Raw genomic sequence first — 72,089 nt, 5'->3', positions numbered from 1 at the left:
CGATGAGGGTAGCTAAAAGCTAACACCCGAAACAAAAAGCAAAATGGCTGAAAACATGCCTGAGCATTCCGGCCGAGAGCAAAATAGCTGAAAAAACGCTTGAGCCCGCCGATGAGGGTAGCTAAAAGCTAACACCCGAAACAAAAAGCAAAATGGCTGAAAACATGCCTGAGCATTCCGGCCGAGAGCAAAATAGCTGAAAAAACGCTTGAGCCCACCGATGAGGGTAGCTAAAAGCTAACATCCGAAACAAAAAGCAAAATGGCTAAAAACAGCCTGAGCATTCCGGCCGAGAGCAAAATAGCTAAAAAAACGCTTGAGCCCGCCGATGAGGGTAGCTAAAAGCTAACACCCGAAACAAAAAGTAAAATGGCTAAAAACATGCCTGAGCATCCCGGCCAAGAGCAAAATAGCTGAAAAAACGCTTGAACTCGCCAATGAGGGTAGCTAAAAGCTAACAAAAAGCAAATTGGCTAAGTCGACCGAAATTTCAACTTCAAAAGACCCTCCAGCACTTCGTTCCGAAAAGCAAGAGGCTCGGGGGCTACATCCAGATAGGAACACTTTTTCCTTAGGAAAGCACAAGCGCCACTCAAGAAAGCACTCGGATGCCGAGTCATAGCACGGACAAAGCACTCGACGGATCACAAAGGAAAGAAGAAAAGAAAAGTACTCGACAAATCGAGGGGCCTCGTCAGAATAATGCACAGAGTTGTCTTACGGAGCAGAGACGGGAACAAGACAAGGTACTCAGCAAGTCAAGTAACTTCAACCGCACCCAGGCAAAGAATACATCGATAAAGATAAAGAATCTTCATTTAAAAAGAAGTGTAATATTACAAGAGGACGCTCAGTCGAGTCAGGCGTTGTCATCAGAAAGGGAAATATCAATATTTAGACTATCTACAACCCTACTGGCTAGATCTTCAACCTCGGGCTCCATCCTTTCAATGGCGTCAAGATATTCTTGGCTTTCAGCTTCTTCTGCTATCTTGGAGAGAGGCGCTTCTGGAGCAAGGACCCAGACCTGGGCCAGCACATTCTTGGTACATACTTGGGCACACCTCTTCGTGGACTCTTAGAAACGAGTCGGAATCCGGGGAATGAACTGCGCCCAAGATTGCCCGTCATCCGCTGGAGTCCGAAGGACATCGGCCACCGAACGAAAAGATTTCCACAAGGCATTCCAATTCTCGGTAGCCGTCGCCAGCTTCCCGGACAAGCCTTCAATGGCTTTTTGGGCCTGCACAAGATCTCTATCAGCTCCACGCCTAATCAGCCTAGCAAGGGCGAGTTCTTCCTCAGCATGAGTATTTACCTCCTCAGCTCTATTATGACTAGAACGAACAAGGGCCTTCATTTCATCAATACTCTCCGAGAGCTTCTGCTTCTCAACTCGGAGAGCTAGACAGAACACCAAAGAACAAGTCAGTGGAAAAAGAAGTCAAAATACAAGAAGAAACAGGTAGAACCCGCGGCACCTTTGCATTCATTCTTCGCAGACTCCACCGCAGCATCTCTCTGTTTCTCCGTCTCCACTACCCGGGCACGAAGGGCTTTCTCCTCCTTTTGGTGCAATTGACGCTCCGTCTCCAACTCAACCCGGAGAAGGTCAAGATCGGCTTTCAGAGCGTCCACCTCCGAAGACAACTTCCTCTCATTTTTAGATGAGAAAAAGAAGCCAGAATGATCACGAGAAAAAGACTAGGCAAAAAGAAGCAAAGAGAGACAAAGCGTAAGGATAGAAGAAAAAACAAGCATGCAAAAGAGGAACGACAGTAAAACCTACCTGGAGCTTTTCACCAAAAGAAGTCGCGAGGGTCGACAAGCTCCCCCAGGCTATGGTCAGCTCCGATAACCGATGAGTGGCATCAAACTGTTGCACCACGTCACCGGAAAAGGAGGGGCCACCGGAGACAAGAGAAGGGGAAGGAGAGGCCGGCTGGGGCGAAGGAGGAACGACCAAAGCGACCTCTAGGGAAGCCAGAGCCAAACCCTCAGAAGAACCCGGCGCGACGGCCACAGTTACCTCCGAAGCGACCAAGTCCGCAACTCCTCCAGGTAGCTCTGAAGCCCCCGCGGCGACTTCATCAACACAATGTTGTGAGTCCCGAGGCTCGAAACTCGTTGGCGCGGCGGGAGCAGAGAAGAAGTCGATGAAGAAATTAGAGAAGACGAAACACTAAAAAGTGATAAAAGAAAGCACCAATAAGAACCAGAAGAAGGAAGATAAAAGCCAAAGAGATAAAGCTAGAATTTACTCACCCGACTACTTTTTTCTTCATGAAACCAAGAGAAGGCCTCGCAGGGGAACCACGACGGCGAAGACGTCCCTGCAACCCGGCGACGAGAGCGGGACAGCAGACAACGAAGCCGCGGAAGAAGCTGGGGCTGGAGCCGTGGAAGAAGCCGGGGCTGAAGAAGAAGCTGGGGCTGGGGCCGTAGAAGAACTCCGCACCGGAGGAGCGGAACAGCTCGGGATAGAGGCAACCAAAGAACTCGACACCGGAGCTTCAGAAGAAGTCGGCGCGGGAGCCTCGGAAGAACTCACACCCGACCTCCGATTACTTCAAAAAGTCCAAGACTAAAATTCAAAACAAAGAGGAGAAATTCAATGCAACAAGAATATGAAAAACAACTCACCGCCGCATGACGAGGGGGACTTCATCATCCTCTTCTTCTTCAGCCAACGAAACCAGAGCACCTGCTGAAAAGGAGATGAAAAGTACTCGGTTCAAGAGAGAAACATGAAAATAAAAGAACAAAAGAGTATTAAATGTGCTCACCTAAGAGCATGCTAGCAACAACTAGAGTACCTGAGGGAGTACTTGGTTTGCGAGGCTTCTTGGAGACAGGCAAGCCAGATGAAGACCCATCCATTCACCCCCTCTTCGGGACACTGCGAGGACCGCAAGGGACTAGACGAGGAACATACTCTTCATATACATCAACAAATCTGAAAGAAACCCCAGGAAGGGCTGTAAAGGTTTCAGACTTACTAATTATAGAAGTACCAGCTAGACGATCCCCAGTCTCCGCCACGGCAGGGAGAACACCAAGGGGGATCGGATCAACAAAATTCCACCCAAGCTCCTACGAAAAAAGATAAAACACCAAGACAAAGAAAAGCTAAGCAAGAACGGATGCAGCAAGAGTACATAAAGAACTCAAATAAAAAGATAGACAACTCACAGCAGGGGGCGGGTTGATGGCCGAGAACTCAGAGACGACAGGAGGAATGACGCTCACTCCTTTCAGCATCTTCTGGAGGCGCTCGAGTACCTCCTCACCGGTCAGCTCAAGAGCTGGGACCATGCGTGAAGGATCCTCGGCCCTAGAATACTCAAAGCCGAGATGTTCCCGCTCTTTCAAGGGCTGAACCCGGCGACGAAGAAAGCTTGAGACAATACCAAAGCCGGTCAATCCCTGCTGTTTCAACGTGCTAATCCTATCAAGGAGTGGCTAGATCGCTTGAATCTCAGTAGGGGACTCAAGCTTCTTGTCCCACCGGTCATTCGCCATAGGACCAGATCCGGAGTGAACAACAAGAGAAGGGATCAAATTGGCAGCGTAAAACCACTCGGCACGCCAATCTTTGACAGAATCAACCAGGTCATAGTCAAAAAACTTAATTTTGAGACCTTGGCGAAACTGAATCCTGCAACCGCCGAGGGCACTGGTTTCTTCACGGCAGAGTTGGGGTTTCAGGCGAAAGAAAAAGCGAAAAAGAGATAGAGAAGGAGGGATCCCAAGGAAGGCTTCACAAAGGTGAACAAAAACAGAAAGATGGAGAACGGCATTGGGGGTTAGATGGTTCAGACTAATCCCGAAATAACCAAGAAACTGATGAAGGAAGGCGGAAGCAGGAAGACAGAGTCCAGCACGGACAAAGGAAACAAAAAGGACAATCTCACCAGGACCCAGAGCCGGAACCCGATGCTCGCCCGGAACTCTCCATTCAGCGATGACTTTGCTTTGGATCAAGCCATCACTAACGAGCTCGCGCAGCTGGTCTTCACTTGTTGTTGGAGCCGGCCAAACTTTCTGAGCTGCCCTCATGGCCACGAACTCCTGGTTTTCAATCAAAGACAGGGATGACTCCTCATCCACGAAGGTCGCCTGAGACTTGCTTGCGGTTTTCTTCTTTCCCATGAACTGGCGGAAGCAAAAAAGGCGCTAAAGGAGATGAAGCTAGAATGATGGTGCTCGGGTGATGGCGACAATGACGGCGACGGATTTTTGAGAACTAGGGTTTAAAGGCAAGAGCTAGGCGACAAAGGAAAGGAAGATAAAAGGTCTTTAAATAGATTTCTCAGTAATACAAATGGCCCACAAGGCCCGTTAAAGCACAGTGTGGGAACGCAACGGTCCATTTACCGACGTAGCTAAAACGACGGAGGGCATGAATCCTCACAACGGTAAAAACCAACGGGCAGATTTCAGACTTATTCGTCCAACGCCACGGCAGGATTATCAGATCGATACAAGAACGACTCGTCAAACCAAGAAGAAAGAAAGAAGAAAGAAAGGGCTACCTCACGAGGAACAAAAGAACCCGGTTATGTAAGAAAGAACTCGGTAGTCTCATGAATGACAGGGATCACAATAGAAAAGTCAAAGACAACTCAGAAGACAAGATTCGTTACATTACAAGCGATTTCAAAAATAGAAGATTACAAATCTTACAAGACCCAACGAACTCAGCACCATGAAAAGCAAAGTAGCAAAGAGGAACACGGACACGACTAGGCTCTAGAACGACTACGTGTCCCAAATTGCTACTTGGAAGGACAAACCGCCATCAGTTACACTGTTTTCTTCAAAGGACGAACACAGTGCATCCAAGGCAGAAATCGACAGCACGGCAGGGCAACATGGAGCATAGAAGACCGGTAGGCATCTGTCTACCCAAGACCGATGTGATGCTGGATATGGTGTTGATGTGCACCGGACGGTCTCAAGACAGGCGACGAGGATCAACCCAGAACTGCCGGATGAAGGAACGAAGCCCACATCACAAGACTTCCTCCAACTACCACCACGTACATCCTAGCACAATGCTGTCGTGGGATCAGCCTACCTCTAATCCCTATCACAAGACTTCCTCCATCTACGACAAGACACACAGAAAGTACAAAACATGCCCGGGGGCTGCTCTACTTCACAAACTACCATGTTCATGACCACCAAGGTTTCAATAGAATATCCAATGAATGAAAACAAGCACTCAGGGACAGTATTTATAGACCAAAGGATCAGCGCACATGGACTAGGAGTACCAACGAAATAGGCCTAACAAAGGACACAGTGAAAAGACAGGACACAATAATGGACGACTCAGGCGAGAGGAAGCGGTACTCGAAGACGGGCATATTCGGAAGAATATACCAGCACAGTACAACCCGTGAACAAAAGGCATTTACACTCAACCACCACCATACAACTACATCTGACAACAGCAAAACTATCAAAGAATACGCCAAAACCACGCATCCGAGTTCTTCCTGAACAAAACAACACGGATATACGCTCGGGGGCTTGGACGGCATCATAGCTTAAACAACACTGAGCTAGGGAGCTCGGCCTTAATTTTCACCTATTCCCGGAGGCTCGGAACCAAAGACAAAAGACCAAGGATACAAGAAACTCAAGACTACAACGATGATACATCAAGACTCTTCATCCGACTTCTTTTCTAAAAAGAAGAACTCAGAGAAAGCACGGGGCCTACACTCAGTGAGTGCAATTTTTTGACATAAGCTCGGAGGCTGCTTACCACAAAACTACTCGGATGATGACGTAATCCAAGTCTCGGGGACTACTTCAGAATACAAAATTTTCAAACAACATAAAGGATCAAGACCCTCCAACTTTTTGTTCCAAATAGCAAGAGGCTCGGGGGCTACACTCAGTGAGTGCACTTTTTCTTCGAAAAAGCGCACGTCACCAATAGGCTTCCTCAACGCAGACCACTTCAAGACATTACGGCAAAAAGAACCCGGAACAAGCCATGTTCGAGCGAGTTCTTTTTGATAAAATTTCAACGAACAATCAGAACAACTTCAAGACAAGATCCTCCAGCTCCTTGTTCCAAATAGCAAGAGGCTCGGGGGCTACAACCAGATGGATGCACTTTTTCTTCAAAAGCACTCACCACCCAAAGACCCCAAGAAGCGCTACAAGGTTTCACTTCAAAAAACGCTCGGATGATATTTTGTTCCTACTCAACAAGACCAGAAGGAGCAGAGCGAGATTTTCAGAGCTCAACCATGAAGTGCTCGGGGGCTTGTCGATGCGGGACCCACAGGATACCCCGTAGGGTAGAAAAAAGATCTAGTCCAACTAAGATTCTTCCTATATAATCGTAGTAGTAGAACTATTAGGTAATCCTACTAGGAAATCTCATTATAAACCGACTAGGACTCTGGCCTCCTGACTATATAAAGGAGGGTAGGGCTCCTGAGAGGGGGAGAACAATTGTACAACACACACAACACATTACAATCAATCCAACACAAAGGCTAACGCCGACTGGACGTAAGGTTATTACTCGATCTATGATCGAGGGCCTGAACTAGGATAAATTGACTGTCTCTTGCGTTAACCATCGAGTTCAGCATACGCCGAAGCCCGAACATACTGCCCCGGGTACCCCCATGGCAGGCTATCGGTGGTGAAACATTGACACATCATCAACACCAATTACATCTCAAGAACACATGTGGGAAAGATGCATTAGCCACTGGCATCCATGATTTAATAACTTAATCAATTTAGCACGAGACAGAGACTACCGGACAATCTGCCAGGATATCGGATCCTCCGATAGAAACTAAGATAGCACAGAGTTAAGTGGAAATAAGTGCTTTTCCATTTATGGCCCTAGACCCACATGTTAGTAGGAATTGGGATCTTTGTCAGCTGAAGCCCAACCTCACTCACTCACTCATTCATTTGCTACTCCCCCTCTTTCTCTACACCCCAAGAACAAGGATGAACCCTAGAACTAGATAGAGAAAGGATTGGAAGGGAGAATAGAAGAGGAAGGAAGGAAGGAAGGAAGCACCAGCACCACTTCATGGACACCATCAATATTTCCAATCTTGTTCTTTGTGAGTTCAAGAGAAGAGCCCTATTTCTTGGATTCCCCCTCCCAAGAGTGATCCATGGTTTTTAACAAGAAATGAAGGGATTCCTTGTTGATGGTGATTCCATCATACGTAAGTTCAAGAAATCTTCAACTAGCTCAAGCACTCAAGCATCCCTTGGATTGATCCTTGATTCATCTTTTAGTGCCTTGCAAGGAGAAGCCTATAAGTAACCAATCTCTTGGATGGAGAAGTGGTAATGAAGGAAGTTTGGATCTTCAACCCTCTGGCCATGGGAGCTCTCAATTTCAGAGCTAAGGATCTTCATCTCAATCTCAAGGTTTACCTCCTTTCTCATGAGTATTCGGTTTGGATCCTAAAGCCCTAGCCACACATAGTGAAACTAGCTAAAACCCTAGCTATATTGAGCCTAGTAAGCCACCTAAGCTGCCTTAGGAAGGTTTGGCACATGCAAGACGCACAACTCCACAAAATCTAAGCTTGAACCTAGGATTTCCCAAGAGCATAGGTTTTGTCGCCCGATTTATGGAGTGTCCATCAAATCGATGGAGTGTGCGCCAAACCCTTGAAAAGCTACTAGGAAGCCTTATCCATAGTCAGCATGGACTAACGGAGTGTCTGCGGTAACCCGTGGAGTGTTTGTCGAATTATAGTCTTATAGCCAGCAACCCGAGAGTAACCAGTTCACACCGGAGCGTCCATCACTCATGGCGGAGCACTCGATGAATTATAGAAGGCGGTAACCCAATAACCTGAGAAACCTAGTTCCTACCAGAGTGTCCATCAATAGATCGGACCATCTAATGTTATCAGCGAACCCTAGGAATCACTAAGTCCCAAACCTATCAGAGTATTCGTGATCTCCATGGAGTATCCACCAACCTAAGCAAAACCAACCCAGAGGCAACTCACCTCGGTACCCAACACAACGGAGTGTCCATCAGTAGGGCAGAGTGTCCGATAATGCATAGAGAGTGTGAGGTTATCTAGCAAAGTCTACCCAGGAGACTACCCATACTAGTTTATATCTTTTACCACATAGTGTACAGTGGAGACACAGTTAGATGTCTCTTCCTAGGTTCCCAATGTTGACATATACACCCATATCCTTCTCGTTATCTCGATCGTTGATGTATCTCCTCAGGTGCTGAAAGGTCCTAATATGGCTAGAGGGAGATAAATAGCCTATTTAAAAATCTACAAAATCACTAGAGCAATTTGATTAGTATGACAAATAACAAAATACAAACTTGCTCTAGCTCTACAAGGGTTGCAAGCCACCTATCTAGCAATTCTAGTTACTATAATTGCTAGGTATACAAATGGCTAAGTCACTACTCACTAAGAGCTCTCACACTTGCTACACTAAAGAGCTCCACTAGATGATCTTAAGCTACAAAGCAAGCTCTCAATTCTAGCTACACTAAAGAGCTTGCTACAACTAGTTTGCGGGAATGTAATTGGGTGAGTAGGGTGATTATACCGCCGCATAGAGGAGTGAACCAATCACAAGATGAATACCAATTCAATCACCGAGAGAATACCAAAGGGCAAGAGACAACCAATTTTTCTTCTGAGGTTCACGTGCTTGTCGGCACGTTAGTCCCCGTTGTGTCGACCAACACTTGATGGTTTGGTGGCTAAGAGGTGTTGCATAAACCTTGTCCACACACTTGGACACAGCGTCATCCTACCCTCAAGCGAGGTAACTCAATGACATGAGCAATTTACTAGAGCTACCTTGCGGCTCTTCGCCAGGGAAGGTGCAAGACCCCTTATAATCACCGGAGCCGGCCACGAACAATCACCAACTCATGTCGAAGCTCCTTCACTACTCCAAGCCATCTAGGTGGCGGCAACTACCAAGAGAAATAAGAAATCCGCAGCCACAACGATCCCCAACTGCCACTAGATGCAATCACTCAAGCAAATGCACTTGGAATCACTCCCAATCTCACTATGATGATAAATCAATGATGGAGATGAGTGGAAGGTGTTTGCTTAGGCTCACAAGGATGTTAGGAATGTCAAAGTGCCAAGTGAGATGCCTTGGAGCCGACCAAACACTATTTATAGACATCCCCAAATGAATAGAGCCGTTAGAGCCAAGGGAGGTTGCTCTGCGTACTGACTGGATGCGCGGTCGGGTTAATCAGATGCACCCACACCAGCGTCCGGTCATGGATCCTACGCCATGTGTCAGCGCTTTGAATGTCACCCGTTCATCTCTAACGGCTAGCTCCTAATCACACGAACACTTAAGTTAGGACCGGACACAACGAAGACACCGACCTGACGCCGCATTCTTCGAGTCTGGTCAAATCCAGAGACAATCGAGAGTGGGAAATAACTGACCAGACACATTAGGTCAACGCTGACCTGACACGCCCCCACATCTGATCCTCTCTCTTCTTCTCTACGTGCGCCCGTGAGGCCAATGCGTCCGATCGCCACTCATGCCACCTCTACAAAAGATGATCGAACGCGTTGGTGCGTGAACCCCAGCGTTCGATCACTCTCTGCCGCTCTCGGCTAGCCGTGCTGCCTCGCCTAAAATTGACTGGATGCACCAGGGTGAGTCCAGTCACCTCGCGGCTAGCATCCGGTCATGGACTTTTAGCTCCTTTTCTTTTTCTAAATCCACAACCACTTCCCCCTTGCTTCCAACTTGCTAACCACAAAGTGTAGAACTTATGTGCACGTGTGTTAGCATTTTCCAAATTATTTTACAAAGGTCAAAGTTAGTACACTACGTTCCTAAATGCATATGCAAAAGTCATGTCACCTAGTGGCACTCGATAATCCATTGAGCCAAAGATTTTCCCTCTTTATAGTACGGCTATTGATCCTAAGTCACCCACACCCTCTATGGTGTCTTGAGTGCAAAACAAAAACCTATCTTGTACCTTTGCTTTGTATGGTAGAACCGCCTGAAATAATGCACTTACGGAGGCACTTGTCTTCCACCAGACACTAAGCACCTCGAGAGCGAGCTACATCGGGCGGATTCCATCGAGCACACCCTAAGGGAGAGCCCGAATAATCCACATTTTTCCACAGGATCCAATAATGAGAACGAGTTTACATTACTTAGTCCATTTCATACATCCATAGTTCTCAAAAATATATTATTATAGTACCAAATTCAGAGTGCAAAAATTTAACAGCGGAATGAAAAGAAACATCTATTGATAATATACAAGGATCCGTCTGTGCCCACTAGAAGAATCCTTCACACAATGGCTACTCCTCAAGCTGCACCTACAACAGGGGTAAATAAACCCTGAGTACACAATATACTCGCAAGACTTATCCGACTAGTGGGAATAACTTCCTGACTCTAAGGGATATGATAAGCTTTATGGTTTGCTGGGTTTCCTTTTTGCAGAAAGCAATACTAATAGTGAATCCTTATTTATGTTATTATTAGCAATCATGATTAATTCATTATCTAGACATTCTATGTAAGCACATGTTCTACTTTCAAGCAAGAGTTGAGCAAACAGTTCCATTTCATCACCTTTCATCTTTCAGTTCTTACTACGGTGCTAGACTGTAGACAAGCCGTACCGGAATGCCGGCGATTCACGAATTAATGTGCCCAGCTAGGTACCTCGAAACACATGCCTTGCTTGTACCCTAAGCACAAGCAGGACCAACCCATCACTCTCCTATCACGGGGTCTAGGTCCCCATCCAAACTTGGACTCCAAGCCCCCGCTCCTGAGTCTCAGAATCAGTGCGGTGCTTAGACCTCAACCATCCCCACCTCCAATCAGTTGGTTCGAAAAGAGCCAGAACCTATAACAAGAGAGCAACAAGCCTTCCCTGCGTCCATACCCAAGTATGTGCTTGGGATAATAAGTCTATGACTTGCCTAGAACCCAATACAACGGTCGGTCCTTAACCGACGCTGACAAAGAAAAGTGTAACCAAGCTATGCCCCATTAGCCGTAGGACACAACCTCTTACACCCACCAATACCCATACTATATCTCTGCCCAGTCTCCATTTCCCTTTCCACCATTTTATCATAAGTGATCATAATAATCACCTATTGCGAGTAACGGTAGGTTACTCACGCTACCGAATTCCTGAGCATAGCAACTACTCGACCTATACTAGTGAGACTCATAGGTAAGTTTATTTATGTATGTAGTTTCCATAAAATGCCTATAACATAAATACACATCACACACACACACACACACACACACACACACACATATATATATATATATATTCAATGATCATTCAAAAATAGGGGTTATGCACCGGGGCTTGCCTTGGGCAGGCATGGTGTCAACAAAGTCAGCAACGGATGGCTCCGGGGTTCCCTCCTGAACGAGAATCTCCTCCTCGTATTCCTCGATAATCTCCTCATAGTCCTGTTCACCCGTAGACACGAACTCTACCAACTCGTTATCTACATGCATGAAATGATGATGCAATACTTAGTAATATGGCAACAGCAACTCTTAAAATAAGAATACATCTATCAAGCTACTAAGCTAGCTCTAATGACTAAGATGCTAAGTTACCTATCATTACCACTAAACAGGTATGAAATGTTGCATGTATTTTCTTAGCAACTAAAGGCGTCCGTATTCTTAATATCAATTTACTATATATACGATAAAACAAGGAGTACTAGCTACCCTATTTATCAACCAATTCTAAGACTACAAAAATTATAGTGAGTACCTAATAATGTTATGAGTCTACTATAAAATTTTTAGAGCTAGCACTTCTACCATTTCAGCACGAAAATTCATTCTCTAAATAATCATAATAACAACAAGCATTTTAAAACAAATAAGTAACCCTAAGGTTACCACAGAACTGTATGAGCTAAATACACTAAACGATAGATCATGAATTTAGAAAACTAACAAAATCTACTTCACAATTTTTGGACACTCACATAATTTTATATTAATTATCAAAGATTACTTCACAAATTAAATTAGAAAAGCATTAACAACTTCATTAGAAAAGAAAAGGGGCGAAACAGCCCAGCGTAGCCCATCACGGCTCGGCCCACGCCCGCGCGGCGCGTGCGCACGCGCGATCCACCACCGCGGCCCACGCGGGGCGTGGCCCAACCGCGAGGCAACGGCCCATGATGGGGTGGCCCGCACGCGCCTGCCATATTGTGAAAACGCCCATGAACTAACTGCTATTCCCCTCACTCTAATGCGCCCTATTCCTACAGTCTAGACTTAAGCGATTTAGCCCTCGGAACAAACCGTCTTCACAACGGCCAAGTCCTCGGGCACCCATGCGCGCACTGGCGCAGCGGCAACAGCACCAGGCAGTCATGCTGGGCAACCGGGCCCTTCCCCGCCCAAGCTATCGAGCCGAATAGTACCTACGACCCAAGAGCCTACCCTAGCCGACGTTACAGGGACAATGGATGATGAGGACATGACACCCATGCATACGACCATGTTTGGCGCATGGTATGGAGGGGTAGGAGGTCAGCAAGGGTGTCCAAGTCAAGAAGGAGGCCTGAGGCTAATTCGGTTCGAGTCCCCGAGGTGGAGGCCCAAAACAACTCAAGTTCGAGCCCGTCTCAAAGTCCAGGAGCAGCACGTACTAAAAACGACGCCCAGATCGCATACGGTGTCCGTTTTGGGCGTTCTTTATATGGATGGAAAGATAATTTCATGGAGCTTCCAATGGACCTGGTCCCACCTTAAAATTCAATGGGATTTAACAGAAATCATCAAAACAAGTAGACGTCCAATAGAATGATTTCGAGTCTGCCTCGGCCTTCAGGATCAGTCTGCCTTAAACTGGTCACCCAGGACGCATCCGGACTCCGTTTTCGACGATCCATATATGGATGGAAAGCTAATTTGATAAGGAAGCCAATCCAAGTGATCTCATGTCAAAATCTCTTCAGAATCAACAGGAATCGTCGAAATAAGTCGGCATCTAGAATCTGCTAGGGTGTTGTGACACCGTCTTTTGGTCCGTTGGACCGTGTATCATGTTTGGGCCCATTAGGGGGGGTGTCCAGGGTAGGCGATGACCCTAAGACCTTTATAATCATACGCCACCGCCATCATTAGGTTTTGGATTTTGCTTAGATTATTCTGTCAAGAACAGTTTCGCCATTCATCGGTTTGTGAGACCCCAACTTCGTGAGATTAATCATTCATCTGCAATTTGGTTGCTTTCTTTCTTGTTCTTGCTTGTGTTCTTCGTTGCGCAGGCAGAGATTAGCCTTCTTAGCGAGGTCAACCAGATCCATGTATTGGTTGATAACCAGAGGAGTTGTGGTGCTAAGATTGCAGGGTTCGATCTTTCGATCTGAAGCCAGATCGGTGTGTCATTCTCCACCACAACGATAGTTACCTCTACCTGATGGAAGATTGGGATCCCTGTCCTCATTAACGGAGCTTGTGGAAGTGGCGGCCATGGTGCGCAGCCATGTGCAATGGCGGCACGACCATGCCAGCCACCCTAAGCCACCGCAGTGAGGGATAGCTAACCCTAAAGCACCACTAGCGTACCCTGGTGGCTGCTGTGGTGAAGCTTTGGTTGAGGATGGACCAAGTGTGTCCGGCCACACGTGCACGGCAAGCTCCACGACGACGACGGTGGCGTGACCATGTCAGCGACATTGAGAAGGCAGTGGTGGTGAAAGTGGGGTGCGCACAGGATGGAGGGGGTCAAGGAGAATACACAGTGCCACAGAATTGAATGGAGGTGGATGGTGCAAGGCTAATTGGGCGGGCATCGCCATTCGGCCTTAAGGTGGCCGACGGTGGAAAAAACTCCAAATTGGAGCTCGACATGGTACAACTACAATAGTGGATGTGCTTGGCACTTAGCTAAGTTCCCAGTCGAGCCACAGGCGAGTGCAATTACCTTAGAAGCGACCTGGTGATGTGAGATGGCTTAGGCGTGGCTCGGTGACACCAGCGCGATGCCATTTAAGGCGGAGGTGGCTAGGGGCGCAGCGTGGTGCTTGCCACTCAATAGAAAAAGGACAAGGGCACACATAGGAGGCTACACGTGCGTGTATGAGGGTGGCACAGTTCATGTGGCCATGGCACCTTAATTGGCAAGCAGACGACGACACAGCCATGTGCTGGTGCAGCGGACGCGTGCAGCAGCGGCCTGGGTGCACGCGATGTGACGACACGACGTAGTGAGAACATGCATGTGTTGGCGATGACGGCTACGGCCAAGCAATGCCACTGCACCCGAGCAGATGGTGATGGCGACTGGCAGAGGAGAGCCAGCAACAGAGCGACGTGAGCGGTCCTAGGGCACCAACAGCGGCGCCAGCGTGCATCGTGGCGGTGAGGTGGGCCCACTGCCAGCTAGGGCTACCGGCCACCATAGCTAGCTGAGCATGACCGGGCACGTGCATGTGGCCGACACACTGATGATGGCACAGGAGCACGGTGACCACGTCCACTCGGCCCATGATCCAAAAGAGTGTGCTGCACGATTTTTGAAGCACCAATTCTGGCCTAACTAGCGTGCTCAAAGCTTATCCATCTTGGCAAAGCTAAAGAGGGTTGATTAAGTCGCTAATAGGACCTACCCACTCGAACCAAGATGAAGTGGAGAGGGAGATAGAAGACTGCCAAGCTAGCATTGCCAACTACCATCCGGAGCTAAGGCTAGGCTGCCAAGTTAACTATTTTAAGCTTTCTAATGCAATTAATTAGTGATCAAGCCAAGCTCTAACCAAACTAACCTTGCTACCATTAGGAAGTAATGACTTTGATGCAAACCACTGAGCAAAAATATAGCACAAGCCTTGAGCTAAGTTTTCCAGATTTAATCCACTAATATCGCATTGTCCCACCGTTTTCAACTTGAGAATTTTGCTAAGTCTTGATCGGTTTCGCGTCAAATTCGATTTCCAAGCTATTAGACCAGTTAGCTAGTGAATTCATTTTTCAACCATGGGTATTTCATCGTCATCTACAAAGTTTGTACTTCAAACTTTATTAAAGTTCCGTATATGCGTCCTATAGCATTTTCTCTTAATAAAAATTGGTTTCAAACCCTAAGTAATATAACGTGACAATGAAATGTAACTTTCAGTTCGCGTTTCCGTTGATCATTTCGAGTTATGGAATTTAATCTACACACTATATCACATGCATTAACACATAACCATGATGCTCATGACATGTTTTAGCAAAAGATTTATAGTGTAACACCGAGGGTGTTACACCTTGATCATCTCGGTTTTTGTTTTTCTCTTTCTTCTTTACCAAGCTGAGCTTGATCATCATCATTTCATGTCCACCTTCAACTCCATGGACCTCATCTTGCTCAATGACTTCGAATGGACCACCTTATCTAATTAACTTACTTAGATCAAAGGTTAGTCCTAGGTTTCATCAATTATCCAAAATCAAACTAGGGCTTTCAGGTGTTCTCTCTTATTCTTTCAGGAACATATCGAATAAGGATCGTGTATTTGTACAAGTCATCATCATTGGCTATGAGAGTTAGGATGGCAATGAAGCAGGCAGACACCTCACTACTATAAACCCTATTTTGGATACTTATGCAGTTTCATTATGAGTTATGCATTCCATGTAGTTTTGGACAGAAAACTTGTTCACTCTACACTTAGAGTCACTTATTAACCTAGTAGAAGCCTTCATCTAAACAATGAGAATGGAAACGCTTAATTGCTTATTGCTTAGTTACTTAACATCGGTAGAAGTCAAGCATGAGAAGGGAGCTCATTCTCGCACGTGTAGGATGCTACACTTGGTTAATTAATCACTAAAACTAATGAGGGTACAACTTGACTTACTTCACTAATCTAGCTAAGGAATAATATCACTAAAAGCTCTGAACTCGGATAACACCTTGGTAACTTTGCTCATGCGAGGGGTAGGTCATTGTGAGTGTGGGATCTCAAATGACATAGCTCGTGGAATAGTTAAGGACCGTTTATTGGGATACGTGAGTCTGAGTAACCACTCATACAGACCACATGTCGTGGATGAGGTCGACAAGCCGAGTAACTAATTATGACCAGTTTATCCGTGAAACTGGCAAGGGGGTGGTGTCGGTCGGGAATGTCTGAGTCCGAGACATTGATCGGCCACCAGTCAAACCTTTCATAGATACTCGGGCCAGTTTAGGGAAAGGTTGGAAATCATGAGGCAACCCTTATTCTAGGATCCAGAGTGTGGCAGAACCACCTAATCTAATATCTCCTAGGAGTGCTCATCTTCCATTAGACACTAAGCACTCGAAGGAGGACACCAAATTATGCGGTCCCATCGGGCACACCTCAGGGGAGAACCCAAAAATCCACATTTTTCCATCAGGATCATAAATGAGAGAATAAAGCTTACATCATTTTTAACCATTTCTTACATCACTTTTAATACAATATTAGAGTATAATAGGTATTGTATAACAATGGAATGTAATCATATTATTAGAGTTATGCACAATTTAAGTTATAGCAGAATATAAACATGTTATCAGAATTACAGCGAAAATAAATATATATTCATGACATGATAAAGCATTGATATATAAACTATGACAATAGAGTATAAAACTTGTATTTAGAAAATATTTAGTGAGAGTTATGAATAAAAACTATGATCACAGCGTAAAGGAAATACTCTCTGAGCCCACCAGGAGGAATCCACACACAATGGTCAGCTCTAGCATCCACCTGTCACCTACAACAGGGGGAAATAAAACCCTGAGTACTCAATTGTACTCAACAAGACTTATCCTATAGGAGAAAAGAAAAGACTCCAAGGATATACAAGGCTATCTGGCTTGTGCGTTTATTGCATCTACAGGAAGCGTTACTAAAAGTGCGTCCTTATATTTGATTTCTATTAGCAGTGCGTTCGTTCATTAACTAACCAATCTATGTAAGCACCTGCGCTACTTTCAAGCAGGTGGTAAGCAATTAGATTTCCTTTTCCATTCCATCTTTCATCTTCCAGTTCTTACTATGGCGCTAGACCTTCGATAAGCCATACCGGATTTCCCGGTGATTCATGAATCAATGCCCCTAGCTGGGTACTCCGAAAACACATGCCTACTTGTACCCAAGGCACAAGCAGGACCAACCCATCACCCTTCTATCCTAGGTGTCTAGGTCCCTGTCCAAACTAGGACTCCAAGCCCCCACCCCTGAGTCCCGGACTCAGTGCGGTGCAAGGACCTCCTAACCCAAAAAACCACCAAGACAGTCGGTCCGAAAAGAGACGGATCCATGACAAGAGAGCAATAAGTCTTTCAAGCGCCCATACTCAAGTATGTGCTCGGAATAATAAGTTTATGACTTGCATAGAGTCTTATGTAATGGTCGGTCCTTAACCGACACGGACAGGGAAAGCAGTGTAACCAAGCTATGCCCTCGTCCGTGGTGACACAACCTCTTACACCCACCAATACCCAAACCATATCCCTGCCCAGTCACCATTTTTCCTTTCCACCATTTATATATTCCAAGTGATAATAATACAATAATATATTTCCTATATCTCGCGAGTGACAGGTAATCACTCGACTTCTACCAGAGTCCTGTAGCATAGCAATCTACACGATCATGTAATACTAGTAAGACTCATAGGATATATATATATATATATATATGCAAGTGGGTTTCATTCAACTCCTTAAAACTTAATGCACAAATATAATTTAAACTACAGAAAAGTAGGGGTTATGCACCGGGGCTTGCCTGGGTAAGATATATATTAAAAAGTTAGTATCTGCATCTTCAGATCATCTACCATCAACTGAACAGAAAGCTCATTGCATCATCTCTTGGAGAGAATATCATTACACCATCTTCGGATTCCCAATCATCCTTCAATTGATTCGTTGATCCATCATCGTGCCTATATGATATGCATTGATGCAAAAGCATAGATGTAAATAATCAACGACAGCCGAAATGTTTAGAAATCCGATTACACCTCACAAGCTAACGAGATAGCTCTAACGCTGGTCTACGTATCCATGTTGTCGAATAAGGCGTTATCCCCCAACAATGTTTTAGTTATACAATTCAAGTTGGCTCTCTATTCCATTCTATCGTTTTAACCTTTATTCAAAATAGTGCATCATTATCTATCTAGCAAACTGATTATTCTGGAGCTACAAAAATTACCGTGAGTAGCTAATAGTATTAGTAATTTACTAGAAAAATTCTTAGAGTTAATGTTATCACCGATTTATCACGGAAATTCCTACAAGTTCACTTTTAACAATATTAAGCATGTTAACATAATTAGGGCAACCCCAAAAACATGCTGAATCTATGTGAACAAAATACACTAGCAGATAGATCATGATTTTAGGAGACTAACAAACTTGGTTTGGCATTTTTATGATTTTTATTTGATTTATTACGGATTTACAAACTTTAGCTATTTTAAACAAAATAGTAAACTCAACAGAGAAGAAAAAACACCCACGGGCCGCATGAGGCCCAGTCGGCCAAGGTAGACCAGCCCACGATGAAGCCCAGGCAGCGGATGGCACGAGGATGGACCAACGGAGGCGGTACCAATCGAGCCAGGCGGGGCGGCACAAGGCCGGCCCGACGCGCGACGCGAGCGGCCCAGCCACGGTGGCCTCAGGCCGGCCCAGTGCGCAGCATGAGCGGCCCAACCAGCCGGCCCACGTGTGGCCTACCCAAACTGGCCTGGCGATTTTGCAAAAATGACCCTACGTTTTCTCTATTCAAACCTAGGTCCATAGTCCTATTTAAATGAGTCACGTATTTCGCAGTAAGGACCCTGTACAAAAATTCTGTTTGGATTCATACCCTTCACTTTATTTTCTTCATACAGAGGAGCAGAGGGGGGGGGTCCGGCTGGGAAGGACACGGCGACGACGGGAAGCCCGCCGGTGAGCGGCACGGGGGACCACGCGACCATGGCAGCAGGCGATGGTGGCACGCCAGCACGGTGCTCGCACGAGACCGCAGGAAGCAGTGGCGTTGTCCCAAAAGCACGGCCAAGCGCAGGCGCAGACAGCGGCCGATGAAGGCGATGCGTAGGGCAGCGTGGGTGACCATGGCGCACCAACGGGAGGTTGCGACAGGTGGCTAGCGAGGGCAGCCCTTCGGCACCGGTGGACCAGGCGCTGAAGGTGGAGCCCCACGGCAGCATCGGCGGCACGTGACAACCCGACTCGACAGCATCGATGGCTCCCAGCGTGGATAGTGTCAGGAGGGAAGCGCAAGAGCAGACGTGGCCGGAGAGGAGGGCGTGACCAAGAGTCGACCCCCGACGAGGCGAAGCTACGCGTGGCAACCCAAGCCCAGGCGCGCTCGCAGGAGGTAGGACGACTGAGCAGCGGCGAAGGAGCAGGGAAGGGGGCGGCGCCGCAGCACAGAAAAGGCAACGGTGATGCGGTGCACAGCAGCGCGGGGGAGAAACGGGGTGTAGCGGCGGGGAAGCGGGGACCAGCGCAAGGCCGCAGGCATGCGCACACTCGTGAGGGAGGAAGAAGGAGGGCGGCACTGCAGACATGGGGCAGCGCAGCGGGGAAAGGCAAGTAGGCTCTGTGATCCAGCGTGGGGAAGATGCAGGCCCAGCGCGGCCGAAGAGCTCGCGCACGGTGGCCGTGCATCAACGGGCGTGGCCTTGGGGGGTGCTGTAGGATAGCGGCATGGCGGCGCCGAACCGTCGAGGCCAGCAGAGGAAGGCGAGGCGAGGTCCGACTACGGCGGCGCAGTCAGCGAGTACTCGAGCGAGACAGCAGGGAGCAGAGAAGTGGTGTGTCGGACCCGGTCGAGATGGCCGACCATGGAGAGGCGTGGATGAACCGGCGACGCGGGCATCGGGCAACTACGGTGACAGCCGTGGGGCAGCAGGACCAACGCGGTCCGTGCCGCGCGACGAACGGACTGAAGCTGAGATGCCACCTCACGGCTGTAGAAAAGGAAAGGGAGAGAGAGAGGAGGCACAAACGTGCGAGACAGCAGCGACAGCGGGCCACGGCGATGTCAAGGACATGGCGTGGGATAGGGGCGCATGTGGCACAGCATGGCCGGTGCCGGTGCACGTACAGGTAGGGAGTGGACATAGCATGGTAGGAGCAGGGCCACATGCTCTCCTGAGGAATTTCAAGCGAAGCAGCACACGACAACAGCAGGGACGACACATGCTCCACGCTCTACGGCAGGGCACAGAAGCAGACAGGGAAAAAGAGGGCCTGTTTGTTTCCGCTCATAAGCGCATTGGCGTCCGAGATGCGCGGAAAACGCCGCCGAACGGTCTGCGGCGCTCGTGCGTTTCGTAGCAGAAAATGAACGCGGCTCGGCGGTTCCCAAAACGCGGCCTCAGAGCCATGTTCGCTCAAACGCGAACGCGCGATACGGCATCGCAGAAACAAACAGGCCCAGAGAGAGCAAGCAATCGACTCGGCAGCGCAGCGCGGCGCAATAATTTGGGTGATTTATTCCACGTGGGGACGCACCACCGTCGTCAAGCGGTCAGAACGGTAGCTGTCGTGGGTACGTTGCCAATTTATCTAGAGACTAAAACGAGTCTATACGTAAACGTAAACATGTCACTAGACCAAAGCTTTTCAACTGAGCGTGCTTACCAAAATAAACACGTGAGTATATATATATATAGAGAGAGAGAGATCGTTTTATTTATTAATGGATTTTATTTTAAAAAGTTGCTTTTCATGCTTAATCTAATAGAACAAACCGTTCGTTATTTATTGGCTAGAATTATCGCTCGACATTCCTAAATATCTTTACGCACTGAGTAATTTAACTTGAGCGTTTATTTGAGTCCACTAAACTGAGTCACACAGGATTCGCTTATCGCATCAAGTAAGTTTTAAATAAAAAATCTGAGAAACTCGCTTCAGAATTTTTTCTTAGACCTAAATCGCGGTGTTAAACAAGCTCGTAACAACAGAGGTGTTACACAGAGTATGGTGGTTAGTCCCATATTTCCGTGTGGATATAGTTGTACACCTCTGCAGAATTTGAAAGCCTAAAGTCCTTCGAGACGGAACCATTCGGTTGTTCCTACTTTCTATACCCATGATAGAGTAACTATAGAATTTGCTAATGTTGCAACTTATATGTGGTAATCACTCTTTTAAATACTATATTTCTTTAATGGTAATACTCTAAAATGGATCATGAGCATGTCATTTAAGAAACGTCATGCGCTTTTCGCAAACGAACAAATGCCTATTAATACTCTTTGCATCCACCAAATATCTATATGTTGGAATTAAGTCCTACGAGTACGAAATGTACTCACAACGCTGTCGTTAAGTTGTTTTGCAGGTTGATAAGGTTTTTCCTCCGAGATTAGCTCCGATGAAAGCCACGGTCAGTAGACTTTGGAAGTCTTCCTAGATGAGCTGCGTGTAACCCGATGAATAGTAGAGTGAAATGAGATGTTCCCTAGACTGAAGGTAGAAAATAGGTATAATGTTAGTGTCATTAGTAGTTCTCGCCTTAAACTTATTTTATCACCAATGATATTTCAATTATGTGTTGGAGACTTGGAGTGTGTATGCAACTGAGTTATTTGGTATGCCTTGTATCGAGTATCTATATATAACTCAACGCAAAGATCCTGAAGAGGAGTTGCTACGTGCGCTCCTGGGGGGCCTCGCGGTGGCAATGGCCCCGTTTGGCTTACCCCATATTCGGCTTGTTCGGCTTCTTTTTTGAACCGGAACAGTGTTTTTCTCTCACAACAATTTAGCCAGAACAGTGTTTTTCAGCCGGTTTCAACCAAAATTCTGCCAGCCGAACGGGACCAATATAGCGGCGACCCCCACAATAAGCATCAGCATAAGGTAAATTCCAGTGAAACGAATAGGGCCACAGTCATCAATTGGTTCATTGCCAAAGAATTGGTACACATAGTTTATACAAGTTTCTAGGAATTTCTTATAAATTGCATAAAGAGAAAAATGTGCTTTCTACTATTGGTACGGTAGGACACTCAACTAATTGCACATCCATGTTTTTTTGTCCTATAATAACTTTGGCAAGTCTTGATTTTGGTAAGCCTAAGTTTTAGCTTACCATGATTTTGGTCAATAAGAATTATCAGCCCCAAGAATGCCTAGGTTTGCTAGACTAATGCGTATTGGACATTTGGTTGGAAATGTTGAGGGACGTATTTCCCGGTCCCAGTAAGAAACTGATTTCTAGGGCCTATATTTGATATTCAGAATTTCAAACAAATTCACGAATATAGGAAAAAAAAAGTTCACTAGCGGAAGATTTGGGAACAATAATTCCCATCATGAAACTGGCGCAAGTACGCAGCACCTAGCACAAGGTTCGGCACGATTCTGAAATCTAGACGAATTCAATTTCGAGGAACCTACTACTGTTGCAGGTGCACAATACACACAAAGTTTCTGATGGAACGGACCAGAGCAGAATTTCAAGGTTGATAAATTCCACCTATATATAACTCTACGTACAAAGGCTACTTACGTCGAACTATCCTAACTAACTAATGTTTATAGCTTAATAATAATGGCAATGCTATGTTCGAATGTCTAGTTGCACTTTCCACTTTGGGTCGCCGAGAAAGGTGCAAGGAGTATCGTGTAGATTCCTGGAAGATATAGGCACTTCATATCTGCGGTCATCAATCATGTACCTCCAAATCCCCAGGCCCTCTGGATACCGTCAATTCTTCATCTGCATTTGCATCCAAGAGCTATAGTTAGTCCCAAGGAACAGTCAAGTTAATAAAGGTTCACTTTGTAGATGCTGTATAACAAGGAACGGAATAAAGTGAGGAAAATCTTTAAGGAAAGAGTATCTAAGCTACATGGACGAGTTCTCTTACTGGGACTTTGACTTTCTGTAGTATCATCATCGCAGTCGCCATTTCGCAAAGTGAAAATAGGAGTAAGGTAATTTTTGTCCAGTAAAGCGAAAGACGAGGTGCTGCATAATAAGAGAATTGAATCACCGGAGTGAGAAGCAGCACTTGCTCTACTGTAATAAGTTAACACAATAAATAAAAAAAAAACTAGAGGTTGTAAAAAAAAAATCAAACGAGACCAGAAGCATTTCAATAACAGGAGCTAGTTAGTTCACCTTCTCCTTAGATCTCTAAGTTTAGATCTGAATTTGCTTGAAGTGGATGCTCCTTCATCATAATTTTGTCCCATGTAACCAGTGTCGTTGCCATTAGAATTCTCCTGCAGCTACCAAGCAAGCCATTTATAATACAGAAAGAACCAGTAACACTCATGGTATATAAAGTTGAACACAAATAAAATACTTGAATTAATGGCATTGGACAACATTAATGGTACGTTTGTAAGCACCAAATTAAAACCACAACATGGTGATCACAACCCCTGACGTGTTTGTAATTTTCTATGCAGATGACAAATAGAGTGCATTTCTGTAGAGAACCACTAGGAGGGGGGTCATGATGCAAGGAATGCAATGTTTGTATATATCTTTTTTAGTACCAATTGGCATTAAGGTTACAATGCACTGGATGACTCGAAAAGACCAAAGTGTTTTGTTGTTGTTACACACTGCAAAAGAAGTTACCTCATACAGTTGGCGATAACGGTTGCTGTCCCCAACTACCTGTAGAGCCTCAAGCATTGTTCCAGTTGAGCCACCAATAAGGAGTACCTTGAACATTGCCATGCAAGGGTTATTTATGCCAGAATTTTGAAAGAATTCCAAAGGATAAATTCAATTCAAATCAAGTAAATTCTGCATTTGAAGCAAGGCCTTGTTATGTAGGATCACAAAATTCAGAGGCATACCATCCAAATCATTTCCATACAGATATTCTATGTTCATTTTTATTTACTTTAAAAAAAAGTTCATTTCTATATAATGTGGAACGAATTACACCCAGCGACTTACAGTTAGAACAACAATAGATGTGGTAGCAGTAAAAATTGTCTCGCCATGTCCATCCGGAAGATCATGAACAGACTGAAGAGCGAGGGCAAAAGCCATAGCTCCTCTAAGTCCTGAATAAGAAGCATCAGTACTTAAAAGCATGAAAATATATGACGTCATAGTTTATGGCAGAATTATCGAAAGTGAACATGTTTTATTGCACACATACCACTATACCAAAGAGCCTGCTGATATTGCCTAGGTATTTGGCAATGTGGAGGTCGTGCCAAATTCAGTATGTATGCACAAGAGAAGACATTAGCAGCCCTTCAAAATAAAAACGAGATGAGAAACTGAAAATGTAGATAAGCAGCCTATTAACAAAAAGAAAGTGGAAACTGAAAAGCATTTTCCAAAAGCAGTCAATCAAGTTGATAAACATCCCAAATCAAAGAAAATAAGGGGGGTTTTCGATCAGCCAAATGATACCTTGCAAGTAGTATGAAGATCTACACGTCATTGATAAACAACAGATTAAGGAAGCAACAGAAAAATAGAAACATATTTCATTATGTACAGTGCATAGTAGAGGTTTGGTGGTTCAATCCAACAGAAGGATACAATTGAGAAAAATATGAATCCAATATGTGACCAGCTTTGACGTTCCATTGCAATATCAACTCCCATGTATATGAACCTGAATAGAAGCACAGCCAACTCATCATCTAGAGTTGTTTGCATATGCAAGCTGAAGTACAGTCTGACTTACACGAAAGCTTCTGCTAGTGAAGAAAGAAGATGAAAAAAGCGAGCTGTAAAACGCTGAGAATCGTCTGATAAGTTAGAGAATGTGTATCTCTTCATCACCTGGAAGTAAAATTCTTTTAGTAAGCAATTTAGGTTCACGAAACTGAATTTTGCAGCTACAACTCATAAGATAAATGGAAGCATTTTCCTAGTCCAGTAATAAAAGCCTAGAACAAGATCCATGGTAAATTATTGGAGTTGAACTTACAATACCAGTGAAGAGAATAGAAACAATGCCAGATAGACCAATGCCTTCTGCTAGCATGTACCTAGTACATATGATGGTAACTAACAGAAACCTTTAAACGAAACATAAAAATAAATGAAGTTCAAATAAGGCTTACGAGAAGTATGGAAAAAGCACAAACAAGCAACTCTCCAGGTTGTGAAGGCTGAAAATGATACAAAGTTTAGTTGTCTATGTGATGGGATCCAGTTTCAGACAAACTACAAATGTCAACTTTTACTTACTTCTCAACGCCCAGTGCTGCATACTTGAAGAGGTTTGACTGAATTAAGGACTGGCAAAGTTGAGACATGACTTGACAAAAGTACAAAAACACATCTATGTGGTGGGCATACCCAGTGCAGAGAGCTCCCGCTCTGTGCAGGGGTCTGGAGAAGGGTGTCAGTGGCAAGCCTTGCCCTCGCCTGTGCAATGCGAGGAGACCGCGAATCGAACCCGGGACCTTCTGGTCACAGGCGGTAAGACTCTACCGCTTGCACCAGGCCCGCCCTTCAAAAAAAAACACATCTATGTGGTGCTGGTGCAAAAGGGTGTCTTGAAAATGGAAGTTGCAGAATTTGGGGGGAAACTTTTAAGATCTAGTGCAGACTTTTGCAGTCTACATAGCTGTCAGCCCTTTTTGAGTGAGCTTCAGCTTGTATGCACTAAAAAAATCCCCATGAGTGAACAAGACTTACTATGAAAGAAGCCAAACCTCCCTCATACCTTTCAAGATTAATCATGTTCATTTTTATGAAGTAAAGTTAGATTAAAGGATATGAGAGCGGAGATTAGTCCAACACCGATGCCTACATGAGAAAAGGTCATTAGAATATCAAATGTGAAACAACATATAAATGTTTACAAGCAATCATAAAAATGAGAGGAATAATCTGATTAAGACAACTAAGATTATAGGCTGCTCGGAATCTGTTCTGATATACATAAAGAACTACAAAATACCTGATGACATTGATCCAACAAAATTTTCAAGAAACCTCAGAATTACAAGGAAAAAGTTCTTTCCAGAATGGTGCGTCCTGATAGATGCCATAGTCCTGAGAGGTAAAGCTATTCAAAATAGGATTCTTTGAATAAGAAATAGAAAACACAACTCAGAAAGCACATCCTCACCTGTACAAGGATATAGCCACCTTAAATGACAGACCATAGAAGGGTACCGAGAATTTTATAAGCATCAGTAGAAAAAAATTAAATAACAGGTATGAGGTAAGGAAAAGTTTCTGCATACAGCGTCATTTAAAACTGATTCTCCAAAAACCAGTGCATATAGATTTGTATCAGTGCCAAGCTCCTGCAATTCCATAAACATTCTTTCAAGATAGAAGTAGATATGAGAGGTATGTAAGAATTTGTTTCAACATAGCAGCAAAACATGCACAAATTCTTTGAGTATTTGATAAGTGGTGGCAAAAACCTGAAATATAGACAAAACTGTCACAGGATCAGTTGCTGATACAAGAGCACCAAACATCATACACTCCACCAGTGGGAGCCTGTAGACAATGTATAGTAACCCACCAAGGTAGCTGACACAGGTGTAAATTAGATTACTTCCATTTGTCAATGGAATAAATAAATATGAAAACGTATCAATGCAATAGAAATGGGTTCTTACACTAAAAGACCGGTAACAATGGAGGCAATGAAGGTTCCCAGGATTGCAAATGTTATGATAGCATCAAAGTTCGAAAAGAATGGTTTCTATAAAATAAATAATAATATAATGAGTAACTGTTCCTGATATGCTAAACAACTAAAGGGCCTCAAGATCCAACGCTTACTGGTGCTAAGCTGAATCCTGACTGGGTAAGATGCAGTCAAGTAAAACATGAAAATATTCCACAATAAGCAATAAGAAATAAAAGCAGAATACAATCAAGGATATAATATAATCGGAGGCAGTAAGAAGAGAAGGAAGAAGTCCTCCCGAAAATTGAACCATCTCCTGAATTGACAAAAGGAAAGAAACATCAAACAGTGTTCAAAAACTAACAACAATGCTTTTGTGGGGATTATTTGGTCTACCAAAAGGAGTAAGAGATGTAGCATATACACCTGATGCTTTTCTGAGTGTTTGATATGTTAGCAAGCCCTCCAACAATCATCCCTGACACCAAAAAATATTAAATGATTTCTCATTTCTCATCAGGGGTGCAATCCTAAAAGCTTCAGTTTACCAGAAGAAACTTGTATAACAGTTCAGTAGTTCACAGTACCGATTCAAGATAACATGACTATTCCTATTCTGGTACATGCCTTAAGAAAATATCAATAAAATAACAAAGCGAAAGCTCCTAAAGGCCCTCAGTAATTCATATTATTCAGAAAAGTAAGTCAATATAATCAACTTGGCAACTCATGAGCATGGCTATCAACTATATGAATGCCTGCGTTAGGTTTTATAGGTAAATACATTAACTCCTGAGTCATAGCAAGTGACATGACACGTGTCACATGAAGCAGACAATTGTTTTAAGAAAAATGCAGAAAATAAGCATTCGATTTCATTAGAACAACATTATTGAATTAACAAACAAGACCTATTCAGCTGAGAATAATGCATAGACATGGCCTGCCATAGATCGAGCGCATTGACAGGGCATCATATTAAAAAACCACATGTTTCCATGTGGCATTAACTGACCAAATATTCTAGTAACTGAAGTGTGAAAGTGAACGTGGACTCAACATATTATCTGACTCTAAAAGTGACCCATGTTACTAGAGGTTCTATTCTTAAGGTTAGTAGATAGAAAATAAATAGTGTTAGTAATATTATAATCCATCTGTCATATTCATCTTAAACCCTCACTTATCATAAAAGCTAAACCAGTTTCTAGCAGCAACAAGATAGTTGATCAGGATAACAAGCATCCTTCAGTGAAAAATGCCAAGGTGAAGGCTCATTTTCTCTCCTGCAAAGCGCAGACAAATTACAGCTATTGACACGCCATGATAGTAGAATCAGAAGGCTGCGATCTAACAATGTAGATAAATACTAATGGAACCATACAGTATGGTGCGTGCATTTTATGTTCATCGAACCCAAGGTCCCCTTAAAAACACTCTCATATTCTCTCTCAAAATAAAAAGAAAAACTGAACTCTCCTATGCCAGATGAACACATTTGCTTTGGCCGAACGCTCCACGTCGCAACTTGCATTTGTCATAGCCGAATTCATAACATCCCCAAACCCCAACTGATCCGGTCGCATTTATCTTACCATCCCCCAACCACTTGAATTTTAGAATCCCCAGTGCTGATCGGCATTTCGAAATTCTAGCAAACAAAACTACGAGGATCAAGGTGGCGGACGGGGTACGCGTACGCACCGATCAGGAGGGAGCCGCTGGCCTCGGGGATGTAGTAGAACTTTCGGCGGCGTAGGATGTGCCCGAGCACGAAGGAGAGCACGAGCATGGATATCTGAAGCAAGATGCCGACCCCCGCCGCCTGCTCCTCCACCGTCCCCGATCCCGTGGCCGAAGCAACATGAGGCGCCGCCGCCACGGCAACCCCCGTCTCCATTCCCACACCTTCTAGAGCTCCTCCCCGGCCTTCTCCGACGATACGTTCGCCCCGGGTTGGTGCGATTTTCCCTCGACGCTTGCGCTGCGCGGTGGACGCCTCCTCTCCTTCCGTTGCGGACTGGAGACTGGACTCGGCCGAACGGAGTGGCGAGGAGGGGTGGCGGAGACGGACGATCGTGGATGCGTTTTCTGCTGGTCCAACGGACTGGATTTAGGACTCGGTTGTGGGCCTCCACACCGCGGGAAGAGATCCCTGGGCCCTGGGGTCTCCAGATGCTCTCAGGACACCTTTACCCTTTAATATTTTAATAATCAGTTATAATCTTACTAATGTCATGTGAGAGACTTTTGACTGTCTTCAGCAACCGTTATCTAAAATATAAGACTCATTCTATATTTGGGTAATGTTAAAGGGCAAATGGTTTGATACCCATTTTTTGTTTTCTTCAACAATAACACCCAAAAGAGAATCCTTTATGCAAATGAGTCTTTAGAAGAAAGGAAACTCAGACTTAGGTAATATATTTTCTGACATCAAAATGGGTCTTTTCATATATGTACTATGTTGGAGGCTAGAGAGAGAATATATAAATAATGAACACTTAAAAGTTAAAATACTGGGCACATGCGTGAGAATCATGTGTCCATGATCATCATGGCTTTTAGTCTTGGTGAATATGACGGAACGTAAACACAAGTCTATGTCTAACGTATGCATTAAATATGTGTTAGATAGAAATTATGGTAGTTTTTATAGATATTAGTTGCACTGTCACGTAGGCAATTTGCTAATGTGGCAAGTGATTTAGTGAGAGAGAGAGGGGAAAAATTCAAGAAACCAAATCTAACTAAGAAACTAGGTCTTCACGGTTATCGATAGATAAAAAAACTACTTGTAGCTCATTGGGAGAGCAAATATAATTTTTATAACTACTTATGTTTTGTACCATAAAAAATCTTACACTGTGAAGGATAATTTCTTGGTACGATGTCCTATGCTATATAAACTACTAATAATTTCTTGCATTGAGAGTGCCCTTATAGTACTTCCTAGGGACGTAAGGTCAAAGTTGTCGAGATCCGAGTTCGAATGGGAAAAAAAATGACAAGGATTCTCTCAAGATTTCTCATCGAATCAATTAGTCAAGCCCACTAGAGCATACAGTGGAGTCTAATATGAGCCTGTTCGTTTCGGTTGAATTAGCTGTCATGGCTGAAAGTACTGCTAGTTAGTTTGGTGTGAGAGAAAAACACTATTTAAATCATAGATTATAAGTCAGATATGAGCGAATAAGCCGAAACGAACGGACTTTACGTCAGCTAGAGAAGACAGAGGCCACCAAATGATACGGTGAAGACGAGAAGCATTCGACAGATCATATGGTGCACATTATAGAACCGACACAATTGAAGACCTTGAACATCAGATCCACTGAATGATATGGTGCAGCAAGGAGCAATCCGACGGATTGTTTGATGCACCTCATCACAGTGGTAATAACAGTCAAGACCAATAGGCATATACCGCGACAGATGAAATGGTGGGCTACAAGTACATGGCGTCAGGTCACCCGATGAAGAGGACCACAACTGCTTTCGCTTCGTCCGGAACGGCCCGTTTTGTGTCTGGAACGGTTCCGGCGCGATATAAATTTACGAACAAACCGTTCGGCTGGGATTGAATCTCCAGTAACCGAACGAGGCCTTAGCTAATTTGGTTACCCACGTATGCCGTGATCAAGCTCTGGGGATATATATAACTTCATGTTTGGATGCCTGCACGGAACCCAAATGATATGCCCCTTTACAAAAGCAACCCGTAAGTCTAGCCCTCGGAAAATAAAAATGAAATCCATTTCTCCAGAACTAGGCTTTCGAGATGCACCGCATTAGTAAGTAGATTAACAAATAATTAGCATATTTTAAGGTACATTATTATATTTCAAAGTAGATTAAGACTTAACATGATAAAATCAACTAGTATACGATAGATAAATATTATTATACTACTTGTTTTCATTTTCATTTAATGTGATGTATCCTGATGTAGCTAACCAAATATACATCTACTCAGCCTGGTTTTTTAATGAGAGAATTATTTATTTGGCACTAAAACAAACCAGTGTTTCGTATTTGGCACTCGAAAAATTGAATTTTCTTATCTGGCATCAAGTTGAAATTTCCTTTCGTACATGGCACTGCCGTCCATTTAGGACAGTAACGGTGTCAAGTGACTGGTAAAAAGACATGAATACCTTGTTTGCAGCACAAACTCATGGTGCCAAATAGGGAAGTTCAGGTATTTTCGTATGGATCGGAATGGCAGCGGCTGGCCGGAGCTCTGCTGCTGCTCGGCGGTGCTTCGCGCGAGCTCGGAGCGAGAGCGAGAGAGAGAGAGAGAGAGAGAGAGAGCTCCCGGACAACCTGTTCCTCGACGTCCTGGGCCTGCTCCCCGCGCGCGACCTCGCGGCGCTCTCGGCCGCGTCCAAGGCTCTCTAAGTCATCGCCTCCCACGACCCGCTCTTGCGGGCGCTCGTCCTCCACGAGCTCGGCGGCACATTCGACTTCGCCGGGTCCTGGCGCGCCACCTACATCGTCGCCGCCTCCCGCGGCGGCCAGGCCTACCTCACCCCCCGCGCGCTCTGAAGATCAAGGGCTTCTACTCCGACTACCTCTTCCAGAGCTGGCTCTGCGCCAACACGGAGATGCGGCACGAGTGGCTTGCGCGGGACAACAACGAGCGCCGCCGCGGCATGTCCGTGGAGCAGTTCGTCACCGAGGTCGAGGAGCCCAACAGGCCAGTGCTGCTGGAGGGGTGCATCGATACCTGGCCGGCGTTACAGAAATGGAGCAGAGACTACATGCTGGAGATCTCTGCGGGTAAGGAGTTCACGGTCGGGCCAGTGAGCATGCCATTGGATAGGTACTTCTGGTACGCTGACAATGTCCAGGAGGAGAGGCCATTGTATCTGTTTGATGCGAAGTTCGTCGCCGAGGTCGAGGAGCCCAATAGGCAGGTGGTGACCGGGCGGTGGTTCATGCTGTTCGCGTGCCTGCTGATCCTGTCGTCGTCGGGGGGGGGCCACCTACGCCTTCGGCATCTACTCCCGGGAGCTACGGTCGGCGATGGGCTACGACCAGCGCGCCGTCGCCACGCTCGCCTTCTTCAAGGACCTCGGCCCCAACGTCGGCGTCCCCGCAGGGCTCCTCAACGAGGTCGCCCCGCCGTGGCTCGTGCTCGCCGCCGGCGCCACCATGAACCTCGCCGGGCACCTCATGGTCTACCTCTCCCTCGCCGGCCGCGTCGCGCGCCCGTCGGTCTGGCTCATGTGCGCCTACATCTGCGCCGGCGCCAACTCGCAGACGTTCGCCGGCACCGGAGCCGTGATCACCTCCGTCAAGAACTTCCTGGACGGCAGCCGCGGCGCTTTGCTCGGCTTGCTCAAGGGATACGTCGGCCTCAGCAGCGCCATCTTCGCGCAGCTCTACCTCGCCATCTACGGCCGCGGCGACTGCCAAGTCGCTCGTCCTGTTTATCGCCTGGCTCCCCGCCGCATTTTCCTCGGCACCGTCCGCGTGATGCCACCGCACCGCCCGAGGCAGAGCACGACGCGCGGTGGAGGCGGCGACGTGTTCCGCTGCTTGCTCTACATCTCGGTCGCTGCTCGCGGCAGTACATCCTCGCCATGATCGTCGTGCAGAGGCAGACCAGCTTCTCCCGCGTCGGCTACCTCGCGTCGGCGACCGGGCTCCTCCTGCTCCTCTTCCTCCCCCTAGCCATCAGTCGTCAGGCAGGAGTACCGAGCGGCTAAGAACGAGCTTGAGGAGCCTCTGCTGACGCTGCCCCCCATGACGGTGACCGTCGTCGATAAAGCAACTTCCTTGGCAATGGAAGGACAAGGACCAGCGAACACGCCGGCGCCGCTGCCGTCGTCGGCGTCTCCTAGCCACCGCTCGTGGTTGGTGCGCACGTTCAGCCCGCCGGCGCACGGCGAGGAGTACTCCATCCCGCAGGTGCTGGTGAGAGGGGAGGGGGCCCGCCTGTGCCGTGCCGGGCCGCCGCGGCGCGCCACCTCGCCAGAGGATGGCCACGCGCAGCGCATGGAGGCCGCCTGCGTTCGGGGCCCGCCACAGCGCCGCCACCTCGGGAGAGAGAGGGTGAGGGAGAGAGGAAGGGGAGGCGATGGGAGCAACTGCGACGACAGCGGCGGCTTGCATGGGCGGTGTGGAGGGATGCGGCGTGGGAGTCGTTTGTGTGTATGTAACAGGGGGTACATCGGACATAGAGAAAAAACTGACACGGTCAAACCAGTCAACAAACAGATTGATCAATGAAAATGGATGGCAGTGCTATTTACGAAAGGAAATTTCAACTTGATGCCGGATAAGAAAGTTCAAATTTTCGAGTGCCAAATACGAAACACTGGTTTGTTTCAGTGCCAAATAGATAATTCTCTCGTTTTTAATTAAGTAAACAGCAAGAAGTAGTTGCATGAGCCTGGCCTTGGCTAGCCTGACTCTTCTATACTTCCTCTATGCACAAAAGTTTGCAATTCTAGGTGTACTTTTGGTTAACGTGTCTAAAATTTGACTAAATATATATAAACAAATTTTAATGTTTAAGACACCAAATATATATCTCTTATCTATTATTTTTCTTATAAAGCTAATCTCCACTACAAGTTATGTGATCTCAAGATACAAGTCATCCACGACATCTCCCACTAACCATCCACATGATCTCCACTAATAGCCATGTCACCACACTAACTTTAACTACTCACGGCATCTCCACTAAATGCAATTAGTACTTTCAACATTATATATAGAAATATAGAAGATATCCACATATTTTTGTTTTGTCATTCCATCTTCGTATAGTTTGACCTAATTTTGATAGTTTTTTATTGTATTGTTTCATTGTCTTGTCCAATTTTAATAAGAATGGATATGAGAACACGTGGGTTTAACTTATGTATATAACATTTTTTTAAAGAAAGTCCTGTAGCAATGCGTGAGATATGCTTCTAGCAAGTATATGGTAAATCTAAAAATATTTATTTGGTATTATAAATATTAATGTTTTTATTTATTTAGTAAAACTCAAGTAAATTTGGCATTGTATTAGATTACGTTATTTTTATTTTTGACAGAGTATGCTCCGCTGAGCAGGGTTTTTTTTTTCTTGAGCAACGGAAACCAAGCATACCTAACCCGTGGCCACTAATTAGCAACGACACTGGCCTCGCCGGGCTTTTTTAGGCCCATGTAGAACATTCGAAAACTGCGGCACCACATAACTACTTAGGGAATTCCCTGTGTGCCATTAAAAACTCTGTATGTCTTTGTAAAAGTTAGCGGTCTTCAGTGTTATTGCTCAACTTTTTAGTGCCCTCAATGCCACTGCCGTTAGTTTGGGCTCTAACGTCGTCAAACTGCATGTGTGAAAAGTCGAAAATACCCTTAAGTTTAAATATGTCATTATTTTTTTTAGCATCTTAACGACTTCAAATAAAAAAACTCAAAACTAGAAAGTTGTAGATCTCGTCGAGATCTATGATTTTCATATAAAAATTATCTTTATTTAATTCCACAAAAAAATATGATTTTATATGATTAATATATTTTAGAATTTTTTTTGCGGAATTAAATGGAAATAATTTTTATATAAAAAATATACAACTCGACGAGATCTACAACTTTCTAATTTTGAGTTTTTTCATTTAAGTCGTTAAGATGCTCAAAAAAAATTAATGACATATTTACACTTAAGGGTATTTTTGACTTTTCACACCTGCAGTTTGACGGCGTTAGAGGCCAAACTAACGGCAGTGGCATGGAGGGCACAAAAAATTAGAGCAGTGGCACTGAAGACCGCTGAACATTTTCAAAGCCACACGGAGCATTACGATCTTTTTTTTAATAATGGCACACAGGTAATTTCCCCTAAATAGTACCTTACCCCGCGCCTCGCGGCTAAGGATGGCAACGGGGATGTACCCATCGGGTATCGTCGGAACGTTCTCTTCCCCGCTACGGAGAATTCATCCCGTCCCCGTTCCCGTTAACTGTCTCGGGTATAGATTCTTGTCCATCTCCGTACTCGTCGGGTATCGGCCGGGTAATAGATACCCGACGGGTACTACATACCCGATAAACAAGGACACTTGGGGTCGCAGCTTTGCAATCGGAGACGTTTCTTCTTCACCCTGGATATAAGTGTCGGAGTCTCGGAGATGTCGAGGAGAAAGAGCGAGGTTGCGAGAAGGACGAGCAAAGGTGGCAGAGAGACCGAACTGAGGACGCGAGGGGCACGAGCGCTCGTGAGGCAGGCGTGCTTGTGCTACTGGACGGAGATTATGAGGAAAAATTGAACTAGGGTTCATAGAATACACAAACTATATAATGATTGTTTCATATTTAGACCAAAATATCTATGTTGAGCTTCTTTAGGGCCTAATACTCGCATGACAACTCAAATAGTCGGGTTCCCCAATGGGTAACGGGGACGGGTAAACAGGGAACGTTCTCGTACCCGCTATACCCGTCTGAGAATGGATTCTTGCCCATTTAGATGCTTACTGGTAAAGATATGATCTCATCCCCGTTCTCTGATGGATCAAATACCCGTCGGGTATCGGGTATCAGGGGGCCGTTGGCATCTTTACTCGCGGCCCCTCTCCTCTGAGTCCTCTCGATCCGAAAACCCCTCAAGGCCTTGTTTAGATTACCTCCAAATTCCAAGTTTTTTCACTCTCTCTTCCATCACATCAATTTTTGGACGCATGTATGGAGCATTAAATGTAGGTAAAAAAATAACTAATTACATAGTTTGGTTGTAAATCACGAGACAAATTTTTTGAGCCTAGTTAGTCCATGATCGAATAAAGTTTGTCAAATATAAACAAATCGTGCTAGAGTGTAATTGCAAAAATTTGCAATCGCCGAAGTCTCCAACCCTAGCCGCCGCCTCCAAAGCTTCGGAGCTCAGGAATCAAGGTCACCATGGCGACTGAGACGGAGACCTTCGCCTTTCAGGCAGAGATCAACCAGCTGCTCTCCCTCATCATCAACACCTTCTACTCCAACAAGGAGATTTTCCTCCGCGAGCTCATCTCAAACTCTTCTGATGTAAGCTGCCTCCATCCTTCTCGAAATCTGAATACATCTGTGCGTTACTGTATTAGATTAGATTTTATGTATCCTTCTGGTTTGATCTGAGCATTCCGAGATGATGTGGTTTGATCTGAGCATTGCGAGATGATGTGCGGGCTTTTCGTCAGCGATACAAATCTGTCCGTTTCGCGAGTTCTGAACGATTGATTCTGTTTCTCTGCAGTCTAAGTTGCTTCATGTTTTGTTTTGATTTTTGCAGGCATTGGACAAGATCAGGTTCGAGAGCCTCACGGACAAGAGCAAGCTGGATGCGCAGCCGGAGCTGTTCATCCACCTTGTCCCTGACAAGGCCTCCAACACTCTCTCCATCATCGACAGCGGCATTGGCATGACCAAGTCCGACCTCGTCAACAACCTGGGGACCATCGCCAGGTCCGGGACCAAGGAGTTCATGGAGGCCCTCGCTGCTGGTGCTGATGTGTCCATGATTGGACAGTTCGGTGTCGGTTTCTACTCCGCCTACCTCGTCGCTGAGAGGGTCGTCGTGACCACCAAGCACAACGACGACGAGCAGTACGTTTGGGAGTCCCAGGCCGGTGGGTCGTTCACTGTCACTCGTGATACATCTGGGGAGCAGCTTGGCAGGGGTACTAAGATCACGCTCTTCCTTAAGGACGATCAGGTATGCTAACTGTGTTAAATCTTACTTTTATGATTTGTATGTAAAAAATCTGGAGCTGTTTGTGATCTACAGCTGTGATATGTAGTTCATGACTTGTGTGCTTGCTAGATTTATTATATTTGGGACTCTATGACTTATTGACTTGTGCTTATGTTTAGTTGTTGATGGGGATTATGCGGTGCCAGTAGCTCATCTAATCTACATGTTAATCATATAAACTCTTAGTTGCTAGGTCGTCCTATGCTTCATTCTGATACTTTTAGTGTATGGGGACAAAAATTCAGCGTGATCTTTTGCAAGGCTGATCTTAATTTGAAACTAGCACCTATATAGAGTGATGCTCGTTGTAACATAATCTGTGAACTACCACTGTCTTAGATTGACAAGTTCATCTATACCTGCACCATGATATTAGTGTCGTGGCATTGTCACTGTGGCTACAGCATTTTGCGCCTAGCTTAATTTGACATGTAAAATGCCATTTTAATGGGGGTACATATTTTCTGAGAGATTTGTGCCTTAATTTTCTTTCTGGGATACACATTCTCCTCTGCTGCCATAATATTTATAAACAATCAAGTAAACTTTGTAGTTGTATGCTAGTTATTTTGAGGTTCCACTTGGTGATTCTGCTATGAATTATATGGTTGTATTCTTTGTGAAGCCATGTTAGAATTAGTAATGCTTATTTTTATGCTTGTTTTGCTATATTAATTGTGCAGTATGTTCTTTGTTAAGATTACAGTACAAGTTACATGATCTCATTCTCCTGTCGATTACCTCATTGTTTCTTCAGTATAATACGTTTGGTTGCTCTGTGTAAAGAAGTGATTTGTTGTAAAACCTGCTGGTTTTGCTTGATATCATCTTTGAACTTTCTGTTTGCAGTTGGAATACCTTGAGGAGCGTCGCCTCAAGGATCTGGTCAAGAAGCACTCTGAGTTCATCAGCTACCCCATCTCTTTGTGGACTGAGAAGACAACCGAGAAGGAAATTTCTGATGATGAAGATGAGGAAGAGAAGAAAGACACTGAGGAGGGCAAGGTTGAGGATGTTGACGAGAAGGAAGAAAAGGAAAAAAAGAAAAAGAAGATCAAGGAGGTTTCTCATGAGTGGTCGTTGATCAACAAACAGAAGCCCATCTGGATGAGGAAGCCAGAAGAGATCACAAAGGAAGAATATGCTGCCTTCTACAAGAGCTTGACAAATGACTGGGAGGAGCATCTGGCTGTGAAGCACTTCTCTGTGGAGGGTCAGCTGGAGTTCAAGGCTGTTCTCTTTGTTCCTAAGAGGGCCCCCTTTGATCTCTTTGACACCAAAAAGAAGCAAAACAACATCAAGCTCTATGTGCGCCGGGTGTTCATCATGGACAACTGTGAGGAGCTGATCCCTGAGTGGCTGAGCTTTGTTAAGGGTATTGTTGACTCTGAGGACCTTCCCCTCAATATCTCTCGTGAGACTCTTCAGCAGAACAAGATCCTGAAGGTGATCCGGAAGAACCTCGTGAAGAAGTGTGTTGAGCTCTTCTTTGAGATTGCGGAGAACAAGGAGGACTACAACAAGTTTTATGAGGCTTTCTCCAAGAACCTCAAGCTTGGCATCCATGAGGACTCGCAGAACAGGAGCAAGATTGCTGAGCTTCTGAGATACCACTCCACCAAGAGCGGTGATGAGCTGACCAGCCTCAAGGACTATGTGACCAGGATGAAGGAGGGACAGAACTGACATCTACTATATCACTGGCGAGAGCAAGAAGGCAGTGGAGAACTCCCCCTTCCTGGAGAAGCTGAAGAAGAGGGGCTATGAGGTCCTGTACATGGTTGACGCTATTGACGAGTATGCTGTTGGTCAGCTCAAGGAGTTTGAGGGAAAGAAGCTTGTCTCTGCCACAAAGGAGGGTCTGAAGCTTGATGAGACCGAGGACGAGAAGAAGAGGAAGGAGGAGCTGAAGGAGAAGTTTGAGGGCCTGTGCAAGGTCATCAAGGAGGTTCTTGGTGACAAGGTTGAGAAGGTGGTGGTGTCTGACCGCGTTGTGGACTCACCGTGCTGCCTTGTCACCGGTGAGTATGGCTGGACTGCCAACATGGAGAGGATCATGAAGGCACAGGCCCTGAGGGACTCGAGCATGGCTGGCTACATGTCGAGCAAAAAGACTATGGAGATTAACCCGGAGAACCCAATCATGGATGAGCTCCGCAAGCGTGCCGAGGCTGACAAGAATGACAAGTCAGTCAAGGATCTCGTGATGCTGCTGTTCGAGACTTCTCTTCTGACCTCCGGTTTCAGCCTGGACGACCCCAACACCTTCGGCACAAGAATCCACCGCATGCTCAAGCTGGGCCTGAGCATCGACTTGGATGAGTCGGCTGAGGCTGATGCCGAGATGCCTCCGCTGGAGGATGACGCTGGCGAGAGCAAGATGGAGGAGGTCGACTAAGCCCTGCCGGCTAAAATTTTATCCTTATTTGGTTCGTAGCCGTCCTCTGTTCGTTGCTTTTCGCCCGTATCGATTTTGTGTTTGCCAGCTACGAGAGTGTGGATCAGGCTTCATCCGTGGTAGTGTGATACCTTTCGAACAGTTTGTCGGTGGTCGGTGCTCGTAGTTCAATAGCACGTATTACTAGTTACTACAAGTTTTAATGTCTTTTGGTTAAGTATAAATATTCTGTTGCACTGCCGGCGGTGCCACTACCCCTATTGGCTGTCAAAGTTGCAGATCATGACTGAGGTCGAGCATTGTTTTGTCGAATTCCGACCATGAGTCGAGCATATTATTCATGTGCTTATAGGTGTTTTTGCGTTTGTGAGGAGATAATCTACCAAAGCTTGAGTCAGATGATATAAATTACTCGTATAGAAAAATTCCCATCAAGTTCCATCGTATGCTTGAGTCAGATGTAAAGTACTCGGATAGCAAATGTTCCATCGTATGCTCTGTTTTAACTTTTTGTCAGTTTTTCAGAAAGAGGGAAAAAAAGAAGGGAAAATTTGAAGACTGCCATGTGATACACACCTCATTCTCATTTGTCCAACACCTAGGGCGACCCTAGCTCTGTTTTGTTTCTGTAGTCACGAAAGTCAAAACCAAGTTGTTTTACGGCGCGCCACCTCGCCAGAGGATGGCCACGCGCAGCGCATGGAGGCCGCTGCGTTCGGGGCCCGCCACAGCGCCGCCACCTCGGGAGAGAGAGGGTGAGGGAGAGAGGAAGGGGAGGCGATGGGAGCAACTGCGACGACAGCGGCGGCTGCATGGGCGGTGTGGAGGGATGCGGCGTGGGAGTCGTTTGTGTGTATGTAACAGGGGGTACATCGGACATAGAGAAAAAACTGACACGGTCAAACCAGTCAACAAACAGATTGATCAATGAAAATGGATGGCAGTGCTATTTACGAAAGGAAATTTCAACTTGATGCCGGATAAGAAAGTTTAAATTTTCGAGTGCCAAATACGAAACACTGGTTTGTTTCAGTGCCAAATAGATAATTCTCTCGTTTTTAATTAAGTAAACAGCAAGAAGTAGTTGCATGAGCCTGGCCTTGGCTAGCCTGACTCTTCTATACTTTCTCTATGCACAAAAGTTTGCAATTCTAGGTGTACTTTTGGTTAACGTGTCTAAAATTTGACTAAATATATATAAACAAATTTTAATGTTTAAGACACCAAATATATATCTCTTATCTATTATTTTCTTATAAAGCCAATCTCCACTACAAGTTATGTGATCTCAAGATACAAGTCATCCACGACATCTCCCACTAACCATCCACATGATCTCCACTAATAGCCATGTCACCACACTAACTTTAAACTACTCACGGCATCTCCACTAAATGCAATTAGTACTTTCAACATTATATATAGAAATATAGAAGATATCCACATATTTTTGTTTTGTCATTCCATCTTCGTATAGTTTGACCTAATTTTGATAGTTTTTTATTGTATTGTTTCATTGTCTTGTCCAATTTTAATAAGAATGGATATGAGAACACGTGGGTTTAACTTATGTATATAACATTTTTTTAAAGAAAGTCCTGTAGCAATGCGTGAGATATGCTTCTAGCAAGTATATGGTAAATCTAAAAATATTTATTTGGTATTATAAATATTAATGTTTTTATTTATTTAGTAAAACTCAAGTAAATTTGGCATTGTATTAGATTACGTTATTTTTATTTTTGACAGAGTATGCTCCGCTGAGCAGGGTTTTTTTTTCTTGAGCAACGGAAACCAAGCATACCTAACCCGTGGCCACTAATTAGCAACGACACTGGCCTCGCCGGGCTTTTTTAGGCCCATGTAGAACATTCGAAAACTGCGGCACCACATAACTACTTAGGGAATTCCCTGTGTGCCATTAAAAACTCTGTATGTCTTTGTAAAAGTTTAGCGGTCTTCAGTGTTATTGCTCAACTTTTTTGTGCCCTCAATGCCACTGCCGTTAGTTTGGGCTCTAACGTCGTCAAACTGCATGTGTGAAAAGTCGAAAATACCCTTAAGTTTAAATATGTCATTATTTTTTTTAGCATCTTAACGACTTCAAATAAAAAAACTCAAAACTAGAAAGTTGTAGATCTCGTCGAGATCTATGATTTTCATATAAAAATTATCTTTATTTAATTCCACAAAAAAATATGATTTTATATGATTAATATATTTTAGAATTTTTTTTGCGGAATTAAATGGAAATAATTTTTATATAAAAAATATACAACTCGACGAGATCTACAACTTTCTAATTTTGAGTTTTTTCATTTAAGTCGTTAAGATGCTCAAAAAAAATTAATGACATATTTACACTTAAGGGTATTTTTGACTTTTCACACCTGCAGTTGACGGCGTTAGAGGCCAAACTAACGGCAGTGGCATGGAGGGCACAAAAAATTAGAGCAGTGGCACTGAAGACCGCTGAACATTTTCAAAGCCACACGGAGCATTACGATCTTTTTTGTAATAATGGCACACAGGTAATTTCCCCTAAATAGTACCTTACCCCGCGCCTCGCGGCTAAGGATGGCAACGGGGATGTACCCATCGGGTATCGTCGGAACGTTCTCTTCCCCGCTACGGAGAATTTATCCCGTCCCCGTTCCCGTTAACTGTCTCGGGTATAGATTCTTGCCCATTTCCGTACTCGTCGGGTATCGGCCGGGTAATAGATACCCGACGGGTACTACATACCCGATAAACAAGGACACTTGGGGTCGCAGCTTTGCAATCGGAGACGTTTCTTCTTCACCTGGATATAAGTGTCGGAGTCTCGGAGATGTTGAGGAGAAAGAGCGAGGTTGCGAGAAGGACGAGCAAAGGTGGCAGAGAGACCGAACTGAGGGCGCGAGGGGCACGAGCGCTCGTGAGGCAGGCGTGCTTGTGCTACTGGCGGAGATTATGAGGAAAAATTGAACTAGGGTTCATAGAATACACAAACTATATATATGATTGTTTATATTTAGACCAAAATATCTATGTTGAGCTTCTTTAGGGCCTAATACTCACATGACAACTCAAATAGTCGGGTTCCCCAACGGGTAACGGGGACGGGTAAACAGGGAACGTTCTCGTACCCGCTATACCCGTCGGGGATGGATTCTTGCCCATTTAGATGCTTACTGGTAAAGATATGATCTCATCCCCGTTCTCTGATGGATCAAATACCCGTCGGGTATCGGGTATCAGGGGGGCCGTTGGCATCTTTACTCGCGGCCCCTCTCCTCTGAGTCCTCTCGATCCGAAAACCCCTCAAGGCCTTGTTTAGATTACCTCCAAATTCCAAGTTTTTTCACTCTCTTCTCATCACATCAATTTTTGGACGCATGTATGGAGCATTAAATGTAGGTAAAAAAATAACTAATTACATAGTTTGGTTGTAAATCACGAGACGAATCTTTTGAGCATAGTTAGTCCATGATCGAATAAAGTTTGTCAAATACTAAACAAATCGTGCTAGAGTGTAATTGCAAAAATTTGCAATCGCCGAAGTCTCCAACCCTAGCCGCCGCCTCCAAAGCTTCGGAGCTCAGGAATCAAGGTCACCATGGCGACTGAGACGGAGACCTTCGCCTTTCAGGCAGAGATCAACCAGCTGCTCTCCCTCATCATCAACACCTTCTACTCCAACAAGGAGATTTTCCTCCGCGAGCTCATCTCAAACTCTTCTGATGTAAGCTGCCTCCATCCTTCTCGAAATCTGAATACATCTGTGCGTTACTGTATTAGATTAGATTTTATGTATCCTTCTGGTTTGATCTGAGCATTCCGAGATGATGTGGTTTGATCTGAGCATTGCGAGATGATGTGCGGGCTTTTCGTCAGCGATACAAATCTGTCCGTTTCGCGAGTTCTGAACGATTGATTCTGTTTCTCTGCAGTCTAAGTTGCTTCATGTTTTGTTTTGATTTTTGCAGGCATTGGACAAGATCAGGTTCGAGAGCCTCACGGACAAGAGCAAGCTGGATGCGCAGCCGGAGCTGTTCATCCACCTTGTCCCTGACAAGGCCTCCAACACTCTCTCCATCATCGACAGCGGCATTGGCATGACCAAGTCCGACCTCGTCAACAACCTGGGGACCATCGCCAGGTCCGGGACCAAGGAGTTCATGGAGGCCCTCGCTGCTGGTGCTGATGTGTCCATGATTGGACAGTTCGGTGTCGGTTTCTACTCCGCCTACCTTGTCGCTGAGGGGTCGTCGTGACCACCAAGCACAACGACGACGAGCAGTACGTTTGGGAGTCCCAGGCCGGTGGGTCGTTCACTGTCACTCGTGATACATCTGGGGAGCAGCTTGGCAGGGGTACTAAGATCACGCTCTTCCTTAAGGACGATCAGGTATGCTAACTGTGTTAAATCTTACTTTTATGATTTGTATGTAAAAAATCTGGAGCTGTTTGTGATCTGCAGCTGTGATATGTAGTTCATGACTTGTGTGCTTGCTAGATTTATTATATTTGGGACTCTATGACTTATTGACTTGTGCTTATGTTTAGTTGTTGATGGGGATTATGCGGTGCCAGTAGCTCATCTAATCTACATGTTAATCATATAAACTCTTAGTTGCTAGGTCGTCCTATGCTTCATTCTGATACTTTTAGTGTATGGGGACAAAAATTCAGCGTGATCTTTTGCAAGGCTGATCTTAATTTGAAACTAGCACCTATATAGAGTGATGCTCGTTGTAACATAATCTGTGAACTACCACTGTCTTAGATTGACAAGTTCATCTATACCTGCACCATGATATTAGTGTCGTGGCATTGTCACTGTGGCTACAGCATTTTGCGCCTAGCTTAATTTGACATGTAAAATGCCATTTTAATGGGGGTACATATTTTCTGAGAGATTTGTGCCTTAATTTTCTTTCTGGGATACACATTCTCCTCTGCTGCCATAATATTTATAAACAATCAAGTAAACTTTGTAGTTGTATGCTAGTTATTTTGAGGTTCCACTTGGTGATTCTGCTATGAATTATATGGTTGTATTCTTTGTGAAGCCATGTTAGAATTAGTAATGCTTATTTTTATGCTTGTTTTGCTATATTAATTGTGCAGTATGTTCTTTGTTAAGATTACAGTACAAGTTACATGATCTCATTCTCCTGTCGATTACCTCATTGTTTCTTCAGTATAATACGTTTGCTTGCTCTGTGTAAAGAAGTGATTTGTTGTAAAACCTGCTGGTTTTGCTTGATATCATCTTTGAACTTTCTGTTTGCAGTTGGAATACCTTGAGGAGCGTCGCCTCAAGGATCTGGTCAAGAAGCACTCTGAGTTCATCAGCTACCCCATCTCTTTGTGGACTGAGAAGACAACCGAGAAGGAAATTTCTGATGATGAAGATGAGGAAGAGACTGGAGTGAATGAAAGCCAGACAGGAGTGAATCAGAAACTGGAGTTATGGCGGGAGACTTTGGAGTCCAAAGGTTTTAGACTTAGTAGAACTAAAACTGAGTATATGAGATGTGACTTCGGCACTACTACTCGGGAGGAGGAAGATGTTAGTTTGGAAGGTCAAGTAGTGTCTAGGAAGGATACCTTTCGATATTTAGGATCAATGCTACAGAGGGACGGGGATATTGATGAAGATGTTAGCCATAGAATCAAAGCAGGGTGGATGAAGTGGCGGCAAGCGTCTGGTGTCCTATGTGACAAAAGGGTACCACAGAAGCTAAAAGGCAAGTTTTATAGGACGGCGATTAGAGCTGCTATGTTGTATGGTGCAGAATGTTGGCCTACGAAAAGACGACATATTCAACAGCTAAGTGTCGCGGAAATGCGTATGTTGCGTTGGATTTGCGGTCATACAAGAAGGGATCGAGTTCGGAACGATGATATACGTGAGAGATTAGGGGTAGCACCAATTGAAGAAAAGCTTGTCCAACACCGGTTGAGATGGTTTGGACATGTGCAACAGAGACCTCCAGATGCACCAGTGCGTAGTGGAATCCTAAGTCAGGATAGTAACGTGAAGAGAGGCAGAGGAAGACCGAAGTTGACTTGGGTAGAGGCAATAAAAGGAGACTTGAAAGGATGGAATATACCCAAAGACTTAGCCTTAGATAGGAGTGCTTTGAAGACAGCTATTCATGTGCCTGAACCTTGATTGCTTCTGTTGGGTTTCAACTCTAGCCTACCCCAACTTGTTTGGGACTTAAAGGCTTTGTTGTTGTTGTTGTTGTTGTAAGATGAGGAAGAGAAGAAAGACACTGAGGAGGGCAAGGTTGAGGATGTTGACGAGGAGAAGGAAGAAAAGGAAAAAAAGAAAAAGAAGATCAAGGAGGTTTCTCATGAGTGGTCGTTGATCAACAAACAGAAGCCCATCTGGATGAGGAAGCCAGAAGAGATCACAAAGGAAGAATATGCTGCCTTCTACAAGAGCTTGACAAATGACTGGGAGGAGCATCTGGCTGTGAAGCACTTCTCTGTGGAGGGTCAGCTGGAGTTCAAGGCTGTTCTCTTTGTTCCTAAGAGGGCCCCCTTTGATCTCTTTGACACCAAAAAGAAGCAAAACAACATCAAGCTCTATGTGCGCCGGGTGTTCATCATGGACAACTGTGAGGAGCTGATCCCTGAGTGGCTGAGCTTTGTTAAGGGTATTGTTGACTCTGAGGACCTTCCCCTCAATATCTCTCGTGAGACTCTTCAGCAGAACAAGATCCTGAAGGTGATCCGGAAGAACCTCGTGAAGAAGTGTGTTGAGCTCTTCTTTGAGATTGCGGAGAACAAGGAGGACTACAACAAGTTTTATGAGGCTTTCTCCAAGAACCTCAAGCTTGGCATCCATGAGGACTCGCAGAACAGGAGCAAGATTGCTGAGCTTCTGAGATACCACTCCACCAAGAGCGGTGATGAGCTGACCAGCCTCAAGGACTATGTGACCAGGATGAAGGAGGGACAGAATGACATCTACTATATCACTGGCGAGAGCAAGAAGGCAGTGGAGAACTCCCCCTTCCTGGAGAAGCTGAAGAAGAGGGGCTATGAGGTCCTGTACATGGTTGACGCTATTGACGAGTATGCTGTTGGTCAGCTCAAGGAGTTTGAGGGAAAGAAGCTTGTCTCTGCCACAAAGGAGGGTCTGAAGCTTGATGAGACCGAGGACGAGAAGAAGAGGAAGGAGGAGCTGAAGGAGAAGTTTGAGGGCCTGTGCAAGGTCATCAAGGAGGTTCTGGGTGACAAGGTTGAGAAGGTGGTGGTGTCTGACCGCGTTGTGGACTCACCGTGCTGCCTTGTCACCGGTGAGTATGGCTGGACTGCCAACATGGAGAGGATCATGAAGGCACAGGCCCTGAGGGACTCGAGCATGGCTGGCTACATGTCGAGCAAAAAGACTATGGAGATTAACCCGGAGAACCCAATCATGGATGAGCTCCGCAAGCGTGCCGAGGCTGACAAGAATGACAAGTCAGTCAAGGATCTCGTGATGCTGCTGTTCGAGACTTCTCTTCTGACCTCCGGTTTCAGCCTGGACGACCCCAACACCTTCGGCACAAGAATCCACCGCATGCTCAAGCTGGGCCTGAGCATCGACTTGGATGAGTCGGCTGAGGCTGATGCCGAGATGCCTCCGCTGGAGGATGACGCTGGCGAGAGCAAGATGGAGGAGGTCGACTAAGCCTGCCGGCTAAAATTTTATCCTTATTTGGTTCGTAGCCGTCCTCTGTTCGTTGCTTTTCGCCCGTATCGATTTTGTGTTTGCCAGCTACGAGAGTGTGGATCAGGCTTCATCCGTGGTAGTGTGATACCTTTCGAACAGTTTGTCGGTGGTCTGTGCTCGTAGTTCAATAGCACGTATTACTAGTTACTACAAGTTTTAATGTCTTTTGGTTAAGTATAAATATTCTGTTGCACTGCCGGCGGTGCCACTACCCCTATTGGCTGTCAAAGTTGCAGATCATGACTGAGGTCGAGCATTGTTTTGTCGAATTCCGACCATGAGTCGAGCATATTATTCATGTGCTTATAGGTGTTTTTGCGTTTGTGAGGAGATAATCTACCAAAGCTTGAGTCAGATGATATAAATTACTCGTATAGAAAAATTCCCATCAAGTTCCATCGTATGCTTGAGTCAGATGTAAAGTACTCGGATAGCAAATGTTCCATCGTATGCTCTGTTTTAACTTTTTGTCAGTTTTTCAGAAAGAGGGAAAAAAAGAAGGGAAAATTTGAAGACTGCCATGTGATACACACCTCATTCTCATTTGTCCAACACCTAGGGCGACCCTAGCTCTGTTTTGTTTCTGTAGTCACGAAAGTCAAAACCAAGTTGTTTTAATTTTTTTACTAGATAAATGGCGGGACATAAACTTTTTTATCGAGCTCAGTAATCAGACATAGACGCATGAGCTTCGAGAACTTTGTATCGAACGCAGATATGTGTATCGAAACAACTTTAGGCACTGAGTAGTAGCAACAATTTTTTACAATTTGTCAGTGTTGTATAATTTCATATCATGGACATGAACATCTAGGCATGAAATCCAATCTTCAAGGCATGAAATTGAATCTTCAAAAAATAAATAAAGAGGAATAATGAATAGTTTTTTATTGAGAGATCGAAGGATAGAAAAATTAGCCTCACCTTTGATCCCCTTTGTGACAGCTGCCGTGATGCAGTTCGAGCATGTACATAGATTGGGAGGAGGGGCTCCAAGATATTGCTGTGATGATCTTGTGGACCTGTACGTTCCTTTTGTAATTATATTACCCGTACGTGTTTTCTGGATTTATAAATGTGACGAGGCCGCGGACCGTCTTCAAAGCGAACTCTGCAAAAGTTTGTTCTGATGCGGACTCTATACGGACGCTTCTTTTATAATATGTTTTTTTTATCTTATTTTTTAGTTGGAATAATATTTTTCTCTAACAATAAATCAGTCGTGACCGTGTTTTAGTTTATTTTTTAGCTAAGGGAACGGGGCCTACGTAGCAACGCGGACCCTGCAAAAGTTTGTTCTGACGCGGACCCTGTACGTAGGAACGCGGACGACGCACTCGCGCCGGTCGTTTCGTGATTTCGGACTTCGCGCGGAGGCGTGGAGGTGTGCGGACTATAGACTTTTGTGCAGAACACCGACCGGATAGTTGGTATCACCAAGCAGATGATTATATAGATCGCCATGGAGACACGGAGTCCTTGTGTTTCAGATCGGCATGGAGACATGGAGTTGCCATACAGCTTTTGTGTTCCTGTAGTCGTTGGCTATCAACTGGCTCAGCTCTCCCAGCGAACTTTTGCCTGAACTTAGAAAATGTTTCGTGTTCCCTGAACGAGAGTACGAGACGACGATTCGTGTTCCCATCCTTTGTTTGGCACGTGTCCAAGGAGGGCACCCTCTCTGCTCGCCACGCCGCTCCGTGAACAGGCGAGGTGGCCATAGCGCGCGGCTCTATGTTCCTAACTCACGTGACGACCCTTTATAAATGGAGGCGCGATTCCGTCGTGTCGGATCACAAAACATCGCGCAAGCACCTAGTCGGCTAATCCTAATCCACAAGGGAGCGTGCAACCGCGACTCCGCGAGCAGCGAATCAAGCCAAGGGCACACGGCGATGGAGGCGACCAAGGAGCGGCAGCAGCAGCAGCGGAAGGCCGCCGACGAGGGCGACAACGACACGGTGCAGCTGCCGACGGAGACGAGCCCGTACGTGCAGTACGAAGGCCTCGAGGACTACAAGATGCGCGGCTACGGCGCGCAGGGCCACCTCCCCGTCTCCGACGTGCCCCACGGCGGAACCGGCACAGAGGCGCCCACCGTCCCAGGCACCGCCATCCCCGTGGCGAAGCCGAAGCGCCCCGACGACGTCCAGCCTCAGCGAGACCTGGGAGGAGGTGGAGGAGGAGCAGGGGCCGTCAGGCGCCCCGGGGGCACGGCCACCGACGCCATCAACCACCACGGCGTGCCGTAGCTTTAGCTTGGCTTTGGCTGGGTCTCGTCAGCGCGCGCGTCATGGTCGATGCGCTCATGAGCAGGACACATGACCGATACTTGTTAATGTGCGCTTGTTTGTGTGTTTTAGATGTAAAATAATACGCAAGTTTGCAACGAAAAATAATGGGCCTTGCGCCATTGTCACAACTCACATGACTACTTGAGTGACGGTACAAAATTACTACTCCAAAGTAAGATTTCACGGCGGGCACAGCACATATTTCGCCGTCCGCACGATTGCCGCCGCCGTCGTGCACGCGCTGCCGTTGTTAAGGATGTCGCCGGCTGCCCATACCAACATCTGCCTTCTCGTCAATTGGCATCTGTACTTGCAACTACGGCCTCACCATTTCCAACCTTGAATCCAGGAGGAGGAATTGACCGTTGTCTTGGTGTGGGCGGCCGGCCACGGCATCTAGGCCGGGGTGGCAACGGCGGAAGGAACGACGAGTCGTCCTGCTCCTGCACTCCACGCTTCTTTACCGTGTCGAGCATGGCCTCGAGGGAGCTCTTCGGAGCGGCAGGTGCCATCACGGGGTCCGCGGCAGAGGGCATCACCACCGAGAACGCGGACCCGATCGCGCAAAGGAGTAAGCGCGAACACCACGAAGCTAGGATCTTGAACGCCTTCACTGTGTTGTTGTGAACAGATGGTGAGATTGGTGTGCGGAAGAATTTGCGATAGGGACCGATGAGTGTGTGCTTCCTGACGGAGTGGATTTGTAGGGGGCGGCCCAGCCAAATTCCTGCGCTGGGCGTGGTCGAAGAAAGGAAAGGGAGGGACGACGGCGACAGCCGCGCTGTCCTTCCATGCATACCGGAGCGCCAGAGTTTTCGGCTCGACCATCTTTATTTCCATTTCTCATCGGGGAATTACGGATCGTGATGATCAACTTGCCCTATATGTCAACTTGTATATATGAAACAATGAATCGTATATCGAATCACCAATGGGCGTATGCATGCACGCCACGCCGATTGATGACGACTAGTCTCAGCTGCAGCCCTTGGCGCCGAAGCCGATCTTCTTCTGGTTGGCCACGTCGTAGACGACGGCGAACGTCTTCTGCTGCATGTTCCCGAGGATGCCGATGGACGTGTCGTCGCCGTTGGACGCGAACGCCAGGCACGCCTGCGACTTGTTCGCCACGTACAGCACCCCGCCGAAGCCGAGGTTCAGGGTGGCGCCGCCGTCGAACAGCAGCGCCACCGAAGTCGTAGCACGTGTCCAGGATGGACAGCGCGGGCGCCCTCTTGTACCGGCGCATGAGGCCCGCGAACGACGACCGGAGCGCGGAGTAGGCGCGGGACGGGAGGCGGGTGATGACGGTGCCCGAGTCGATCACGGTGCCGGCCGTCCTGAACACGGCGGGGGCCACCCTGACCGTCCGGCCGGCCACCTTGATCCCGACCAGGTTGAGGTAGTAGAAGGACGGGGTGTCGCTGCGGGTCACCATCGCCGTGAACTGCGCGTTGGGCGGCGCGGCGCTGCCGAGGGACAGGTAACCCTCAGCGCTCGACGACGAGGGCAGGCAGTAGGAGAACCCGGCACCGTACTTGGTGGCCGCCTGCGAGGCCAGCGACACCTTGTCGCGGCCGAGGCCGAAGAGACCGTCGGCCTTGCCGAACAGCCCGGTGTCGTCGTCGCCGCACCCGAAGACGAACCCCTGGAGCTGGTCGGACAACGACGGGCCGCCCAGCGTCAGCGTGTCGCGCGCGAGGTTGCCGTCCGTCTGCGACATGTCGCCGTAGACGACCTCGTACCGGCACTTGCCCGACGAGCAGGACCCCGAGTCGAGCCGCCGGCACTCCGGCGCGCGGCACGGCACGGCGGAGTAGGTCGTCGACTGCGACGGGTCGAAGAGCGGGTCGTGCTGCTGGTAGCAGTCGTCGCACGGCTTGCACTGCACCCAAGAAAGGTCGCTGCCGGTGTCGAACACCACCAGGAAGTCCCGCTTGGGCGTCCCGAGGCCAACCGAGACGATGTAGTAGGCCGTGCCGAGAGGCACGCCCCTGCGCGCCGGCAGGGACACGCCCTTGGAGGCGCTGGCCGGGTCGTCGGCCGTCGACGGGCCAGCGGTCAGGCGGTGGATCGAGTCGACTCTGTCCTGGTCCCTGTCCAGGATCTCCGCATGAGACGGCTCGCCGCCCCGAGCCTGCAGCGGCGAGCATGGGCCGTGCCGGTGCACGACGCTGAGAGCCGACGAGTTTGACGCCGCCGCTGCATGAAAATTATTAGCAGGTTTCTGACGACTTCTGGCAGTCATCATTGTTTCTATTAATAACGGACGATAAAATTTTGTTAGCTGCGATTCTTTTGGCAGTGCTTTGGTCTTTGGTTGGATGGTCACATCAAGAAATTCTCTTGTGCAACTGTCGTGTCGTGTGTACCTAACAGCAGTAGTTAGTGCTGCAAATGTGCAATATAATCAACTTGCTTGTCAAAACAAACTTTGTTGACTTCGGTATAAAGCTAAGCTATCTGCTCCCACTGTACTAGGATTTCGATGCGGTGCCGGCGTGCCGCGGTGGAGTCATGGTCCCCTGGAAGAGCCGGTGAGCGAGATGGGCCTCATGGGCCGGCCTGCGATGCGAGCCTGGGAGGGGAGAAGGGATGTAAGGTATTTTTGGGGCTAAAATAGCGAACAGATCATAGAAATACACCATTATACATACATACATACATACATACATATATATATATATATATATATATATATATATATATATATATATATATATATATACACTAAAACTTGTACAAAAAAAAGTTGGGTATTCCTAGGAATACCATTAAATCCTCCCATGTCAGTGCATCACCTGAGTCCTGACCATACCTTCTTTCTATTAAGGATAAATCTTGGGGCATTTTTTGTTACCAACCTAGCCAGTTAAATATAGATAACAAACTACTGTAACAACGCGGTGTTCATAAACTGTGGACCCTACCCTGCATGATGGGATTGAAACTATTGCCATTGCTGCTCGTGCTAAGATTACGAGACTAGGAGCAGAAACATGCCAACAGCGAACGATGAAATGTATGGGAGCGTAATGACTGATCCTGTGAGCCACGTGTCTCACGGATCAGAGTTAAAGAAGAGAATCGTCACATGTAAATCTCTATAATTAATGAAAGAAATAAAATTGAAAAAGAAAATCACTTGTTTATCGGAGTTCTTAAAAGAACTGCTAACTGTTTGTTTCTTACTTTAGGATGGAAAAAATATTTTATACCAGTTTTGGTTTTTGGTCATTTGAAGTCCGGCAGTCGGCAAACGCCCGGCTCCAGCCACAGAGATCCCTGCCGCGCCCGCGGCCCACCAGCAAGTTGCCGCCGCAGGTGGACTTTGGGCCGGTCTGCCAGCCCTACTGTGCCTGCAGCCCACTCGAGGCAAGCGTCCACCAAGGAACCCACGGCCGCGGCGGACATGGAGGCTACTCCGCTGCCTGAGGAAAGACGGCCCAACTTGGCGACGAAGACAACACCGACGCAGCCCAGCGGGAGACACGGCTCTACGGGCCAGGCCACCCATGGGGGGTCACCCTCGAAGGCGGCACCCCTTGCCGATTTTTTTTTTATAATTTAGCTCTTTTTTTAAAAGTTTCTCATAAATAGACCCTTGGCAGGAAAGAATTCAGAAAATGGACACTTAGCTCGGCGCCATTGATACTGGCGCCGAGCTAGGCGCCAGCGTCTCTGGCGCCGAGTTCCTCGGGCACAGTGGATGACCTGCCAGGGGGCTCGACGTCAGTCACTCTGGCGCCGAGCCTTTAATACCTATTGGGCCCGCGCGCGCCCCGAGGCCGCCCCGCGCCGCTTCCCAGCGGACGGCCCGCACCCCGCGGCCGCGCCGCGCCGCGCCCCGCAGCCGTGCCGCCCCCCGCGCCGCGTCGTTGCCTGTGGCTGGCCGCCGCGCCGCGCCGCCCTCCACCGCCGTCCTCGCCTTAGCCTCGCCTTGGCCTCCACCGTCGGCCGTGGCCCGCCTTGCCGCCCTCCACCGACGGCCTTGTCTCGCCTTGCCGCTGTCCACCGCCGGCGTGCCTCCTGCGCCCGTCGAGCCGGACTCGCCGCGCGGAGCCCTGTGCATCCTGCGCCCTCCGCGCACCACCGCTGTCGTCGGCCGCGCCACCGCCGACCCCGCCACCTGCAGTGGCCGACCGTGCCACCGCCAGCCCGGATCTTCAGCCTGACCCACGCCCATCGTCCATCGGCCCGGAAAGGTAAAAATTATGAATATGCAATGTACCTACTTAGTTGGTATTTATTATTTACTAGTTAATATGATGACTCAGGATAGTTGATTTAGTTAGTGATCTAGTGAGATATATATGTAGATAGATAGAAACATAGATACATAGGTACATAGATATAGTTAGATAGCTACTTAGATATGTAGTTACATTTTTAGTTAACTACATATGATCTAGCTATTTAGTGAGTACACTGTAAATATATACGTAGTTATTATCTTGATTACTTAGTTTATAGTTAGAAAGTACTTGTTAGGTACTATCTATCATCTAATTTGGACTAAAGGACATGTGTTTCGTTACGTGTTTGAATTAGATGGACAACCTAGTGACCATATATCATGGAGGACACCGTTGAAAGCGATCGCTATGGATATGTTGAGTTTCTTGACATGCAAAGCGTGCATGTGCTATTCAATGATAGGCCTTCATTTAGTGAGATGGATTGCAAGGGCTCGGGAGGAGCTGCATTGCCTTGGAGATGATGGCATTGCAGTTGATGGTGTACTGCACCTAGGTTCTCCTCCGAACATCTTCAGGTGAATGATCTCAATTGGTTGTGCGGATAAGTGGTAGAACTATGTGAGATCGGCTATGAAGAGCCAGCTGCAATGTTTGGACGTGGTTGTGCATCGGGTGTTAGTTGATCCCATCCCTCATGGGTTTACCCTAGCAATGGATCATCAGGCACACATCAACCCTCCCATTCTGGAACCTTACCTGCATGTGCAGATTGCACCTACGGTTCTCGATGCTCAATCTGCCCCCAATGCGATATTTGAAGATGGTTGTCAGACTCATGTTTCAGTGGTAGATCCTCCTTATGAGATCCCTTTGACACAGAATCATCCGATTAAGTGTCTTAACCGCATGGTTTTTGGGAGCTTACCCTATTCCTTACATCTATTTCTTTCATTCTTTCCTCATTTCTGTACTGATGTTGCAGGAGACATCCTGAGAATGTGGATGTGCCCCCTATTGCTGCGTAAGTGCACTTTGGAGATGGATTCTGTGGCTCAAATAGTGTTGAAATTATGTATGATTCGGAGCCATATGAGATAGCTAGGGCTCTTGATTCTAATGATGATCGCCCTGTTGGAGAGCTGACAGAGAGTGATGTTGAGATGATGAGACGTATCTTTCCCGGCCGATGTGATCCTAGAGTTCACGAGTTCAGCGATCTTACTCATTTCGATCAGGCGTTTGTAGAAGGATGTGATGATGAGCTTCTAGAAGCTCCTGAGGCTGGTCCTAACATGGTAATTAAGAATGAGAGGGTGTTCAATGACCTCCCTATTTTGAAGAGGTGGTTGCAGGCTTTTGCAGTGATATAAAAGAGGCCTTATAGGGTATTGCATTCATATACAGAGCGCCATTACATAGTTGTGTGTGACAAGGAATGCTGTCCATGGAGGGTTTGTGCAAGGAAGCAACAGGTAACTAGAAAATAGAAGATCACAAAAGTTGTTGGGTCACACAATTGTGCTGACCATGAGCTGACACTGAGGCATCGCCAGTTGACATCTACCCTCATTGCCAAGCGGTTGATGGGAATTTTGCAGGGAAAACCCAACATGAAGGTGAGGATAATTATCAGGACCGTTGAGGCGTTGTATGAAGGATATGTGATAACTTATGGTAAAGCATGGAGGGCTAAGCAGCGAGCGTGGAAGATGATATATGGGGACTAGGGAGGATGGGTATGAGCAGCTGCCAGTTCTTTTCAATGCAATCAAAGCGGTGAATCTAGGCATGCATTATGAGTACATCCCAAAACCTAATGCATGGAAGGATGGGAGGTAGATATTCTTCTGTGTCTTCTAGTGCTTCCCTCAGTGTGTCGAGGCCTTTAGGCACTGTCGTCTCAGTCTTCTCCATTGATGGCATGTTCTTGATTGGTAAATACCAGGGCACACTTCTTATAGCCATATCCTGTGACTGCGAACAACAAGTTGGTTCCTTTGACATTTGCTTTGGTTGAGAAGGAGAACAATGACAGTTAGGGGATGGTTCTTGAGGCTAGTCCGGATACATGTGGTTGGGCCTTGGCAGGGAGGTTGGCATCATATCTGATAGGCATCAGGGCATACTTAATGCTGTAGTGAGAGTAGATAGAGGGGTATGCACCTTTGCACCATCGTTGGTGTACTTGGCACCTTGCTGAGAATCTACTTTGGAAGGATGGTGTCAAGGGTAACTTTGATCTATTCGTAGAGGCTGCTCGACAGCTTGAGGACAAGTACTTTAAGGAAAAGTTAGAGCAGGTTAGAACCGCATCAAATGCAGAAGGTAGACAATGGCTCACAGGTTTGATGAGGGATTTGGAGAAATGGACGGAGAGCTCATGACGCTGGTGGATGGAGGTATGAGTTTTAGTGCAGCAACATGGTAGTGTCATTTAATAAGTTGCTATTGGGGATACGTGGTATGCCCGTGAATGTAATCGTTCAATTCACCTTCTATAAGCTTGCTTGCCTGGTTCAACGATAGACACGCCCATACATTGCAGTTGCGGAGTGATGGAGAGATATGGGCTCCGAAACCAAAGGCACACCTAGAGAAGGCAAGAGAAATGGCTGGCACACATGAGGTTGCATGCTTTGACCATGCCATAGGGACTTATCAGGTTGAGCATAGGGATGGTACAACGTCCGATGGCGAGGTCTGAGAGTCGAGGATACATGTGGTTGTCCTCCAAGATTTCAAGTGCACTTATGGTAAACCAAGGCAGTACCACTTTGTACTGTTCTCATTTGGTGGCAGCAGCTAGGCATCACAACTATAATATCGAGAGGAGGATACCTCACTGAGTTCAGTGTCGACACGCTTGTGCACACATGGAGCCCCCTGCTCAGTGCCTTTCTGGGACCCTAGAGAGTGGCCTCCATATGATGGGCCAAAGTACATTGCGGATCTAGCTTACCGTTGGAACAAGCATGGATCAAGGCAGAGGACGAGGCACAGGATGGTTATGGATCAGATACCCAGAAGAACGAGACAGTGGGAGAGGAACTCCATTTGTTACTGACCTGAGCAATATGAGTGCGGCAAGTGCGGTAGACTTGGCCACAATTCACGAAGTTGCCATTGGTAGATTAGTGAGGTAGGACTATTGGTTGATTTTATTATTTTATATTTGTTGTCTTTATTTAATTAATTATGCATGTCTCTTTTTATATTTGTATTTGTGTCAATTACTTATACATTTCTAAGTTATGTTTCATTGTATATTAAAATTCTAATTCATTCACTTTTTTTATAGGATGGAGCAATTCCACCTGCTCGACCGACATACGAGGCGACCCACCGAGGACGTCTCATAGCGCTGGGACAGGTAATGATCTATAAGTTTTGTTCAAAATTTGGTGAGCGTACATGTGTTCATGAAGTAACAGGAGACTATGTTTTATTCGATGCAGGACCTTCCGCTCCTTCGTCCTAGAACCCACAGTGGGTTCTTGGACATGCGGTACGACGATAGGTACACTCCTTTCCTGCAAAGAGCTGGCCTAGATGTCATCTCTTTTCAGGTTCATCGTGGGTTGCCCAAGTTCAACTCAGCGGCCATAACTGCGTTGGTTGACAAGTATTAAATTGAATCATTGCCTCCTATTTATGGCCATTTGTTCATGCGATTGATTTTTTGACAATTAATATTGCTTTGTGTTAAATATAGGTGGCGGTCAGAGACTCACAGCTTCCACCTACCTTTTGAGGAGATGACAGTCACGCTCTAGGACTGTCAGAAGATGCTATGCCTAAGGATTCATGGCAACCCAGTCACCGGGCAGTGCAGGTCAGAGGGCTGGAGAGCATGAGTGGAGGCCTTCCTTGGGCAGTGAGCTTGGCGAGCAAGCGGCTCACACTTCTGGAGTTCCCATCTCCTGGCTACTGGGAAGAGTTCGCACAGTGCCCTGAGGAGGCAGATGAGGAGACAGTTGGGTACTACTACGGGGTGTAGATCCTACACCTATTTGTCTGCGTTCTCTCCCCGGTGCCATAGGTGACAGTGCGTCCTGGATGTGGATCCACTGCCTCGGTGACTGGGACCAGGCAGGTCACTACAGCTAGGGCTCTGTAGTCTTTGTTTTCTATACCAGCAGCTGTGCGAGGGGTGTCGTTAGTCTTTGTCCAACCCGTCACTTGGTGGATGCATGTACCTGTTATAGCTGTGGATGTGGGTTCGTCTTCCAATTGGCCATCCTGAGGTTCTGGATCAGTCGTGAGTGGTTCCAAGGTCAGCCTCTAAGACGACAACCGACGTGGGCATACCTTTGGGACTAGGCCTAGGGTTCCATACGCAAGGTTAGACCGGGCATACATTTAGTTCACTAATGAGCTAGACACGCTGACGGCGTCTAGTGTAAGTAAATTTTATTTTCCATGCTGGTTTGAAAAGGATTAGTATACCATTTAACATCTTGTTTGGACATGTTGCAGGTGGAGTGGGAGCCGTACGGTGGAGAGGACACACTTCCTTTTCAGCTGAGCAACGTGTGTGGGGCCAACGATGACTTCTATAGGATGAGGTGCCCTCTAATCTGCTTCTATGCTGTCAAGTTCCACCTGCCAGATAGGGTTGCACTGCCAATTTGGAGTGAGACAGCTTTGGCCTATGGCTCTGTTCTCGACTAGCGTTGACTTACACAAGTAAGTGTTTTGATATTTCAAATGTCTCATGATGATGGTCCATTTCTATTAATATGGTGACACGTACATGGATTCAAGTAACGATGACATACATGCAGGTTGGATCGTCAGAGGAACAAGAAGATTTTTGACTAGGAGAGGCACCACCAGTCCTTCATTGAGGAATGGGAGGAGATGCACTGATAACGTGGACTGACAACAACGAGCCGCACACTGAACTATGAGTTCAGGTGGTACCAAGCTTGGTACCAGCGTGCAACATGTTGTAGGCTGAGGGTACAGTGGACCGAAGCTAACTACGCCGACATCGAGTCCTCTGATGATGAAGGCACGGCGTATGACCAGTTGACTCATGTAGGAAGGCAGGTGGAGGCAGGACCGATCTTGGACAGAGTGGTAAGCCAATTGCCTTATTTTTGTACGTTAAGTTGCATAACAATACATTAGGCATTCTTGGACTGACATTAGGAGTTATCTATTGTAGTTAGTGCCACCTTCGAGCCATATCACCCTTATAATACGTTAGATTCTTGTACAAAAGAAAACAAAACCTATTGCTATCTATTCAAAAGTATTATTACTGAGAACTTTGTTGCAGGGCAATACACTCAAATGCTCAGTTGAAGAGATTGAGCACGTTCGACCGAGAGTCAATGATGACTACATACTTGGCTTCCTGGACGTAAGATTCAAAGTATTCTTTCAAACATATCAATAATACGTTAGATTCTTTCAGTTAACATAGTTTTGTACAATAGAGGCCGTCACATCATCTACTGCCGTGTGGCTGGTCATTGTGGTTGTAGGACAGACACGATACAAGACGTGTACGTTCCTTCCATAGGCAGAGGAGGCTTGGGTTCCTCTAGTCAAGTAGCTATAGGGGATGGGGACTGAGGACGAAGAAGATGACGATGACGACGATGTGGACAAGAGGCACGAGGAGCTTGGCCCCTCTTAGCTCCATGACACGCCCTTGACTCATCCTACATCGCCTCTAGGCACTAGGCTATGCCGTCCGCGTGACCCTTACACTCCAGGTACAAGCGCTCTCAGTCACAAGGGTAAGGGCAAGAGTAGGAGGCAGTGAGGGATGTGGTAGTTGTTAGTATGCACTATTATGGATTTTGTATTTACTTTTCTGTAACTATTTGGGACTATATGGACATTGTGGACTATTTGGACTACGCAGGACATATTATGTTGGTTGTGATGTTCGTTGTGGTTGCTTTTTGCTCCTTGGATGATTAAATGTTTGGAATATATAATGATGTCTCTATTTGTAACTGTGGATGCTCCTCAATCAAGGGAAACTCTTGTGAATTTTTTCCATGGAACAATAATCATACTACACTGCTAAAAAGGCACAAATGTAGTACACAGATTAACTATAAATTTATTAGAAAGTGTATAATCCAAACATATCGTACATACGCTTTGTAGATGAATCTAGGGTTACCAAGCAACATTGAATGATTCTATGCTTTTTAGATAATAAAAATAGACTTTTTAGATACAGGGACAGGAGCGATTTATCACATCACTGACATAGTACTGGCATGCAAGGAAGCACAACTCTACTCTATCTCCACCATCCATCTTATGACTGTTTGATCCAAGGGCTTAGGTGAAGAGGCACACGGATCGCTGACATGGCACACTGAGAGGCCTCCATTCCTTCTCTCAACCTATAAATAACCACTCACTCCCTCTCATTCACACACACACAAGGAAGAACAACACTCCTCAGCATTTTCTTTTGTTGCAGTACCAATGTCTAGAGGGTCGTCCAGAGGGAGAGGAAAGGGGAAGGGAACTACCTGGGGGTGGGAGGGTCCTCTTGGTCCTGATTTCTTTGAGGAAGCTCTTTATGAGAGGTTCCTAGTTAAGAGCAAAAGTGATTTCACCAAAGAGGCACCACTGAGAGGATACAATGAAAGGAAAGAAGAATGGCCAAAATGCATGCATGGTGAGGACTGCCTAGTGCAGATGTTCACCGAGGGAATAGATGGAGGTCGTCGTTTCTTCAAATGCCCACGAGCATGGGTAATTGCTATTACTATTTGTTTCTTCAATATATTTCTCTTGTATATAACTTACATGACATACTTATTGTAGTCTTCCTTGGCCAAATAAAACTATGGGTTCAGTAGGTGGGTCGATCCTCGACCTATTTATCTACATGCAGTACATCTACTACCTACAGGACCGTATCTTCGATCTAGAAATGAAAGTTAGCCGTGGTTACAAGGATGATAGACAGGATGACAAGAACAATGGTGCCGATTCATAGGAGACACTCTGCAATGATCCATATTGCACCTGCCCTAACCACAAGAACAAGGGGCCTCCCCCGTCACCCCCGCCACCACCACCACCAACAACGGGAGGCTACTATGGAGAAGGTGCAACACAATTTGCTATGTGGCCACACTACTAGGATGACTTTATCTTTTTCACACACCACATCTATGTGTTTGTTGTTTGGTCTAATTACCTAAGACATGTTAGGTTTAGTCGAAGGAAACTCTGCACCCAGGTTCATACATGTAGTCACATGCCATTTCATGTGTTTCAGTGTGTTGATTTATATAATGCCATACGTCGTTAGGTTTTTTTGCAATACGTGTTCACATTTCAATACGTCCGTATCATTAAGCGGAATATTAAGACCATAGATAATGAAAACAACCACATAATGAAAAGTTCAATACTATGCCACGTTACACAACATATTAATACTAGAAGTACGTGCCGACAGTAGACATAGGGGCAAATGCACTTCCAAATCCTCAGTCTGAAACGTACTGAGTAAGCAACTCATCATCCGAGTACTAGTCCTCTACTACAACCCTATTGCTGTGGCTAGGCTCACCTACATTGCTCTGACCTACCTGTCACCTATAGTAAGCGACCTCTGCTTCATCTGTGGCCGTTGCGGCCTGAGTGAAGAACGCATCGTCATCCTCACTCTGCCTATAAGCCTACCTCTGCTAGAGCGATGAGCTCGCTTAGTCTGCCAGTGTCGTCCTCAGCCTCCTTCGCCTGCATGCCCACCTCTGCTAGAGCGATGAGCTCGCTCAGTCTGCTAGTGTCATCCTCAGCCTCCTATGCCTTCATGCCCGCCTCTGCTAGAGCAATGAGCTCACTCAGTCTATCAACACAATCGGTGATTGAACGGTGCGACCAGCTCGTGATCTATGCTCATCTAACTTCTTCTCCTCATACCTTGCACGAGCCACCTCTACGGTATGTTCCTCACTACAACCAATCCCTTCATGTATAAAATGCAATCAGTTAGCAACGCGATTATATTACATTTAAAATCAGGCAACAAAAAAAGGTTTTCAAGCACTCACTGGCACATAATGTAGCTGTAAGGAAAATGGACCCTAGGCCCATTTACTTTGAATTTTGGTGCTTGATGACCAACACAACCAAATTGGACTAATGAATTTACAAGTGATTGTTTTGTAGTTCAATAGGATGCAAGACGTGACTTGGACAAAGGCGACGTGATGATCTGATGATCAACACCTCAATCAAGACCTTAGGAACACAAGAGAAGACCCAAGATATCAAGCAAAGTCCAAGCATGAAGATAGGAACCAAGCTGCATGCAAGATTGCGAAGAAACGAGCTCACAGCAGTGACCGGACGATGGACCAGACGCTGACAAAAAGCAACCGGACGCTCCGATCAGAGGCTTAGCAACAGCAGCAGTGATTGGACGCTAGACCGAATGCTGGTGGCAAATCGACCGAACGTAGGACAGCAGTGTCTGTGGGGGTATTAACCCCTATACCCTTATGGCTAAGCTTGGGCCGGCCCAGATCGATGGGTCCGGTCCATTCGAAAGACGATGTGCAGCCCAGCCAACCTAGTTGGAGTCCCACGCAAGGAGTTAAGGCGGATTTGGCGATGAAGCAGGATCCTGGTCGGTTAGAATAGGAATCCTTATCCAGCCACATATGGCAATTGTAACTGACTAGGATTAGTTTCCAGATCTATAACCTTGCCCCCCGGACTATATAAGGTGGGCAGGGAATTCCTCTAAAAAACATCTCTCATTGACATACAACAATACCAATCAGACGCAGGACGTAGGTATTACGCCTTCTTGGAGGCCGAACCTGGATAAAACCTCGTGTCTATCTTATGTCACTGTCTTGTTTGTGACTTGCGCATCTGTCTGCCGACAATCTACTACCTTGGGCATACCCCTAGGTAGACTGCCGACCATATTTCGTCGATAGTGGCGCGCCAGGTAGGGGGTGTGCGTACTGCTCTCCAAGCAAACAAGACGGTCATCACATCTGGCTCCATGGCTACACCGAACGGCCTCATGTTCACCATCGGCTAGATCACCTAGACCACTGGCTCCGACGATGCCATCGCCATGACCATGGAGGAGGCGTGGATTCAGTCTGCGCCGACCACTACTTCACTTGCATCGGCTACGGCTCCGACCACTATGGATACAGCTCCGACCACTACGAATACGGCTCTGACCACGATGGATCTAGCTCCGACCATGGTACATCCAGCTCCGACCATGCCTACATCACTTTTAGCCATGCCGACGACCCGTCATCCGCTTCCCCGCTACAAAGGGAAGCAGATCGACAACATCGACCTGCTCGACTCCATCGGTCGGGTCGGCACCAAACTCGCTAAAACCCTAGCTCTGGTAAGTACGATTCAAAGTCAACCTAATGAGCAGGTAACCGCTCCCCATAATAGATCTATCCGACTAGCTCGGACCAGTCGTCCTACACAACTTGGAACAGATCTTGTGGTTATATCTACTCCTGAGGGGTGCTCCGCTCGTCGCCAGCCGACCTTCGCAATAGGTCTCCGACTCTCTGAGTACGAAGCCTCAACAGAGAACCACCAGGTCCAACTCTACGGCCTGCGAAACACTACTTCCAGCTACGCGTGCAACCTACAACGCCGCTCGGATCTGTGTTTTATGCGCCGACCTCGGCAGAAGCCACGTAACTTCATCAACATGGTCCGGATTGAAGATCATCATGAAGGATTTGTCCACACGATCCAAGAGGGTGACTCCAACTTCTCGTCTGGCACCGCATCTGATGCCTCCGTCCACACCAAGCTCCAGCATCACGAGGATGAAGGCGTCGAGTATGATCTAAATATCCCGAATCACGCCTCGGGATTCTCGCAATTCTCGTCTTTCCCGCCAAGGCGAGGGGGTTTGATCAACGTAGTCAGCAATGATGAACCACCAGCAGTTGGCGAAACAGAACAAGAACGGACTGCACGTGAAGCACGCAACATTGACCGGTTTAATCGCCGGCAAATTGAAGCCGAAGCAGACCAGGAGGCACGGCGCATAAGGGTCCAGCCACGTGACCTCAATGACGCTTTCAATAGGGTGGGGGACAAATAAGTCTTCAGGACTCCAAGTGCTAATGTAGCCGTTGCCATGGCGACAATGCAACGGCTACCGAAGACCCCGGAAACCCAAGCAGTTCGTGATGAAATATAAGCCTATCTGACGGCTACTATGGTCCAATCCGCAGAGATTGCAAACCAAGCTTGGGCTCCATCCGTGTCAGTCGAGTCAAGCCACAGCCGTTAGCACCCAAGTCGTTCATAGCCACTCAACCAACGTGGCTCGCGCAACAACGATGGCCACGATGGTGGCCAGAATGACAACCGTCATCGGGACAATGACCACCGGGACAACCGTGACAACCGCTGCGATAACCACGGTCGTAGAGCTAATCCAGATGGCAATCGGGATCGCCGTGATGGCAATAACGATCTTCGCCATTACCTCGGTGGACGGGATCTGCGCGCTCGCATGAACCAGAGAGCCAACAATCGAGCATCCTATGAAAGGCACCGCCGTATGGAGTATGACACCACCATGGCCCGCCGAGTCTGAAGCAGTTTACTCCACACCTTCGCCAAGTCATATGGCCCAAGAATTTCAAGCTCGAGAAACTTCAGAAGTATGACGACAAAGAAAACCCTGAATTATGGGTCATACTCTATGAAACTGCGTGCCGATCAGCCATGGCTGACAAGCATGTCATGTCTAACTACTTCCCAGTCACTGTTGGTCATGCAGGTCACCAATGGCTGGTTAGCTTACCGGCGAACTATTTTGATTCTTGGTAGGAGCTCAAGCAGGCTTTCATCAACAACTTCATCGCTACTTGTGAACAACCCGACAACAAGTATGATCTGCAATGGATCCGAGATCGGAAAGATGAACCACTGCGCGAGTACGTTCAGCGTTTCTCGGAGATGTGCATCAAGGTCCCATCAATCTCTGACAACGAGGCAATCGAGGCTTTCGTCACTGGCCTCCGCTTCCATGACGCCCTAAGAGACAAGCTCCTCTAGAAGAGACCTGAATCAGTCATAGCGCTCTTGGCCACCGCTAAGAAATATGCGGACGCCGACGATGCTAAAAAGATAATTGTTGAAGAAGCAGCGAGGGTTCCACGCTCCGACCACCCTCCACACCATGACGATTACCGCGACAGTCGTGGTCAGAACGACAATTTCGACCGCCGCAACCAGTGCAATGACTCCCGCGACCACCATGACCAACATAATCAGCAGCGCAACTGCCGTGACGATTACAGGAGCAAGCGTGCTCAGGAAGATGACGGTGAGGTCAATACCGTGAAAAAGGGCGGTGGACGTCATAACTACGAAGACGACTACACAAAAGCATTGAAGGGGCCCTGCCAGCTCCATCCTAAGTCGAACCATACCATGGAGAATTGCCGTGTCCTCAAGACTATCTACACGCGTCAACAGGCTCCAGATATGTCCGACAAGCCTAACGACGCAGGGGAACAGCGTAACAAGGATAACGACGATGATGATGCAGACCCTTGTCATAAATACGTCAAGCCAACTGATCACGTGCACACCATCATCGGTGGCAAGGTGTCCATTGAGACCAAACGAGAACACAAGCTGCTCGCCCGCGCTTGCTTGAACGTGGCAAACACCGACAACCTTCTCACCGATCCGAGGCTCCCACCGTGGTCTCACCGTGAAATCTACTTCAGCAGGAAGGACCAATGGGCCACCATACCTGAGCTAGGGTGTTTTCCCCTAGTCCTTGACCCTTGTATCAACAAGGTTCAGTTTGATAGGGTACTGATCGATGGTGGCAGCTCCATTGATATACTGTTCAAGAATAGTCTGCCCGCCCTGAAAATAGCCTAGGCGGACCTAAAGCCATACGAGGCTCAGTTCTAGGGCGTTCTCCCCGGACAGAGCTCTACACCTCTCGGGTAGATCACGTTACCTGTGCAATTTGGGACTCCAGACCACTTCCGCACCGACTACGTCAACTTTGTGGTCGCTGACTTCGACGGCACCTACCATGCTATTCTTGGTCGACCGTCGCTCACCAAGTTCATGGCCATACCTCATTACAGGTATCTAGTGCTCAAGATGCCTACTGAGAAAGGAGTTCTAACCCTCAGGGGCAATGTATATGCAGCTTATACCTACGAGGACGATAGCTTCAAAATAGTAGAGGCCCACGACCTCTCTATTCGCATGGCCGAGACCGTGCTCGACGCTAAGAAGACCTCAGCCGACTAGCTAAAGATCCCAGACCTCGAGACTCCATGCAAGAACATCAAGTCAAAGGAGCACAAGGTGATCTAGCTGGTCGATGGTGACTCCAGCAAAACAGCCCTTATCGGGGCCAACCTGGATCCCAAATAGGAAGACGCGCTCGTCGGGTTCTTAAGGAGCAACGTGGATGTGTTCGCATGGAAACCTGCCGACATGCCCGGTGTACCTCGAAACTTGATCGAGCACTCCTTAAATGTCAACAGCAAGGCCAAACCAATCAAGCAGAAGCTACGACGGTTCGCTCACGACAAAAAGGAGGCGATTAGGGTAGAAGTCACACTGGCTTTTGGCAGCCGGATTTATTAAAGAAGTGTATCATCTGGAGTGGCTAGCCAACCTGGTTCTTGTATGCAAAAAGAATAATGAATGGAGAATGTGCGTTGATTATACTTATCTCAACAAACACTGCCCTAAGAACCCCTTCAGCTTACCTCGCATAGATGAGGTCGTAGATTCAACCGCCGGTTGCGAGCTGCTTTCCTTTCTCGATTGCTACTCTGGTTATCACTAGATCGCTCTCAAAAAGGATGATTAGATCAAGACGTCTTTTATCACGCCTTTCGACTGCCTATTGCTACACGACTATGTCGTTCGAGCTCAAGAACGCCAGGGCTACATACCAACATGCCATTCAGGCCTGCCTCGTAGACGAGATAAAATATGACCTAGTAGAGGCCTATGTGGATGATGTAGTTATCAAAATCAAGGAAGCACATACCCTTGTTGACAACCTAAAACGTACCTTTGCGGCCCTCAATACATTCCAATGGAAGTTAAACCCAAAGAAGTGCATCTTTGGTGTTCCTTCTGGCATATTGCTAGGCAACGTCGTCAGTTACGACGGCATATGCCCTAATCCGGAGAAAGTCAAAGCTGTCTTAGACATGAAGCCCCCCAAGAAGGTGAAGGATGTCTAGAAGCTTACCGGATGCATGGCCGCTCTAAGCCGTTTTATATCAAGATTAGGAGAAAAAGGGCTACCGTTTTTCAAACTGCTCAAAGCATCCGAGAAGTTTGAGTGGTCGGAAGAAGTAGACGTTGCCTTCACGCAGCTAAAACATTACCTTACATCACCTCCAGTCCTTACTGCTCCTAGAGAAGACGAAACCCTCCTACTTTACATTGCAGCAACCAATTGGGTGGTCTCCACTACCATGGTGGTCGAGCGTGACGAGTTGGGCCACGCCTATAAGGTACAGTGGCCAATTTATTTTGTCAGCGAGGTACTCAACGAATCTAAGACCAGGTACCCATAGATTCAGAAACTGCTCTACGCCATACTGATAACATCCCAAAAGTTGAGACATTACTTCGATGGATATCGTGTGGTGGTCATGATCGAGTACCCTTTGGGGGACATCATTCGTAATAAGGATGCAAATGGGTGCATCGTCAAATGGGCAATGGAGCTATGCCCCTTCTCCTTGGAATTTACAAGCCATACTACAATCAAGTCTCAGGCACTCATCGATTTCATCGTCGAGTGGACAGACTTAAGCACGCCTGCCTATCTGGGATCTGACGAATATTGGACGATGTACTTCGACGGCTCTCTCAACATTGACGGTGCGGGAGCAGGGGTTCTTTTCGTGTCACCATCCAAGGAGCAGCTCCGGTACGTGCTCAGGATTTATTTCCCAGCATCTAATAACGCCGCCGAGTATGAAGTGTGCCTACATGGTTTACGCATTGTGGTTGAGCTTAGTGTTAAACATCTCTATGTCTATGGAGACTCGGCTCTGGTCATCAACCAACTCAACAAGGACTAGGACACAACCAGCGAAAAGATGGACGCATACTGCAAATCGATAAGAAAGCTGGAAGACAGGTTCTATGGCATCGAGTACATACACGTGGTCCGGGACAAGAACCAAGCAGCGGATGCACTGTCAAAGTTAGGATCATCTTGAGCCAAAATCCCACATGGTGTATTTGTCCAAAACCTGCTCACGCCTTCCATCGAAGAGGAAGATTCCACGGTCGACAAAGCTCCAGACCAGCAATTGGTGGCTACGGTTCTGGCGCCAAGCACAACCGAGCCGTCTCTGACCACTCATGAGCCAGACTGGAGAGTACCTTTCATCAAGTACTTAACAGATGGTAGCAATTATACTAATCGGACAGAAAACGAGCGCCTGATGCATCGCAGTAAGCAGTATCTGCTCGTCGATGGCAAGTTATGGCGCAAAAACACAAAGGAAGAAATCCTGATGAAGTGTATAACCCAAGAAGAAGGTGAACATCTCCTAGACCAAATCCACTCTGGCTCCTGTGGCAACCACGTGGCCTCAAGAACACTGGTCGGTAAGGCTTTCTGAGCAGGGTTTTATTGGCCGTCGGTAGTAGCCGATGCAGAGAAGCCAGTCCGCCACTGTGAGGGTTGTCAGTTCTTCGCCAAAAGAATCCACGTACCAGCACACGAGATCCAGACGATACCAGCCTCTTGGCCCTTCGCATGCTGGGGACTGGATATGATCGGGCCCTTCAAACCGGCTCCTAGGAAATTTACATGTGTCTTTGTGCTGATTGACAAATTTTCTAAGTGGATAGAATACATGCCTTTGGTACAGGCATCTTCAGAAAAGGCTATCATGTTCCTCGACCAGGTCATCCACCGTTTTGGCATACCCAATAGCATCATCACTGATCTGGGTACTCAGTTCACCGAAAACGCTTTTTGGGACTTCTGCGATGAAAGGAGCATAGTAGTAAAATACGTCTCGGTGGCGCACCCTAGAGCTAATGGATAAGTCGAGCGGGCAAATGGCATGATCTTGGACGCATTGAAGAAGAGGATGTACAGAGAAAATGACAAAGCCCCCGGAAGATGGCTCAAGGAGTTACCAGCCGTGGTCTAGGGCCTTCGAACTCAGCCCAGTCGTAACACCAGCGTCTCACCATACTTTATGGTTTACGGCGCTGAGGCAGTCCTCCCACCAGATATAGCTTTCAGACCAGCAAGGGTAGAGAACTTCGATGAGGGCAAGGTCAATGAAGTACGGGAGCTAGAAGTAAACAGCGTAGAAGAGAAAAGGCTCGATTCTTGTGTACGTACGGCCAAATACCTTGCTGTTTTGCGTAGGTACTACAACAAAAATGTTAAAGAGCGGTTCTTCATGGTCGGGGATTTGGTCCTAAAGTGGAAGACGAACCAAGCTGGTGTCCACAAACTTGCAACCCCATGGGAGGGACCCTTCATGATCAAGGAAGTCACACGACCAACATCTTACAAGTTAGCTCGCCTGGATGGTATGGACGTACCAAACTTGTGGCACATCGACAAGCTTAGACGTTTCTATGCTTAACTACTGAGATATGTACTCCTTTTGTACTTTTGATTTACTTCAATAAAGCAATTATGATTTCTCCGACCACTCTAATGTGTCACTTCGAATTTTATGGTTATTCTAACTTAGCCAGTAAAAACCGACCACCACTCCTTCTACGGTTTTCGGAGCAGGCCCTATCTCCGGTTCCTCCCAATACATGTATGGGATCCGCTCTCTACGTTACGGGTGATCGGCAGGTCCCCCTTGGTTTAACCTGTCTGTGTCTACGTGTGCACAGGTCACCGGGCCTCACACTCTGACCACATAGAAAACTAGGGCCGCACAAACTTTTTGGGATGATGTGTCGAGCACGATGGTACAACTAAACAGAACGTTAATATGTTCTTACTTAGTTACACCAACATAAAGTATCAAGCTAAATACGCTTTATACAAAGCAAACAAGCTTATAATAATATAGAGTTATGTTATTACAAGCTTGCCTAAAGAGGCTCAAGTTCACAATAACACAACTATGTCCTCCTTCTACAGCTCTAAGCCTATAACATTGGCTGGTCGGGGCGCATGGCACTTACTGCTCGCCGCTTCTGATACCCTACTCGAGTCTTGGGGACTCTTGTGCTAGTTGAGCTGAAGGGGATGGCCCCGCCAGTGCCTTGCTAGTCGAGACCGCATGCTTCATTGGTTGGCTTGCAGCTAATGGCATTTCCAGCTAACTCGTCGATGGCGTACCCTATATAGGTTCTGTCCCACCTCCACATAGGTTAATATCGCCAATTATCTTTGACGACAAGTCTAGCTAGGCCGTCCGAAGCTCCTCTGCCTTGTCTAGGTCTACCTCCTTCGGGTACCCAGCCTCTAGGCACTTGAGATCGATCATGGGGTAGTGGGCACGCACCATGCTTAGTATATGGGCACCCGTGTACTCACCAGCCTCCTTCACAAACTCCTAGAACCATCCCCACACTTGTCTGCATCTCTCGACTAGTCCGAGCTGGGGCGTCCTTGGCTCTTCCTCTGTGAGCGCCGAGTCGATAAGGTTGAGGACGGGCACAATGCCAGTTGCCACTTCTTGGCACTGGTTCTTCCACATGTCCCGCTCCTCGGTGGCCTTGAGGCATCGTGCTTTCTAGTCATCATGCTCTTTGATCATGGCCTCTAGGTGCTTCTTGGCATTTACTTTCAAAACTGAACACAGTACAAGACATCAAATGTGAAAACACGACAAGGCAAGGTGGGCAACAGAATGAGAAAGGTGATCTAGAATATTTACTTTTTAGTTCCTCCTTCATTTTGTTGGTGTGGTCTTGGAATTGAGACTGGCTGCGTGCTAGCTTCACATTGTCCCTTCAGGAGACCACACTCTGCGGTCACACGGCTATTTTCCCCTTAGAGGCGGGTCACTTCAGCTTCTAAACCTTCATTACAGCTGTTACTGCCAAGAATACAACAACACAAGTCCTGCACTTGCTATGATAAGATGAAAATTTACTTGTTTTCTCCAGCTCTTTGTTATTCAGCTGGCCGACTAGGTTTTGGTTCTGTGTTTCTCGCTCTATCCTCTCCTAGTCGGCGGCCTCAAGTTGGCGCCACAAGCATTCCACTTCGGCCGCTAGTTCTTTATTGGTCGCCGTGATCCCTTCAATCTGGTCAAAGCACCTCTTTTGGTATCTTGTAGTTTTCATCAAGTCCTGCATATAGACAAGTTAAGTCAGATAGTTCGACTACATAACAGGGTCAAGGATTCAAGCCAAACATACCTAGACTTCTGTCACCAGACGCTTGGCCGCCCGTTCGACTCTTAAGGTCTCTTCGACCTCTGGGATTTCTTTGTGCATAACCCATTCATCGTTCCGATAGCGTGACACATATACATGTTGTCGCCTATCTTGGAGACGGCCTAGGACCTCTTCTACTTCTTCCTCTTCAGCCTCCTATTTGGGAGGCGGCGCTGGTCTAGAGTCTGCAGACTCCACGACTACCAGGGCTTTTCCACTGAGCCGTCGCGTCGGCAAGAATGCTCTGTGCCACTTCTGGCTGCTTGCTCCTCGGCTAGATCTGGTTCCCTTGGTGCCAAGGTATCTGCCTCAGTAGGGTTTGTGCTCGGAGCACTTGTACTCTGCTCGGCTATCTTCTCGACCAGCCGTTCAGGGAATGACATCTGTTCGTCTGCCTGCTAAGGACCCGACGGAGTTCCTACTACTAGGCTCCTCTATGGCTGGCTGCTGGGTAGTTTGTCCCACCATTGCTGGCAAAGTTGTGCCACACCCGGCTAGCTAGGTCGGGGTTCTCGGTGAACACCGACCTAATATATTAGAGGCAAGTTCAGAAGATAATAGTATCCAATGCAAATTACAAGCTCACATCAAAGATATAGATACTTACAGCTTCAATTTGCGGAATGATGTGGCGAAGGAACGTCTCCTCGACCGCCCCTGCTCCTGCGTGCTCAGCAGGTTCCACCGGGTCTCTTTCCACCTCTGGTATAGGCAGTCGGGGTTTGATGCTCGACTGTTTCCCTCGCTTGTCCTCTATGTTGCAGTGGTCGGTGATGCGACCACTGCTGGCATAGAGGAGCCACCCTGCTCCGATGATCCCATTTGTCTTCTCCTCTTTTGAGGGACTGAGCCGGAAGATGTCCGCATCCTCTGCTTCATCGTCCAATAGGGGGAAGATGGCTTGGCGTCGTTTGCTGGCCAGCCAGACGCTTGCCAGCGGCTCTGGTCGATGCAGTCCTCCACAGTCTCGAGTGTCCGCCCAGTGGACGTCGTCGGTCCTGGTGCTGGTCTGGGTGGCTGGGCCAGCAGCTTGAGGCCAATCTACACCGAGGGGAGGCGACACGAACACTGCTGCCCAGTCACGACCATTACACTGAGACACAAAGCGGGGACAACAGTCAATTTCTGGTTACAACATGACTCTACAATTAAAAGGAGGCATCATTTACCTTTGGGGGAGGTCGAGCCAGCTTGAAGGCAGTGCTCGATGTCGTTCAGCCTGACGTAATTAGGATCGGCCAGGTTGAATAGCTCCCCTAATCCTGGCCTTGATTTCCATCTTGTCGAGCGGCTCCTTCCTTGGTCCTTGTTGGATCTGCTGCTCCCCTAGTACTCGAAGCCTAGATGAACCCTCTTCTAGCAGGGCTGGATCCTTCAGCTGATGAAGTTCCCGACCACACTTGGGCCATCTAGCTTTCCCCATGGGATCATCCCAAGCAGTTCAGGCGATCTGCTCTAGGCTCTCGGGCTTCTCTGTCCAGCTATTCTTCTTCTCTGGAATCAGCCCCACAGTCGCATAGGGTGATAGTGTTCGGTTCTTCATGGATGTAGAACCACTTCTTGTACCATTCATCTAGTGAGGTGTTCCAGGGGCAGTACAAGTATTGTGCTTTCATGCCAGTCGCGCAGATTCAGGTAGACGCCTCCGGCTATCTTCGAGCCACCACTCCCTTTCTTCTAAAGACAGAACAGGTGGCGAAAG

The 72,089-nt window shown here is 46.8% G+C and overlaps 3 protein-coding genes and 2 pseudogenes across 4 annotated transcripts; 3 read left to right on the top strand and 2 right to left on the bottom strand.

Moving 5' to 3' along the window:
• Nucleotides 1–22,432: 22,432 nt before the first annotated feature.
• Nucleotides 22,433–28,689, bottom strand: LOC136552002 (sodium/hydrogen exchanger 6-like). Of its 2 annotated transcripts, none has more exons than XM_066543545.1 (22): nt 28,354–28,689; nt 27,076–27,127; nt 26,906–26,965; nt 26,802–26,826; nt 26,636–26,721; nt 26,435–26,546; nt 26,249–26,311; nt 26,131–26,150; nt 25,960–26,054; nt 25,778–25,805; nt 25,242–25,274; nt 25,115–25,162; nt 24,979–25,039; nt 24,733–24,830; nt 24,585–24,660; nt 24,453–24,472; nt 24,193–24,290; nt 23,985–24,094; nt 23,658–23,744; nt 23,190–23,299; nt 22,936–23,036; nt 22,433–22,784 (listed from the first exon to the last, which is right to left on the bottom strand). In XM_066543545.1, exons 1-22 carry the CDS (start codon nt 28,547–28,549, stop codon nt 22,732–22,734), a joined length of 1,632 nt encoding a protein of 543 aa, XP_066399642.1. In that variant the 5' UTR covers nt 28,550–28,689; the 3' UTR covers nt 22,433–22,731. The 2 variants fall into 2 exon arrangements, with proteins under 2 accessions (XP_066399642.1, XP_066399643.1); XM_066543546.1 differs by having other exon boundaries at nt 23,190–23,293.
• A 6,814-nt stretch (nt 28,690–35,503) lies between these two features.
• Nucleotides 35,504–39,146, top strand: LOC136549933 (heat shock protein 81-1-like; annotated as a pseudogene).
• Nucleotides 39,147–42,331: 3,185 nt separating this feature from the next.
• On the top strand, nt 42,332–46,749 carry LOC136549932 (heat shock protein 81-1-like; annotated as a pseudogene).
• A 1,576-nt stretch (nt 46,750–48,325) lies between these two features.
• Nucleotides 48,326–48,901, top strand: LOC136549934 (uncharacterized). Its single transcript, XM_066541367.1, has one exon. It carries the CDS (start codon nt 48,399–48,401, stop codon nt 48,753–48,755), a length of 357 nt encoding a protein of 118 aa, XP_066397464.1. The 5' UTR covers nt 48,326–48,398; the 3' UTR covers nt 48,756–48,901.
• Nucleotides 48,902–49,741: 840 nt separating this feature from the next.
• On the bottom strand, nt 49,742–51,048 carry LOC136548767 (aspartyl protease family protein At5g10770-like). Its single transcript, XM_066540175.1, is given in 2 exon segments — nt 49,742–49,989; nt 49,991–51,048. Coding segments are annotated over 2 exon segments (1,275 nt in total). The 3' UTR covers nt 49,742–49,772.
• Between the last annotated feature and the right edge of the window lie 21,041 nt (nt 51,049–72,089).

Source organism: Miscanthus floridulus, chromosome 4 (assembly GCF_019320115.1).
Source record: "Miscanthus floridulus cultivar M001 chromosome 4, ASM1932011v1, whole genome shotgun sequence".
Lineage (NCBI taxonomy): Eukaryota > Viridiplantae > Streptophyta > Magnoliopsida > Poales > Poaceae > Miscanthus > Miscanthus floridulus.
Note: the sequence above shows the minus strand (reverse complement) of the source record. Positions and strands in the feature narration are given on the sequence as shown.

What these genes read in the sequence shown, in the direction of transcription:
- LOC136549934 (XM_066541367.1), top strand. Translation starts at nt 48,399, where the DNA reads ATGGAGGCGACCAAGGAGCGGCAGCAGCAGCAGCGGAAGGCCGCCGAC.
- LOC136552002 (XM_066543545.1), bottom strand. Translation starts at nt 28,549, where the DNA reads ATGGAGACGGGGGTTGCCGTGGCGGCGGCGCCTCATGTTGCTTCGGCC. An exon ending in CAGGATTCAGCTTAGCACCA is followed by an intron (nt 26,722 to 26,801) that starts GTAAGCGTTGGA and finishes TTTATTTTATAG; the next exon opens with AAACCATTCTTTTCGAACTT. An exon ending in GTTATCGCCAACTGTATGAG is followed by an intron (nt 23,300 to 23,657) that starts GTAACTTCTTTT and finishes CTTGCTTGGTAG; the next exon opens with CTGCAGGAGAATTCTAATGG.